The sequence below is a fragment of the Lytechinus variegatus genome, chromosome 15, assembly GCF_018143015.1.
Source record: "Lytechinus variegatus isolate NC3 chromosome 15, Lvar_3.0, whole genome shotgun sequence".
Lineage (NCBI taxonomy): Eukaryota > Metazoa > Echinodermata > Echinoidea > Temnopleuroida > Toxopneustidae > Lytechinus > Lytechinus variegatus.
This window is the reverse complement of record NC_054754.1, coordinates 3,355,837-3,427,925: the sequence shown is the minus strand read 5'-3', so window position 1 is coordinate 3,427,925 and position 72,089 is coordinate 3,355,837. Positions and strand designations below refer to the sequence as shown.

The window sequence follows — 72,089 nt, the reverse complement described above, 5'->3', positions numbered from 1 at the left end:
TTAAATGATTTATATAATACAATAATACCATGAAATCGAAAGAGGAGACCAACTAAAAAGCAGGGCTTGTAGGGTGAAGGCCCCCTTTGGAATCACACCACTTTGGAATCAAACAGATGCTTCTTAATACTAATTGGTGATGAATAAACACATATCTGGTGTTAGACCAAACCCAAACTGGTGTTGTTTAATACTTATCTGGTGTAGACATGTATAGATCCGGGCTGGTGTTAAATTAACACCAGCGTTTTTGCAGTGTGCCTATGTCCATTAAAATGTACACTCTTAAAAATGTTAATTCTGTTTTTTTATGGTATCATTTTAATCTTTCGTTCACTTATTAGTTTCGTAAATGCCTTTAAGCCCTGTTCCCCGCAGTTCTCCGTGTCTAAAAAGATCTTAACTCAACATCAATTGAGATTTTCTTTTGTATTTTTGTAACAATAATCATAACCTGGCATTTTTGCGATTATACCATGTATACTGCATCTAATGAAAGTTTCTATAATAGGCATAATGGGATACATATATAGCTCTTAAGAAAAAAAAAGAATTATATCTTGTAGTTGGGGTGATTAGCTTGTCCTCATTTTCAATATTTCTGCGCGTCCCCTTACGCCGTGCGCACCATACATAGGAGGCTGCACTCTACAAGCTCCGCTTTTTAGCAGCCTCCTCCATTTCCAACCTGATTTGTAATAATCTTGAATATAATTTTCTGTACAGGAATATTTGAAATATGTTTTGTTATTTATATATGTCAACATGTACAAAAGAAACTGTAATTGTTGAAAATGGAAATAAACGAATGAAATATGCATTTCGACAAGTTTGTGCGTACAACTTATGACATGTTCACACGCACCTCTGTGCGGTCTCACTATATACACACATGAAAAGTACCTTAAGAAAGTCCCGATATTAATTTGGCTATGGGAATGTGCTCATGTTACTACCAGAACTAAAGCGCGGGCCTTGAATTGATGGGGCGGCTCTTGGAGCATAAAAAGAAGAGATATAAACTCAGAAGATTGCACATAACGCATGGAAATTAGGAAGAAATATGGGATAGTAAATAGAACGAAGATGATTATAATGCCAGCCATTACGGCAAACGACACACTTAGGACTAAGCATGCTAATTCGGGATGCATTAGGGGGAGACTGGATTTGACAAAAAGCGAAGAATATCTTGTCAAATAATGACATTATAAAATCCATTTATTATCTGCTAAGTATCCTCGTCATAGACACTCGACAGACCATATGCTAGCTTTTCAAGTCACTATGCAGTGAGGCGATAATATAGATTTGACTACATTATCCACATTTTCTTTTAAACAGGTTTTTATTATTTAACCGACTATTATGTATATTGGCAATAGTTATTCCTTAACCGTTAACACAAATACACGAGGACACTAAAAATAGCATGTTCATTATGTTAGTGGACGAAGACCTACACACATAATAGGCGGCATACTTAAAACCTTTCAGATTGAATATTTGAAATATGACTCTGGAACTTTATGAATGTACTTTTTTTTCTCTCCTTTCGCAAAAATGTCGTCTTGGTTATGAAGAGTTTGTTACCAAATGGCGAGTAGAATTCTAAGTCACTTTGTAAGATGCATAATATGAAAAGGGCCATTTAATATCGAGCTTGAAATGGAATATGTAATGATACTCCCTCTGGCGATAGAATGTGGGAGAAGGGAAATTAGGCTTCCGTTTCTGTCCTGTTACATATGAAAATAACACTCTTTTGCTCCCTAAAGCTTTTAAGTAAATGAGTGCAATTTGATACGCAAGCAGAATGAGTTTCTTTGCGGGGAAAATTATTTTTGCCAATCTAAGCGTGAAATTGGTGTAGGGAAAGAAATATGGAAAGGAAGTGGGGAAAACGATTGAAGAAAGATGGAGAGAGAGAGAGGGGGAGAGTGAGTGAGAGAGTGTGTGTAAGAGAGGGAGGGAGAGAGAGTTCAGAAAATTGGTATAATAATATCATTTCCCTTGAGATTATGGGGGGGGGGAACACTAAAGAGAGTAAAGATATATATGTTTTTTAAATTAAATATACAAAATTTTAATATACATATTATATAATTAGTACCTTTTTCTGAATAAACACGAAGTGACGTGTTAAAAAAATAATAAGTCTAAAGGTGCAAGTCCTCTAAAATCAACATGATCAATGAACAGAATTTATGCAATTTACAATTTTTCAAGTATTCTCAGAACACACAATAATCAAATTTTGCTCCAATAAAATGCTGTAGCGGTATTTTCCTAGACAGGGTCTTGTTTTCTGGAATAGCAAATTCCAATCTTTTCTCGGCTACATTAGAGGACGCAATCGCGTTCCGGATGAGTGACGCTTCTAAAACTGTGAAACTTGGCGCGTTGTAGCGTTGTCAACGCAAATTGAGTTTCACCAAGCGTGGACGATATTTCGTTAAATCATTACTTCATTAAACTCAGCCCGTCTTTAGGGACTGGCGTTGTATACCCACAGCCTATTTCAGCGTAATTCCATAGGGTAATGGAGAGAAAAATTTAACGACGTAGCGCATAGTTGATGGGTGAGTAAAACATAAGTGAGAAGCGATGCATGCTGGTCGGTCGGGTTCGCAGACCCTTTGTATGCGATTCAATGAACTACGTGAGCATGCACCACGCTCCATATCATAAATTGAACATTGTCATTTTTTTTCTCTCAGTGCTTAGATTGACATGGGGGCCGATGTAACAGAATGTATTGTTTAAAATGAAATTCGGACATTGACATTGGAGGCCCTTCCGTTTCTAAGAGATCTGATCTCAAAAGAAAAAAATAAAGATTATATAAAATTCTTAAAGCGATTTAAGCCAATCAAAACTTGAGTGAAAAAAAAATCAAAATATTAATTAACAAATGAAAACATTACATTTAACTATATCTTAAAATGTATTTGTTAGTATGTCTTTTTCTACACCCCCCCCTCTCTCTCTCTCACTTGTCTCCCTCAAAATTTTATTAATCACTGATATAGTATTTCTGCAGCTTTCCGAATGACAGATCTCTATCGCCATCCCCGCAATCATCATCGAGCAATGTAATTGAAAACGAGAAAAGTTGTTTTTTAAGGATAAGGTTTTTGTAAAAAAAAAGGGGGGAATGCTTCGAATCCAGACGCTGAAAATAAAACATAAACCACCCCTCTCTTATTTCTCTTCATTGATTCATCAAAAAAGAACTGAAGGAAAATAATGCTTCTGAATATGCATAAGGGACAAAATCGGATTATCTTGCGCATCGTATTCAAAGATCCTTTTTCGCGCACTCAGGCGTACAGTCGTTTCATCGGAATAAGTATCACGGAGGTTTGGTTTAATGTGTCGTGCAGAGATTAAGTATGATAAAACTTCATATAAGCCTGTTCATGGAGGCTAATAACCAGGATTTTAATATTCAATATTCTATGTGCATGTACCCATGGGGTTGCTAAAGGAGATACAAAATCCGAAGATGCTTTTAGGCGCCATTTTGGAATGTCACTTTCGGACGCGGGTCTCTGACCTAATCTTCTTCACAAGATTTCAGCGATTTAAGATTGAGATAAGGGTAAGACGTTTAAGAACTTGCTGGATGTAACCATCTTCATTTCGTGGCTTCATGCATTATTCGTTGACGGATTAAGACACGTCCCGCCCAGCGTATTAGAGTCGATGATTTCGGTATTACATGTACATGTAGGACGAGATTACGGTCTCGACGATGGCGATAGAAAGTTCTGAGTCCGCCGTTCCATCAGCCCATCACCGGGGCGTGCTGATCACCGAGATTGCATAATATCGGCAATTAAAAAGACCACTGATTTCTGCGATTCGTGGTAGCAAGACGACGCCATCTAACCAATCATAGGCTTTCTGATACTGATCGCAGAGTGCGCCGACCCGGACTCCACCGCAAGGCTACTTGATAGCTCCCGACATTCGAACACAGCAGCAACGATAATAACTCCATGGTTAGACCACGGATAATGGGCGTCGACGTTCAAGTCTATTTGTCAGTTACCCAGTTGGCTTCAAATGCTTGTTGGACAAGCATTCTTCAAGCTCCTATAAGACTTAGTCAAGATAGTCGTTTGCCCTCAGTCAATCGCAGGAGCAGACAATGTCATCCTAATCCTACATAACATTGAACAAACATGCCCCGAGCGTAGGGCGGGCAGCCGCGTGATTTTCGTCAACACTTCAACGTGCTTTTACCTTCCTTAAACTTAATCAATCCGTTCTCGCCTCCATACCCCATCCACATAATACTCAGCAATGTGATACCATTCTCTAGAATATGAAGAATGCGAGGGGTTAAATTGGGAAGCTTCCAAATATACACCTGAGATTTGCTATCATTTAGACGTCTCATAAACAATACAAATCCCTCAGCTCATACTTCACATTTAAAACGTTTCATTTTCAAGTAGACAGTCCAACCAGGATGGACGGGGAAACGAAATTTAAAGAAAGTACAATTGTATCTAGACAGAGTCTTGCCTAAGGGTGGCTCTCTCGAGCAAAGCTGAAAGCTCATCCAAAGATTCAAACCCTCCCTGATAATTTCAGAAAGGGGAAAAAGAGATATATAGAGAGGGTGGGGGCGAAAAATTATCCATAAAGTACTAACGCGAGGAACCCTGCATCTGTTTTTCTGCATGATTTGAATACGCGTTTACAATCTTCATCACGTTACAATACCAACTCTTGCATTCTGGAAAGGTAAGGTCGAGAGCCTAGGGAATAAAAAAAAGTCGAAGAGAAGCATGTCATTTGATATCCCAACTTATTCCAAATAATGACATTTTCTATGAACACCATCGAAACTAATCACAATAGTCCGGAGGGATTTATAACGGAATAATTAGAACCTTGAGTAATTCCAATTCCTATTACCCAGGAAAAAATGATTAATGATCATCATAAATCCCGAAGATAGTGTTGTATAAAGAAATAAAGACACAACAAAAAGAAATGCATTCCTAAAAGGCCTTACATTTCAAACTACAGTATGATAAAAGTAGGCCGTTCATCATGTCACTTTTATTTGTCAGGTTTGCATTGATTGACCAAAATATGGAAAAGCGAAGAAACAAAACAAAAATCTAGATGAGATGAGATAAAAGGAATGGCAATGCATTAAAAAGCTCTTAGGCAAAGTCCTGACGATGCACATTAATGCACTTAGAAGGCAAAATCATCATAGCAACTCCCATATTTTCTCTCTGCCTGTCAAAAGATTAGGGATTACTCTAACTTGCGGGATGCAATTAAGGTTTATCGATGAAAAGAAAATGTATGGGTAAAGTAAAAGAGCGGGGAGACAAGTGCACGGCCATTTCCGCAGTGCGAGGTCCATTCTCCCATTGCGCAAAAGATGATGATCTAGAAGAATCCATTAACTCTGTCATCGAAATGATTAGATCGTGAGCTTACATTGCTTTAATAGCAACCCAGACGCCGTTCCATCTTTATTCTTCTTTATTCTAGGGAATACACCATTAGCAGAAAGACAGTTGGTGGAATAAGCAGAAAAGGGCTTCGTAATCGTGGTAATATACGAGCAAGATTCACACAGCATTTCATTTTCATAAAAACCTGAAGACGGTGGCGTGTCGAGGGGAGAGGAGAGATATTGGAGTGGGAGAAATGGGGTAGGGACCAGACCAGAACTGGGATAAAGAAGCCATTAGTCTCCTCTGATCTCTCCATCAGCGGTCCCTCGGGCTGCATTAATAGGCATTACCATCCACAACAAGTCCCCGAGTGGGAGATTTGTGAGTTTAACAGGCGAGGAAAAGCGGAACTGTTTTATCGACGAGATCCGATAATAGGGGGTCCTTCATTAAACGGAGAGTTCTTGAGTCGGCACGCGGTAGGACCAAGAAGCGCGCTTAGCACAGGAAACGCAATAGTTGAAGGGTGACGTAGGCTCGTGTCTATGAATATTCACCAGGTTCACAAGGTGCCTTTTCCATACGTTGCGTGTCCTGATGTTTGGCAATCCAGTGTGATAGCCAAACAAAGTAAAAGAAAACCACCACAGAATCGAGTGGCTTTCCAAGACGTGTGGTGTTGTTTTCCAACGCGCCTACCTCACACTAACGGGCAAGAGAACAACCCACCAGGGGCAAGGCTGGCGATGCTTAAGTTTTAATAAGTTCGAACCTTTGCTCGCGCAAACGTCAAAAAGGTAAGAACGAGTCATCCAGGCTGAAAATTAATCGCTTGGGTGTCGAGCAAGAAGGCTGACTTTTCTCTAGAAATCTACGGTAGATATGAGATCTAGTAGCTAGGGGACAGGTTAGAACCTCGGTCGGTAGGGCACGGCTGGCGTTGGGGTAGAGGTATCGAGATCACTGACCTTCGGGCACGCAGCGGGGCTACAAGTCATACCCGGCTACCCTATATTTGTTTATGAAGATGACGATGATGGGAGAAAATTGAAAATTGAATGACAAGACCGGCACGGCCTGCCCTTGAGCAGAGAAATGGAAACCCGTCCTGATATTAGATTGTCAGTGGTTAAACCGATCGGGTTACTTGGAGGTTTGCGTAACCCCTGGCCAGAAATGGGTTCTAACTTCATTCTTCTACAATCATCTCCATGTACATGACAGGAAGGTGTATACCTTACAAAAGGAATAACGTAAAAAACGACAGAAAGAAATAAACGCAACTGAACTTACTATCGTATTTAAGTATTAAGTATCTTAGTTTTTGTAAATCCAAAGAATCGTGTTTTCTAGCTTGGAAATGAAAATATTTGTATCGGACAGTATACAGTGCATCTTTGAATATATTATAATGGGCTCTCTATGATATTCTAAAGAGTTATTTCGAGTTTACTTACTCAGCTGCTGACAGCCGAGACGTCATTATTGGACATCATTGGACATCTCAGGTAATATTTCTAAGGTTAAATTAGAATTTGATTAAAAATATCAAACTTAATTTCACCGCGTGGTTGTTAAATGGATTTATTTTCGACATGAAGCAGAATCGAATAGTTCCTAATATATGAATTACAATACGGCACACAAGCTCACAAAAAATGCGGTAGTCAGTATTTGGGTTGGCAAAATGACATCACTCTAGCTCTCTCCTCTTCTTCCCCCAACTCGCACTTTCTCTCCATTCAGTAATTGCAACTGACTGGTCTGAACTGACCATTCCATTGGTCAATCGGTCATTGACACGGTTACAGCGATAGACCGTCTGATGTTCAATTAGTCGCGTTCGGCTGACCTTCACTTTTCCGTACTCCGTCCTTGCCTCACTTTCGCGCCCTTTTGGCTCGACGATGTCGTCTGCTCCTGAGAGAAGCACTCACTATTCTCATTCTGTAATTTCATCCTCACACGAAATTATGCCTAGATGTGATTCATTTACTTTCTCCACTGACTAAATCTCATCACTGCCTCTCTTTTTCTTTCTCTCTCCATCTTTCAATTTCACTCTCACCTTCTTTATCTCCCCCTACCCACATCTCTCTCTCTCATGTTTCCATTCATTGATCAAAGGAGTCAACATGTTCTTTTCACAATAACTCACTTCAGTTCTCGTCAATAATTGCTCTAATACATCCCCTCTCATTCATTCTGTTATCTTATGTAATTTAATTCATTTCAATAGAAAATGTATACAGAAGACATATAATACAAATATAGTGGAAGAGATTTTCCAAGACCTGTCGAACAGTGACCACCTCATAGTTGCTTTATTTCACTCAACTTTGAGACCTTGTTCATTTTTTTTGTGGAAAACATGTACTTTTTATGAGGAAATGACGTCAGCCATTAAATTCCAGCTATCTTCAGTAGATGTAGACACACTCGACTGATATTAACAGCAATAACTAACCGATAATTACCCCTAATGGACTATTTATTATCAATTTGCTGGTTTTCAAACGATTTTTTTTTCAAAGATGAATAATTTGCACCTCTAATGTTCTCTTCACTGCGTCTATTTAACATATCTGTCGCTTCTCACCATACCAGCATTTCACATCCTACGACTTTATCTCTAATTCCATTATCTTAAAAAAACACACCCATATATTTTATTTTTATTTTTTTACCGAACACACCATCGGATATAAATACATACACCCACATAGCCTTCCACTTTATTTATATATGTCTTCCCTATTGTCATATAATGATAATTATCTTTATTTCTTTTTTTTTACTGTCGAAACCTTTCCCTTCCAACCTCATCTTTCAAGATTCTCCATCAACTCTCAAACCCTTTTCTCTAGCATGCTCTACCTCTGAGAAATGTCCCTCTTTCTTTCGCTGTACTATCTTTAGATTTTCACTTCTCATGATTTGTCGCACTTGAGATGGAACCTTCCTTTCATGTGCCACCACAGCATATGTCGAGTCATTTCGAAATTCATCCTCTAAAAAGTTTTCCTCCTTCTTCATCGATCGCCAATCCACGAGGATATGTCTCATTTGCTTTCTCTATCCACGCATTCGCTCGTTTTAGCGCGCAAATTGCACAACCCCTCCGTCCACTCTCCCCCACTGATTTTCAAAACCTACCCGAGTACATTAAGCGATCGGGAGTGGGGGTATTTGTATTCATGTATTTAATGGAATGGGCCTAAAAGATAAGAAATTAAGTGATTTTGTGGATCCCGGGTTTTTTAAGTGAGTGGTTAACGATCAATGAACTGAATGGGTATTGGATGGAAAGATTGCTTTTTGCAGATAGCCCGTAGGGGGCTCGGCCATTTGGCAAATCAATGCAAGCGTTCTGTATGGCGTGCTTTAGGGTACGCTGAATGCCCTCAGTTCACTAACATATAGTCAACGAATTCCTAACATGAACATGATGAACGTGTCTTACAGATCTATAATGTTCCCCCCGCTTTTAATGATATACGGGTTATTACACAAAATGAAATCAGAGTGATTATGAAGTGAGCAAGAATACATTATGAGTTCTCGCTAATGGGTGCTTGTCTGAAAGGCGGTTTTTGTTTAAATCTTATCATGAAAATCATCCGTCGCGTTCTACAGTGAATAAAATAAAGAATGAAGCCATTTCTATGGAATATTACGTTGCATAAAACTATTACTACATACATGAGTGCAGGTTGATAGCTGCCCACATTATCAAGAGATTTATGGTTAGCACAATATACAATTGATACACAATTGGGTCTCCAAAATGCAATGCATTTATCACTTAATTGAATATGTCATACATGTGTGTCTGTGCATTTTTGGCGGGCTGGATGTGCAATGAAGCTGATTGAAATAGAAAGGAAAATGGAGGCATGGGAAAGCGAGAATACAAGTAGAGTGAGTCCATCTATTTCGATTAAAGAAGTTAGCTGAGATGCGTTCTGAGCAAATTATGGTTCGGCAATCCATTGCTTGTCGCCATCAAATATTATCTGAATGAAAGACATGTACGTACGCTCTGATAAACTTTCCGGCATGTCAAAATGCGCCTGAGTGTTTCGTTCCATGCGTAGTTGTTGCCTTCATCGCTGAGTGGAGCCTTCTTGTGCACTTTCTGGTAATAGAAGAAGAACGCTAACCATTAAGTATAAAAGCGAGCAAATGGAATATTAACGCATGTTTATGTGGAAGAATATGACTTCTGACACAAGACAGTGAGCTCCCATCCACGGAACACCTAATGCATGCCATTAAGAGCGTGAGGGCTGAGCTGCGTGCGTTTTTACATGTATGTGTGCGTGAGTGTGAGGGTGCGTCTCATTATTATCAAATTCACGTTTGAAGCAGGGTAATCCTTTTAAAGATACGACAGCCAATTAAATGATAAAAGCAACCACGATATTATTGGCCACGTTGAGTGATTGTGACGCTTCAAATGGAATACGTGTCAGGGCAATGCATCAAATGTACAAACAAAGAACCATTAATGGAACAACTTTTCTCCCTCCGCCCCATTTTCGCTCTCCTTCCTCTTTTCCTGTCTCTCTTTTCTGACCAGCTTTTTCGGTTGGAAACAATCGAAGACGTACTCAAGTCATCTTGACAGCCCATTTTCGATAACGCTGCATTTGTCATAACTCATACCATTAAACTTCAGCAGTATATTTTCATTTGCGAAACATATGGCCCCAATACTGGGCACTCTAAAATGCATTTATGTCATGCGTTTTGAAGGGATTGTTTTACATTAGCTGAAAATACCCATGTCACATATTTCCCCCGCTCTTTTGCAGTGGCAATGGCAGAACTACAAAAACAACTATCAATCCCAGACAATAAATATATTTTTCTTTTCTTTCAAATCTAACAAGTTCGATCCCTCAAGATAGATAAAGATGAATAGGTTAATTCGCGTTTGACTAGACTAGAGTTGCAATATTTTAGTTGTTTCCCGATGAAATTCTGTCACTGGGTCAGAAGTCGAATTTGATATAGAGGGGTACAGGAAGGCATGTAAAAGAAGCACTCTCAGCTAGATAATAGGACCTATGTCAAGGGACTGCTTCTGATACGGCACAGAGTAGTCCCGCGGGAACACTACGCGCGGGAAAAAGAAATGAGGAGGAATCCTCGAAAAATATCATAATGGCAACTTAACGAGCTAACGTCATGATGCGAATGGAGAAAGTGGGTCCCAGACTGTTTGGTCCATCGTCCGTCCGGGTATAGAAGAAAATTGGGCGAATGAATGGTTGTCTTCCTGTAAACCCATTAAGAAAATGTACACAAGTAGTCAACGTCCATATGCAAAGAGCTCGAAAATGTACCCTCCAGCATCATGCCAACTTTGAAGCTCTTCAAAACTCCTTATGGGGTTTTTATTAACTCGTGGTAATGCATCGCAATTATGATAATGGTTTGGAAATCAATACGCGGGAAGATGACCCAACACAGGCTACATATCTCGATGATAATAAACCGAGTTGGGGGGATGACTGTACAGGGAGAGTGAAGAGAAGGGGGAAGAAGATGGAAGGGCAAATGGGAATATAAATAACAGTTAGAGAAGAGAAAGGTATGACGAGTGGAGCTGCTAGAGAAGAGTGTTTACATTCCAAGTGATGCAAAGAAAAGAAAAAGCTTGCCATGCCTCTCTTTCCTCTCCCAGCTTTTTGATGGACCCATTAGTACGTCGTGGCTAATGGGTGCACAAGTAGGGCGAAAAAGCCCTCTTGTTCACAGAGGGTGCCATTACTGCGGCCGATAAGTGAGGGGCGCTATAGAGAGAGGTCCCTCGCTAAATTGGCTCGGGTGCACCAAGGTTCGAGACAAGTACGCTCTCTAGTTCAAGTCGGTATTAGGGTTTTTGCGGTGAATATATTTCTAGTTGGACCTACGCAAATGTTGTCGTTTGCCTGTGTCTCAATAGGATATGTTCAGTCAAAGAACTTGGTTCTGAATGGGTATGCCACGTAAAGTCAGGCACATATCAGGTGAAAGAAATCCAATTACCTGTGCAAGTTGCTTGAATCACTTGACGTGGCTCTCTGGATAAAGAGGCTAACAATAAGGGCATTGATTATACAACGAAAGGAGTTGTAGCTCCATTCTCAACTTTCTTAGGAAGGAACAACTATTTAAAATGAATTTAAAACAGAACTTTATGACTAGATACTTATTTCCAAAAATAATAAAGCTTTATCTGCAACAAATTAGCATGAATCATTTACCAATGACTTGGGTGGTAGAAAAAAAATGGAAGCACAGGGATCGTCACAGTTCACAATCAGAATGCTCAGTAGTGAGCATATTATTTACTAACAAGCTATACTTACCTATACCATCTCATCAAATTGCTATTCGTTACCCTGACTCGAATAGCCACCGGTAAAAAACTCCCCGAAAGAGGCTAACTGCAATCAGATAGCCTGGGAAACCCGTCACGGGACGAGACCCATAAAACCCCCTCGCTACATATAAGCCTCCTCTTTCGTTGCCAAGGAGGGGCGAGGTCTGCTGGGGAGGACGGGAGGGGAGCTATAGGTAAGTATAGCTTGTTAGTAAATAATATGCTCACTACTGAGCATTCTGATTTACTACACTGCGCTATACTTACCTATACCATCTCATCAAATTGCTAGAATAGCACGGAAAAACTGGAGGAGGGGCAGAAACGAGACCCTTTCCAGACAAGTAGGCAAAACAATGATAAAGAAACTGATTTACTATAAAATTGAGTAGTCTCCCAACTGGAGAAGCTACTCTTGTAATAAAGGGATAAGAATCATCAACCACGTTAATGAAATATATCAACTGGAAATAGCCTTGGAAAAATTAGGACAAGAACCGCCAAGGCAAAACCTGTGTCTTGGCTATTACATCAAATAAGTAATAAGATACAAGATATTGAATAGGTCCAATAGGATGCCTGGAGGATCTCCTCCAAAGAGGTACCCTGAAAAGTGCGCAAGATGCTGCTATGCCCCGTGAATCGTGGGCTCTAAAGGATCCTGATAAAATGGCATTTTCTCCATCTGACCTGATCCCCTGCACTAACCTTCGAGAAATTGTAATTGGATTAACAGGGCTGTGAGGTTCTATTGAACTAATGAACAGTTGGTGGGAAGTGCGAATGTACTTTAATCAATGTACCACTTTAAGGCACGTACGGGACAACATAACAAAGGCCATATCGGCCAATCGACCCATATCGGCCAATCAATCAATCAATAACCTATCTTCGGAAACTGACGAGAGACTGTAAAATCACATTGTTCACCCCAGGACTTGAACCTGGGACTCCAAGGACGCTAGTCAAGTCCGTTATCCATTCAGCCATGATATCCCCCTTGGAAGAACATCACAGGATTTAGGGGTTTCTATTTCTTAGCTAGGAAATCAGGTCTAGGGATCAAGCGGACTCTGTCCTTCTCCCAACGAATATGACCCGGTCTCACCGTGGTGTATGAAGCAAACTACGTCTTAGACTTGAAGCTATAGTCAACAAGAAGGCTGTCTTAATGGAAAGATCAAGGGAGCAATTATGGGTTTAAAGGGGAATTTGGCTAGGGCACCGAAGGACTCTTGGCAGGTTCCAATTGGGGAAGAGTCTTCGGCTGGGAGGAATCTGTTAAGAAGGGTCTTGTTAGTCTGGTAAGGACAGCTGAGTTGAGGTAGTTTCCCTATTATAGAAGCCTGAATGAATGGCTGCTATGGTTGACCAGTAACCCCTTATAAAAGAGACTGATAAACCTTCATCAAATAATAAAGGAAATAAATCTGCTATCTGACGAGGCAGAAATTGGATCAATTTGTAAACTGCCACACCATCTGAAGTATCTCTGGAGTCTAGAATCATGAGTGTTCTAATTAAGATGTATATTCATGCATTCATTGTTTCCTTAAATTTTCAATGAGCTTCTCTTGTTTACAAATGACATTATGCAAATTTCCTGTAGAAAAAAATTTACGACACTGATGGATTTCAATTTCATGATCAAACCAATGACATTTGCATATTAATGAATATCGTACAGATGATGTGGAGCGTTGTGGCCCTGTGGATTAGTCTTCCAACTTTTTTTTTTTTTTTTTTTATCCACATTGCGCAGCACTCAATCCAAGAGAGATGAATGGGTACCTGGCAGGACTTTATTCCTCGAAAACCCAGGGTAATAATATCCAGGTCATTGGACATAATGTGATATGTGCTAAACAAGAACTGATTTATTATCATTAACCAATTCCTGATGAAAGTTGCAGGCAAAATATATGAGATACCATATTGGCCTTCAATTTGATGTAGGCAAAAAATTGACCACCCCTTGTACACTTCCAGAACCAGTTAGTTGGATCAGTTGGTAGAATGTACTTCTCACAAACAGGTGTGGGGGGTATTTGCTACCACCCTGTTCGGCGTTCAACATTTAGAGTACAGAGCCTCATCGGTCTGGAGCTGCACAGTGGCTGCCGGGCTCACAATAAATTGGGTAAAGAGAATTATGGAATATTTCTTAACTCAGATTTCTATTACGAACATTAAAATATTATCTTAATCACAATCCCTGATTGAAAACTCTGGGATTGTATGGGAATCTTTATCATTGGAACACACAGTAGATTTATGTCATAAATATTTCCAAGGAGAAGCTGATATCATTGTGGCAAGTGTGGTAGAAACTGATGGACAATAGCAGCAATTCTTAAGGGTTCACTACCCTCAGGCCTTGGTTTGAGATCTCAAGACTGTCTGAGCATCCAAAGACCACTCCATAAACCACATCTACAAGTTACTTCTGTCATTGCTTTGTAAGCCAAAAATAGTGTAGATATACACCTCAGATGCCACAAAATTATCAAGAATATTACTAGGTCTACATTCTATACAAGTGAACGCAACTTTGTAAGTAACCCAAGTTTGGCAAGTTTTACCATTATGCCTGTATGATTTGCCTGGTATGATTTTGACAACCTCATCCATCACCACTATTTCCTCCTTTCTACATTCTTCTGATATGAAAGGGTAGTTTTTTTTTTTTTTTTTTTGGCACATGAACACCTCAATATTACATATTGCTGAGGACTTGGAACAGATTTCAAATAATGAAAGTAAAGGCAAAGAAATAGTCTTCTCCCTACTGCTTGTGGGGAAGGGTTAGTGTTAGATTGTCATAAGTCCCGGTTATGAGTGGGGGCCCTGAAATATGGTGCATTGAAAGAACGCCTGGCGGCCCCGTCCCCCACCATGAGGATTCCTATGACTTTCCCAGCGGCCCCTTTCATTCCTGGCGTCGCTACCAGAGCAAGGGAAGAGGGGGATGACCTTTTAAGTTCATTATAGGTCTAGGGTATGGAGCTAGAGCTAGCGTATGGAGGTCTCTGGTCTGGGCCTGGCCCTGGACTAGGGCCTGGCGGACTACATGTGTAGGTCTACTCGAGGAGAGCTAATAACAAGTCTTGTCAGCTGTGGTGTTGGCTGAAAAAGAATTGTGCAATACTTCATGAAAGTGTCCATAAACAAGTCCTTACCTTCGCAAGGAAGCTTATTGAGAATGAGAAGTCCAGCTCAGTAGCTGCCCCTTTCTCAATCATCTTGAGAGCAACTAGACTTTAGCCCTCCTTGCCCTTGTGCATAGCAGTGTTGATTGCTGCTTGCTCATACTGGAGATCAGCGATTTTGTGACTCTAGCAATAAGTTCTTGTCATTGGTAGAGACTCAGTCCAAGCCGCTCAGCTTCACTACGAGCGGATATCAGATACCCCTAGTAGTACATCGCGAAAACCATACCGCTCCGGGCGGCCACGTCCAGCGCTGCAACTGTAAGCTGATAGTCGGCTGAGTGGTAACCAGTGCCGCGGCGAGGGTTACGGCCCGATCTAGTCTTCCTCGCTCCCGCATCCCCGACACGGAAAGCAACGTCCGGGGCCGAAGGGATGCACAAAAAATCCTCAAAGTCTTGAGCGGCAAACCGATAAAGTTCGAGACTTCTTTACTGATGGGTATAGGCCGAGAGTGTTGCTTATCTGGGAGCGGACGTCCCGAAAGCAGGATCTATATACGGAACGTCCATCTTGATCGCAGACGGACGAGTTCAGGCGGAAGATTGACTTCTCTCTCGCTCATTATTCGCTAGCTACGTATACGCTACTGGTATACTGTTTTCGGCCCGAAGATGAGGGCAGTATTTAAAAGGCATGTTCCCACTAGTCGGAGTATCACGTTTGAGTAAGCCAGAACTCTCTCGTACCCCTAATGGTGAATCTCTTCGATCGAATCCCATTTGCTGGGCAGCTTTCAGGGAATGCAAGGAGCTGCTACACTGTTAGAAAATTTATCCTTAAAATAAAAGAAGTTCCTGCAGCAGAGTCTCGAGAACACCTGTAATCTTAGCGAATTGCATAATCTTACAGGAAATTGGTATTTGGTGTATGGAGACTTACATATTTCCTTGAATAAAACACCCTTTTTCCCCTTTTTAAACAGACCTGTTCTGTAGAATTGCAGAAAAGTTCCTGTTTAATGAATTTACAGAATGATTCTGTTATTGCTTTCTGCATAATCTTCTGTTTATTTTCTGTAAAATCACGTTGTTTTTTTTTTTTTTTTTTTTTTACAGTGTATAAGGATTTGATTGGGGGAAATCGCCCCCAATCTCTTCTAATGAATTGGGTCGGTGGTAATCGAATTCCGAATCAGATTCTCCCACGATGGAAAACTCCTATTATCTACGGCTAGTACGAGGCGAGTTATCATTAGCCCCAACTCCGCGATCTGTATGAGGCGATCTAGGCCTCTCTCTCTCTACGTCTAGAGCATTGAATTATGGTCTAGAATGAGTCGAGTTTTCATTAGCTCATTGTCTCGGGCGGCTAGGGGTCGGGATGGGTCGATTGCAGCACCCGATGGGGGAGGATCGCCTGCAAGGCTTCCAAGATCCAACTACTACAATTGTTAATAATTTCTCTTAATTATTATTTTAAACCGCATGTACGTAGAATAGATCTTAATTCCACAGCACTGAATGAACTCCTGCACAATTCTACAAGTACGATGATACACCAACCTGGTGGACTGTAATGATAACTGATGATGACCCGTCTCGGCGGGGTCTGGCAATGAATGGACTGACCGGTCACAATCCCGGGCCAGTCGAAGCTTCTTATAAAATATAGGGGTTGTAGTGGGTCGTTAACTCGAGCCTGATTGTCATTAGAACACGAGTGGTCATCGCGAGGCTTCTTCTTGCCCGCCCTATACTCTTTGATGAGAAGTTTTAGTTACCCCGATCGGAAGGAGTGTAAACAGCTTCTTCCGATTTATCCGTACCCTTGTCTACTTCCCGCCTAAGGGGCTGGGTGTCTGATTGTGTAGTGTCATTAGCCGGCGTTGTCTTGGCCGGGTTATAAGTGTTAGACTTCTTATTCTTCGGCTTTATCTTGGCCGCCTTATCATCGTGCTGTTATTATTTCTCGGCTTTGTCTTGACCGAGATAATGGCCCTCGGCTTTATCTTGACCGAGTTGATCTCCCCTATTTATTGAGATCTTGGGGTTGGAAAATAATGTTTATTTCAGTTATTTCTTCAGACATCGTGATTCATAAAAAAAATTTGCGCGGTGGCTAAACGTTTCGAGTGTACTCAACGACGTCGCGGTAACGAAAGAGGAAGCTTATATGTAGCGAGGGGGTTTTATGGGTCTCGTCCCGTGACGGGTTTCCCAGGCTATCTGATTGCAGTTAGCCTCTTTCGGGGAGTTTTTTACCGGTGGCTATTCGAGTCAGGGTAACGAATAGCAATTTGATGAGATGGTATAGGTAAGTATAGCGCAGTGTAGTAAATAAAATAGTATTCCATACTACAATGAAATTAAATGCGACTTTCAAACTAGACTGGTTTACTTAATGCTGCGAGTTCTGCCTGAAGAATTCCAATTGGTATTTACTTAGTTACTCAAATCATATTGACTTAAACGAATCATTCTTGTTCAGTTCATTCATACGATTGTGATAAGCGGATTGGAGACTGTGAGCAAACGTGTGATTCAATTACTGAATTCAATTTCACGTGTTCATGACACAACATAATCTCAAGTCCAAGAAACTTCAGAAATATCTCAACTCCAGGAAACATCACAAACTTTCTAAAGGTCTACTCCCCTCTCCTTCCCCGTGGTTCAACACCTGGGAAACACCTTCATGGTGGTAAAATGATCTTGTCAGTCACATTCGATTAAGTTATGATGTTCGACAATCTCTTCAGTAATCACAGGTTTTACGTCGCCTTCAATATGTTAGAACCATTCACATTAAGCAACTGATTCAATTTAGTGTGTACGGATTGAATTATTCTTTATCGAATCATTGCTAAAGAGACATAAGGGAATACGGCTCGATCTTTCTAGGGCAGCTTTATTTCTAACAGTCAACGATAACATGATTGGAAGCCAAATTGCCATGACGTGTAAATGTTTTCACGTCCTTTAGACTCAGAGCAAACGACTTTAACAGCACGGTGCTATCACAGGGAGATACTTTAGTTAAAGATGATCAACTTTGCAAGACTGCCATGTCATCCACGCTTGAAAACCGCTCAAAATGTTGGGACAGAAACACATCGCGTTCCTTTACGAATTCTACATCTGTGCATTATGGATACATGAACGAGCCCCACCACCAGCACCGCTAATTCCACCATGCCAAGGAGATGTTTCATTTGATCTTCCCGACGCTTCTTGGGAGAAGAACGTATGGACGTCTTAGAGGCTGATCAGAGGAGAAGCGACTTAATTAATTAGTCCCCCAACAGGATCCACTGTAACTTGATTGATTAAAGAGTGCATTAGATTAAGGGTAAGACATTTCACAGACAGTCATACATTCGGAGATACCGTCTTGTCTCTTTACGCACTTGCCATCTGCCCTGCTATTGGATGCACCCGACACTCTTTTCTTTTCCCGCCCAAAAAGATCTCCACTATAACAGCACCCACACCAACACTCAAACACCAGATCCATTTCGAGGCAAAGCAATCCCCTTAAATTGCTTTAAATATGATGAATGAACATTTACCATCAAAATGAATGCCTCAAATATCCATGAATAAACCATTCATTCCCAGAGTTCTGTTGAGTTTCAGCAATGGCATATCCCCCAAATCTCTAATACTTCTCGAGTTATGGTTATTGAAAATGCCTGCGTATACAATCCCCATAAACAGACTCTCATTCACGGATTCGGACAAAGTAAGTAATAGCTTGTCGTTTAACCTGTCTGCAGGGATCACTACTCGAACAATCAACCATTTATCTCTTCTTCCTCAAATTTCGGAAATTAAAGGGGATCCTTGGACATTGGATGCCGTGAACTTTCGTATGTCTGCCCACTGATATCGTTGGTTAGAATCGGACATAGGCGTCAATACTAATAATATCCTATAACATCCGGAGATAATGTTAGATATGCCAATCTCACGCACACACTCAAAACAAGGTTGCATCAAAACAATGGAATATGCAGCGCTCTTCTAGTTAACCCTTGTGTTACTTCTTCATTTTCAGCGTTAAAATATACATTAATGTTGGCTTTATTCTGAATAATATATTCATCAAATAATTCCAATAAGGAATACTATTGTGAGCCATAAATATAAAAGCATTCTATTGTATTTTTATCTTTCATTGTAGAATGCCGAATTCGTCTATTCGTCATGTCTCACTTTGTTAAAAAAACTGCCATGAAATATAAACTTACCAGTATAAATGTGCTCAGAGTTACCTCGATTGAATGGCGATAACTTTCTACGATTTCATTCATACCGTATTGATTACAGAGGATATTTGATAAGGAATATTTTTAAATCCAAACAGAAACTTGCAAATCAATTTAAGCCGTTTCTTATTAACAAATCATTTATTCAATAGGCCTTTTTTGGCCTGAATATGTTTCTATTCACGGGTGTACACTATGTTGTGTATACAAATTCATTTCAAAATCACTAAGGGGATTAGCCTTGATTGTTTTATTTTTCTTTGCTGGTACTCACATCCAACGACCGCTATCAGTCTTTTGTGTTCATCTGTTGCCTCTTTATAAGGTTGTACACCAATTATCGCTTTAACATATTATGCTTTTTATTCTGGATGTAAATAAGTCATATATTGCCAATTAATCAATCAATCTATGAAAAAATACAATACGAACAGTACTAGTCGTGCTTCCAAACCCAAACCACACGCGTCTACAACACTAGACTATAATCATGCGATATGCATTCATCGTGTGATAATAACAATTGCAATAAAATACCTAATGTATTGCCACTGTCACGATTGTGATAAGGAGGGGAGGGGGGGGGGGGGAGATGATGAATGATCATTGATGCGACCCCTCTCATAAATGGGGTTACGATGCAAAGACTAAACACGGGATGAGAGTTTGATTCGCTCCTGAAGATGACGGGAGAAGAAAAGAAGAAGCTGAGACAGAGACGAGATCCGATGGATGCTCGGGCCAGGACAGGAAGTGAAACCATTCAGTCTGAAGAGGGATAATGCCTCCACTGGCTCCCGTTCGTCAAGAGGTTCTGACACGACTCCATAATAATCTTGGCATATCACAACAAGGTGAAGCTACCGAGATGGATTGTGATGCCCGGGCACCGTTCCCAACTCCAGAGAACGAAAATGCAGCCTGACCTGAACACTAAGTACTTATTTTCTGCTAAGAACGTTTGCGATACCAAGGGTTGAACTTGGTAATGACTCACAAATAGACAGACAATACCCTGTATCTCCCTGCAGTACTCAACGGCACATGCGAATGAAATCCTAGTACAGAGGCCCGTTGCAGAAAGAGTTGCGTTTAAACAAAAGCCAAAAAATCAATCGCAAGTCCCTAATGCGAGCTGTTGATTGGTTGAAAATCAAGTTGCGATTGATTGCAATTTTTTCTGCAACGGGCCCCAGGTCTTTCAGAGGCCAGTACTTAAATCCTAATATTAGACGAATCCCTGCAGTCCAGTATTATTGCGTCGAAAAAAACATTTCCAGATCTTCACTGCTACTCTTTATAATTTGCTGAGTTTCTATTGTTTTTATTTATCATTACTCTTCCGTTTTCATTTTTCACCAGCCCTCTTTGTTTTTCTTTTGGTGGGGGTAGTAAATTTTAACAAAATTATATTTCTAAGAGTCAATAATTGATTCGACTCGTTTGAGTCCAAAAATTGAATGTGATCTCGGAAAAAAATAATTCAAGGAATGAGAAACGGAAATATTCGGCCATTAGTACCCATGCGCGTATGCTTCCAAGACTTCATCCGATGCGCGTATAGCTCACAAAACACTGCAATCAATAATGTAGCCGACTGCCAACGAATTAAAATCAATCTTCTCGACAGCTATCCAACACCAAGCTTTACCCATCCCCCAAACAACCCACCCACTCGAAACTCCCAAGCCATCCGTCACCCGTGTCGCCTCCACCTTATCGATAACCTGACGTGAAAGGTACTAACCTGAGGTAATCTTTCTTGCAGAGAATCATTCCTGCCTTGGAGAAACACGAGTGTCCGATCTCGCCAAGTTGAACATTGCAGCAGGAGCACTTTAGACATCCCGTGTGCCAGAATCGATCTACGGCATGCAGCAATATGCGATCGATGATCTTGCCGCCACACCCCGCGCAACATCGTACCGCATTGTTGTTGTTGTTGTTGTTGCTGTTGTTGTTGTTGCTGTTCGTGGTTGGTGCAGGTCTGTTTTCTTTGGTGCTGTCCATATTGTTAGCTGCAATGAATAAAAGTGATAAATAAAACATGTAGAGTTGATGATTCGTTGGCTAAAGGTTGCAGGGATATTTAAAAAAATGTATTTTGCATCTAAAACAATTTACGGACGATTTCTTACTACAATTTGGGTTAGACGCCCCTTCGGATATCTGGGAACGAACAAGTCAGTTGTTGATGAATATGGACGATTGAATTTTTATTCCAAGATATATTATAGAAACAATAAAAATAGGGTCCATGGTAGTACTAATGTTGGTTTGCAATGGCGAACGATTTTATCGAATTACAAAATAGATGTTTTCTTTTTCAACTGTTCACACCACTGTCGATACCTTCAAAACGTTTCCTTGAACATGGCTCACACTTTGTTTAAAGAATCGAAAACGGACGTCATTAAAAAAAAAAATCCTATATCACTGACGACTCGTTTGGACAACATTGATTCGAATACAAAGATAATATCACGCAAAAGTGTCTGACCTCTAGGGTTTAAAATAAATAGGGGGGTGGGTGGGAAAAGGGAACCTTTCCATTTTCAGGTCTGCTTGCTTTGTAAAAGAACACTTTACTCTGCTAATGCGACTTCACTCGAATGAAAGGTACAGAGGCACGTCAGCTCTATGAAAGAAAAGAGTAAATGTAATCAAATATACTACCTGCGCGCGCTAAAAGCTAGAACGTAATAATGCATTTCGCCTAATGCTTTTAGTATATGACGTTATTCACGTGAGAAATGGGTTTATTCCATATTTCATAGAGGCAGTTTGTGCATAAAAGGAAGTAACATAAAACTCACCAAAGCATTTTAGCGTTTTCGGATCGTATTATGGAGCTCCAATGACTCTCCTTTTGAATTATACCGACATATAAGATCTAATGTGTGCTTATCATTTCTCATGTCTGCTGTGTCGGGCTTATTTGTCTTCAGACAACAGTCTGAGAGATATCGATTTTCAGCTGAGTTTCTAAAGGCGTCTAATTTCATAATTGAGTCGGGGTAAATGGGGCATTTAGAGAAGTCTGCTCAATGGAATATTTTGTAGCTTGCCAGGGAAACAAATCAGTGGTAAAAGGAGAAGAAAGGCTTGTAGCCATCCACACACAGGACGCGCTTCGATTGGTAAAGCGGGAATCAGGGTGAACAAGTAATTCGTTCCCTAAAATGTAATGTTATATTACCCTCTTTTCATCGCATTCAACACGACTATGAAGTAGTTACTAAAGTTATTGAATATATTCTTACAAAAACAAGAATGATTTGCTCCGTTTTAGATGGAATTCTATATGTTTTACGATGTACCGTTGCTTAAAACGATGACAAGGAACACTTCCTTGCTTCAAACGATGACAAGGTTCTATTCTTCAGTTCTGACATAACAGGCAAAATTCAAAATGCGCTTCACAGGAAACCACTAAAGAAATTCTACAACTAGCCTCTAGGGGCGACTTCACCGCTAGGTGATACAGTCAATTCAAGATCGAGGAAGTCGGGGGAGCTGAAACTAACCGAATATTTATGAAGATATAATAAGGCAAAGGACTGTTTGATGGTGGTGATATACGATAGAATATGGGTAACAGTTGGACAACCCCTTGGGAGGGATCAACGGTGTAAGATAGTGAGATAGACAGCCAATTTAACGTGCCAACTCCTGCTCCTTCCACTGAAGGGCGCGAGATGTGACGGGGACCGAAGTAACAAATCCAGCGCATCCCATCAATATTCATCGCCATCTCATTGGAATATTCATAAGGCTTGATTAATAACACGTTAAAGTGCGGGCTCGGGGGAGAGATGGCGAGAGATGGCAAGATTAGTTTCATCATCCCGTCATGCTGCTGCGCTGAAACCGAGAAAACAAAGATAATGAGATTTGAAACATACACCTGTGTGACGATCTAATGAAATTTTTTTGCGACACACGCGCATGACAGCCAATACATTAAAGTGATACTTGCGCTGTGTGCAATTCTCAAATACATTGAATTAAGATACCCTTTATTTCTTTCCTTCTCTCTTGCAAAAGATACCGTCTTGGTAAGACAAGATGCAGCCTCCCCTCATTATTACACCAACTTCATCCAAGTAATCCCACTTGTAGTTTATAAACCTACTGAACCTCAATCAAAATAATTGCCGGGGACACGTTGATATGAAAACATATAGCCAGTCATAATGAGAAAATGTAACAGCATTGGATATAGGTTCGATCGAGACAAACTCGCATGGCACACATATCAAATCAGAAAGTAATTTGAAGAGCTTTGCTTTTTACGACCACCATACATTGTAAGGGCTTTAGAGTTAATTTATTTCTCAATCACTCGGGTATTACTCAGATAATGAGCTACCTGGATGAAGAACTACATGCTTCTCCTTCACGTTCAAAAATTAATATCTCAACATGATCTAAGCCTGTCGTTTAAAGGATGTTCGGCGAACATTCCCTATTCCCCTCTCTCTCCCTCTTCAATAATGGCAAGATAATGCTCGACTCGAGTGTGCGTAGAATTCTGAATGTAATGAAAATATTGATCGTATTTTTATGAGATATTTTGGAAAGATTAATTTCGAAGGGGTACGCGTGAGATACATTCACTTTGATATTATTGGGGGAATCGGGATTGAAGTTTGAAAGCATTCACGACAGGACAGCGTGATTTTCGAGGTAGACAAGAGACTATGGCCGTCATAATATTGTATTTGCCTTAATCAGGCATCAAAACTCCATTACTTCTAATGAATTCGCTTGGTTGATTTATTAAATGAAATCGTAATGCACTCTACCCAGTTCAATCTACGTCAGGATCTACTCATCAATCTCTCTCCTCCTCTCCCCCGTCCAAATCCATTCCTGTACGCTTTAAGCATGCTTACTTCTAGAGCATGACATTCTAAACTAAATTAGTACTTAAAAGGGGCAAGTGGCTTGCAACGTTCCAAACACAAAACGGACCCTTTTGCGGGAAACACTCGGGCTGAAATATAAATCGAGACCTGACCAATTATCATCTCCGCGTTTTAAAAAGAATTTATGATATTCAAAAACTGTCATTGTAGATATTGGATCTTTTGTGCTGTTGTTGTAGTTGCAAGATATAACTGCATGAACCATGTCGACTGGTTTATCTACCTGTAGCAACAAGATGATCTGACCGACAAAGAAATCTGCGCTTCATATAAATTTTGGCGTGTTATCGGGGGGTTTTTGCTCACCACAGTTAATAAGTTGTAAACTTTTTCCAGTTCGAATATCGTTGTGTCGATGCTAGAAATCGATCTGTAGACTGCCGCAATCACGCATATAGCATAATAAAAACCCGGATATACGATTTGTTTTTCATATTTCCGACACAATAAATCATTCGGAAATCCGTAATGCCCCCCCCCCCCATCTATATATCATTCCAATATATATTCCAAGACGAGCGCTCAATCACCTTGAATATAAATTGTCACGTTCTTTCAAGTGCAGTCCAGAAAAAAAAATTGTGATTACACTTTCACAATAATACCGATTTCTCCAGGTTTCATGCTCAGATGAACAAAAAGAGAAATAGTCCTATCTTTTTTTCGACCAGCTTCGCAAGGCGTGACTTGACCGAATCTTTATACAAACTAATTACTTTATAAGGTTTTTTCTGTGTGTGGAAAACTCGCCAAACCAACTCACGTTGCGTGCTGCTCACACCTTTGGGGGGAGTATACCTCCTTCATTGTTTTTATGAAAAGGTAAACGAATCAAAGAGGGTTTGAAATTCAGAGCACGATACAATATACTTCGATTGCTTTGGTGCAGACGATCTTGAAACAAAGAAGCGGGGACCAATCAAGAGAAGAAATAAAGTGGCGTGACGGGTTCGATTTATCTTGTGTAATTTCAGGTCCTTCTATCAATTTTGGAAATGCCGGGCTGAATACGTTTTCTGGGGGTAACGAGCAAACTCGAACTCTTCACAGGACTGCGATATCGACTCGAGTCTTTGGAATTCCTTTTTTTGTTTTATCCTTGAGTTTCATACATGGGCCAACATCGACAAAGGAAATTTTTATTTTATCTATTGGATTTCAATACAAACCATAATTTATTATCGAGGTAGTTCGTTGTGACGGGAGACATTAATATCAGCATGTTGCCTTTAATAAGCGTTTCGAGTAAGATAAATGACATCTCATAAAAGAGGATATCTATATTCATGAATTAAGAATCGACTTTGATATTGATCGGAAGGGAGGAGTGTATAAGAGAACTTCTATGAACTGATGAAGATTTGGTTAAAAATGTTTTGTTTTCTTTTCCCTTTCTTCATTTTCGAGCATTTCATTTCTAATTCTTCTTCTGCTAATATTTCTTCTTCTTCTCCTCCTTCATATTTTGGTTAGTGTTCCTTTGCTCTGATTTGTGTATGTATACTATACCTCAATATTTTTTTGAAATTACAAATCGATATTTTCAATGAACATTGATAGGCTATGTAGAATGTGAAAGATATGACAATATTTATTTCGAATTTTAGTCAGACACAAATTGAAAGTTTTAAAACCCAATACCGGATACTTTTAATGTTTATTTTTTTTGCAAGAAAATGTTGCCTTTTTCTCTTATCTCAACCGAAATATTACAGCCAATAACGACTTTGCCAATAATTATGTGATTGTCTTAAATGAGAATACACTCGGCATTAAATTGCAAATTTTTCACCTGGATTTTGCCATCAATTGTCATCTTTTCATAATACGTAATCAAACAAAATGATAGTTAACATTATAGATTGTACTGATTCCCCCGGCAATCACTGCTTACAATCATGAAGGGCAGGTTATAACGATTTTATTGCATTCAAGTTCAATATCGCCAATCAGTTGCTGTTGTTTCTACATGCAGCGCGTCATGGCCAAGATTGAAATGAATCCAAAAATGGTTTTAGCCTGAGCTTTATTGGTCTGGTCAATGCGATTTTAATAAACCTATCAGGTTTGATCCTTCATAAAGTGTAATATCGAACAACAATACGGGCTCGAAGAGCTCTCACAACCAGCAATTAACCCAAGCCTGGCATTTCTATATATAACCCCTCTTGAAATGAATGGTATTGGTAGCCCGCTCAAATGTATTGCTATGATATCCACGCTGTTATTATTGCAAATAACAGCTGCACTTAATCACATTTGTCAAGGCGATGAAAACTCATTAAGCACGTGGTTTTTTAGAAGGTAGCTCCAGACGTTCTGATATCCATGGGTTTTTCTGTATTCTATTGCATCAAATGCATACGTCCACTTCCCCCATCATGGACGTCCCCGTCTTTATCGTCGGAGTGGGAGTACGATATGGGTGCCGGGTTGCCCTCCTTCGTATCATACACGTTATTAGCCATCGTATTTCCATTCAATTAATTTCACATCATTGTAATTTGTTACGCATGGCGTCCCATACTAATAGCTTTCCAGAAGGAGGGGAGTTTCGCACAATCTTCATCGATCATTAACGCTCTGCAATTCGCCTCCATTATTTTCCTCATGCAACCGGATCGGCATTTCCATTAGTTCTTCTTTTCACGTGTGACTGCGGGGAGGCCCGGTGAATGATCACCCCAAATGCAATATCTCTGTACCCGTTTGCGGGCGACTAGCCGTGAAGAACGTTAATGGTATTATTAAAAATGAGCGTTAAAATACCAAACTTTGTTTGGATCAGATCCCCATTCCTACCACCCCACCACATTGCCATCACACATTCCCATCTCGTAAAGCAAAGCTCATAATGATTTCCAAAATGGCTGCTGCCTGTCACAAAGATTTCTTTTTTTAATAAACCCCACTTCACTCAACGAGCACGATTGGTGTTCCTTACCGCAGTTAGAACATTATGGAACGCGTAATTGCATTTCTGTCATATTTGCATTTTTGTACCCGAGTGACGATTAGAGTTATTGGCGTTACAAATGGCTTCACTCCATCGTATCCTTGTATATGAAGTCAAAGAAAAAAAAACAATGTGTACCTCGCAATTACACATTAAAGGCTAAATATGGTATTGCATAAAATCAATTAGGAAAATTGAGATTGAATTAGTGAAGGTTGTCACATAGCTGATACCATACGTGCATGAATAATTATAAAATATGCTGATAAAATTACCGACTTTAATTCGCTATTGAACATCGTTAATATGAAAAAAATTGTACATAATTAAATATATTCTTGTTTCACATGTTTTAGACAATACAAATCATACACAAATGGACGTATAAAGTATGTTTAAGATATGCCTTATCTTCGATACAGTTTGATTAGGTCCTTACTACATATAGATTTATTTTACATTCATAATCAGTGCATTATGTTGTCATCAACTGTAGATGTGAACATACGAATAAGTTGTTCTGGAAGATGTGGAAAAGGGGCTTGGCTTACCAGACAAAGGTGAAACAATCATTGCACTAAATTATTTAAAGATATGGCGTTACGAACCTAAACATCTGCTGCGACATGAATAGCAAGACTGGGGATCGATTTTCCATGTGTTCAAATACGTACAATTGAATAATCTAATCTATTTTTTACGGGAAGATTATACAAAATATAGAGAGAAAAAACAAGTTAACGAGGACAAATGACTAGTTTTCAAGAAGTCTTAAAAGTTTGTAAGATAACACGTGGAGAACTCTTTCCACACGTCGCGCGACCCTATTCGAACCGGTTGTATGTCCAAATGAAAACCTGTCGACAGATCTGGAGACAAATTGTGACTGTACCGGGAAGTTATCTCACAAAATCAAACGCTTTTCGCTTGAAGAACGTAGGAAAAGAAAGTTCATAAGCAGAGTCCGCAGTAAGATGGTGAAATATTTTGATACCGAGTTTAGATTGGTAAATGATGACGGTTATTTTTCCCACCGTGACATAGCTAAAATAGTTTCGCTATGGTCAACCTAACGCTTGTTGTGGGTGTGTTTTCGCTTTATTCATTATTGCGGTCAAGGAAATATAAAATGTATATTTATATAGCAATTTCCCATCATTTGATAGATTGATTTAATTCCTCTGAAGACGATGTGAGTACTTTTACATGTATCATAAATATTTCTCTAAATAGCGGCATTTCTTCGCTACCTCAAAAGCAATATTTCCTTTAATGGTAGATACAGAGCATATCATAAAAATAACACTAATCCTTATCATGGAAATCCTAGAAAAGCAGCACGAATATGGAATAAATATCTTCCAGTATCATTGTGACTACTTTGATATCATTTTTTACTCAGTTTTGTGGCGTGTCTGCTTTTGCAGCTTCCTGAGTAATCCAAATATACCCAAAATTACAACAAAAATTTAACTTTACAAAAATAACTATAACCATGTAGGTTACCATTTTTAGTATCCCTTTAAATGTATACTTAAATAAGTCCTTAAGGATAAATTAAACAAGTTAAATGCAGAACGTTTTGCTAACGGTGTGTGAGTCATTTCTTTGATAATCATGACGACTCGGTTTAATAGGTAAGATAAAGTTCTTGTTCGGTTCATTATCGTTTCAATCACTATATATTTTTGTGTCCTCTTAATAATAAAAAAGACCATCAACTAATGTTAGGCGTCAACGCCCCTTCTCAAACTCTGAGCATCCCAAAGACTCGACCCTAGAGCCGTCTCACAGTTCACACACATTATCATACATATTGTCATATTCTACCCCATAAACAGTTATACCATGGTTCCTATGGTTATACAACGTAATACGTGTCTCATATCATGTATACAAAAAATTGTCATGACACAAAACATGCTATCATTAGATAATAGAAAACCTTTACACGGTAAGTAATTCTCTTCCACCCCTTAAATTCTGAAACATAGAGTAATATCAGATTGTTTAAACAGATGTCTGATTAAACAAAAATCAGAAGAAAAAATGCAAGTAAAAGCAGAAAGCTTATGACGTCTGTTCGACAGTTTTAAGACACAAATGTTGCGAATCTCTCAAGGAGCGATTGAGCGAAGAACTCGGGCAGGTAATAATAACGAGTGAACTTGCTAATTTGGAAGGTTTTCCCCGGCCGATGGTGAGAGATTGCCATCTTTTCATTCATTTCCGACATCTGAGACGGTGACTGAAGGTCACGGCAAACTCCTCCGATATGAAATCATATTCCAATTACAAAACCTAACGCATAAAATGGTGGCTAACTTCAACCGACAGTGGCCGACTTCTCGTAACTACTTTTCAGACCACGTTGGCATATTTCAGATTTGCTTTCGTTCATACTTTAATATTCATAGTGCAGCTTTAATTTTAAGTCAGAATCTACAATACAAGAGCCTTTCAAAGTATATTTCAAAGCAAAGTTAAAAAGGTTACACGCCATCTAGTTGAAAAGAATCGGTGTGGTTTGTTTGAAAAAGGATTTGGTATCATATTTTGGTCCTCTGAGATTGTTCTAAATTTTACTCTATAAATAAACCACATTAATATTTGGGAATTCGAATGGTAGTCGTGGTCACGGGAATGTATATCATTATCTAATATATAGGGATGTATTAGTAGTAGTCACCTGGTTTGGGAAATGTTTGGTTTCTTTTAATCTTGATTGGAGAACCAAAGGGATTTGGTAACTCACTGATCGGAGGACATCGCTGAAGTCATCTCCTAAACAGTTCATACAGGGGTGGTTGCTTGACCTCATTAACACATCATCTGCAATGATCTGACAATCATACTGTCAGGAGTCATCAGGGGTTTCCGATGCTTCTTGTCAAGCACCAGGTATAGATTCAAACTGTCTTCATTCAGCTTCTTCATCACCTATATCATCTCTGGTAACACGTTACATTCAGTAACAGTGTCCCCTTCGGATCTTGATCTTGAAACAAAACATTATCTCTGAAGACGAAGACTTGGGTTTCACCGAACCTTCAAGTTCAGGTAACACTTAAGATTCACTCACTTATTTCATGGACCTACGTATGTCCATGCTTATATTGTCGATTTCGAAGGGATGCTACGTGCTGTGTTCTTGAAAAAGATGTGTATTTGGATTTGCGTGATACGGGCATGACATGCCTGTTTATTTGGTCGTTCGATCACATGGTTTAAAACTAATGGAAATACTTTCTTCTTAAGAAAACATGCAACTCAAGTAAAATCAATAATCGAACCAAAAAACTTCCGAGTATAATACAGGTCATTCGAATTCAACAATGGTAATTGAAATTGTGTTTCATGTTTCCAATCACCTCGATGCAAAATTGGATGATTGGGATTTTATGCAGATGGGCATATTTACATAATAATCGGTTTGTTTCAATTTGTTTCTCCAACACTTGGGACAATTTCGAAAGAATTCTTAGTGGACTTTCGTTACGGTTGAAATGGCGTTGAAACTCTCGAGTATTGAAGAAGATGCAGTGTAGGACCAACTGCGCCTCAGTGTCTTCCAATACCAAATCGATGGCCTAGTTCTTTTTTGTGAAAGGTATCTGGGAGCACCGTGACGGGACACTATCACAGGGCCCTCACTGAACCTGATCTTTAATACATTCACGCTATCCATGTTCAAGGTTTGTCTCATTCTCCACCAACTACTCAGGTGAATCTACCTGAGCCTAAAATTGATCCTGACGTATATGGATTTCCTTTTCTAGGTTATCATTGTTTTAGGTTATCATCGAACACGAGATGGCCGCCCTTCCAATGTGACTGGGAAGGTCGGTAATACTCGCGCCTCGTCTGTCTTCTTCCACGTTTCGTTGGCGTAAATTAACTCCGTTCTGTAAGACAGCTTCTCCCTTCCCGCTTTGTATCTTTGAACATTAATCAAACTAATCGTCACTCGAGACGCCGTGGATTGATTCTCCTCTAAATATTTCCACGGATTGAAGTGTCACACTTCAGCCTCGCATCAATCAGAACACAAAATGAATGTAATGTTCCGTTTTCACGGGGCCGATTTTCCTTTCTTGATATGAAGAGATTTGGCAGAATTAAGGTAGAAATGAAACGAAAGAGGTCTGGAATGGAGACTACCGAGACACGTGGATGGATGCATCTCCTTCGCCTACTCCATCTGTGTCTCCACCTTACTCATGATCTACGCACCATCCTTTCCAATATAGGCTTGAAATAAGGCTTAAACTGTGCCACAAAAATCATCAATTATCAATATGGCATTAAGAGATAGAGAGAAAGAAAAAATCACGCTTTCATTTATGGGGTAGGCTCATTTTCAAATATATGTATGTATAGAGAGCTATACAAATCATTATAAAAGTGTCATCCTATAAAAACACAAAATCATTGAATATTGCATCAAGCCTTGCAGACTGGAACTCAGGCTATAATCAACGATTTGTCTTTCTAGTTGGCATACACATGCAATTGATGCATGGCGCTGCGAAGCCAACTTGAAACATGTCGTTCATGGTTTTAATTTCATTACGAAACGACGGGGATGATTAAACCGCATCGATGCATGATCGTATTATCACGATGAACAGACCAAGAAACAAGGAATACGACGCAAAGAAGAAAAAAAGAAGAAAATAAGTAAAAGAGAGGAGGGGAAAAAATATCAACACTTGAGTTCCCCGGGACACGGCAGATATATTTTCCTGATTCAAAATTGTTGAGAGACGTGTAGGGATAATGCACTGTCAGGGTCTGTGTGAAAAACATTTGTTGAGTATGCTGCCCAGTATATAATGTACGTTGATAAATGAGTGCAAGCTATTAGGGGAATTTGAGAGAATTGTAAAAGGGTGAAACAGAAAAAACGGAAGGCGAAAATTCATTCTTCCGTTCCTTCTACATTCTACATCTGGAGGTAACAGGGGAAATTTGCGAAAGTGCACAGGTATCCAATTACAGATACATTATTTCGTGTCGGGTTTTATTGTCTACTTTTTTTTCTTTTGGGGTACATGGAGACCTACAAAGTTGCTAATGCACTTCCTTAATACCGCAAATGGAAAAACTGATTAGACCGAGGAATTCTGATTGGGAGATTTCCTGTACTCCAATCAATAATGGAACAATGCTACATTTGAAAGGACTTCAATATCAGTATGAGGGACTGTGTATGGTCGATACCTCGATTCTGCGAGCTTCTGTGAAATTGTAGTTTACAAGCATAAACCAAATATTGCCTACTAAAGTGGTTAGTAAGCTGGCGATAGGCCTTGTCCTTCGTTTCAGAAATATCAATCTCTTTTTTTATTATCAAATATATCTCCATTATCAGAGTCAATCTGAACAAAATGCGTGATAATACATATAACAACGGTATCAGAGACTCCACATCCTTGGACACGATTGCTTTTTTCTCAATCGTTTTACCGGCATGATCAGATGAAAAATAATTTCATATACTTATGTTTTCATCTCGATGATAAATCATTGGATTCCGGAGGCAACTTCACGAAAAACATGTGTACAATTAAAGACATCGTGTCAAGGGGGGAATAAGCAAAAACATTGGAAAACATGGCGACAACCATTTCTGAAGATTTCCCAACAGAGTTGGTTGTATTTCTCCTTATAAAAGATCACCCATTGAAGATGCGCTTATCGCAAGGGAAATGAAGACATCCTTGCTCCAACCGAGTCAAGAGAAAGGAGGATATTACAGCATTTTACTCTGATTTATGAAAGAACCAGAGATGAAGAAAATTCATCCGTCAGATTTGTCACCCACGAAAGCGGAACGGCGTATAAAAGAGGGATGGGAAGGAGTCGGAGGAGATTGGGGAAAGGAAAATAAAAGAAAGGGGAAAGATCGGTTCTTGCTGATTCGCAAGACGCACTCGATGTATCATTTTATCCAATGAGTTTAATGCCAGAGTATCCCAACCTCGTCTCCGTTCACAATCGAGTAAATTTAATCAACTGGATTTCCCGCCTTTTTTGTCGTGTCTTGAACGTCACCATTTTCATTTTCTCTTTCCCTTTCTCTCTCCCTTTCTTTCCCTATTTCTCCCTCAATCTCTATCTTTCTACCTAGCCTTCTCATTTTCTTCTCCAATCAATAAACTGGGGTTGGACACTTTAATAATCCGAGTGAGCACGAGGCGCAGACAGCAGTGGGCTAATGAAAAAAATTCGGCGCAATGTTTTGGAATCGCGTCAAATCAGAGTGGCTGGCTGATTAAAACCGAGTAGAAGACGTGGGGTGGGTGTGTGTGTGTGGGAGGGAGATTCCATATATTAAACCATACGCCCCTTTCCTCACTGCCGTTGATTAACAACACGGCGCCACGGTGATGGGTGGGGTAACCTATACCCTCCTACCAGCTACCACGTGTGCTCGCCGAAGGTTAACCGGGGAGTCCCTTGAACAGTGCGCTAAACTTGGCAATGTGGACGGTAGCTAATCGTCTGGGAGAGAGAGGTAGAATGACGTGTGGTATTACCTATCACAGATCAAAGATATTGCTCACTTTCTACCATCACGCACCCCCCCCCCCCCCACCACCCGCAAAAAAGCAATAAGGTATACCTTTCAGGATGAGCTGGTTTCATTTAATTACTTCATGCAAATTGCATTTGGTTCCCCTTTTCATTACTTTTCTCATTATCCACTCCAAACCTACCACCACCCAACAAAGGATCACGGCAGATTTGTCTTGCGTCTCGTGGTCCTACAGTATACCTAGCCAAGGACGATTTGGTCCATAACCCTGATTTGTAATCAATTTATTTTCATATTTACTGCAATAACACCTGGCTTAATTATTATAGCAAAGATATACGGGTTGGCACCAGAAATGGATAATTACGTTATAAAGGAGTGATTTTACTTACAGCAAATGAGAATGTCATTGAGATTATTTACCTTGATCTACAGTGCCCGGAGTAAAATGCTGGATTCGGTATATATCTCGTTAAAAGGCAATTATATGCATATCACGTTCTATCGTATTATATATACACAATGTAATGTTGCCCAAAAATGTGCATTAACAACACATTAGTGAATCATTTTTCCGAATTAATAATGTGGTATTTTGGCTATATTTTTGCAAAAACAAATTAATAAAAAGAAGTGTTTAACTACATGTACGTAGACCTAAAGAGGGTAATAATTCATAGCTATTTGGAATATAATTTCCGTTCACATTCGATTTTATTCTCCACACTCGAACATAAACGTCATGGAAATATGTTGGTTTCCTCAATTAAAGAACGGAAATTAGTCGAACACTTATCGGAGACCATTCAGCAATGAGTATGCCACTGAACTTGATTACATACACGTAACAGGGTGTACACTGCACAAGATAGATTGCTCTTTGCGTCCAGTCGCCCAATAACATGGGTACGGTAATTGATCCAGGGAGGAAATTACTACTGGAATAAGAGAGAGGGAGAGATGAGGGGTAAAAAAAAAGAGATCACAGAGAAGAAAAAAAAAACGCAGAGTAATCAGGAATTCCAAACTCATCAGGCCTGTGCAAATGTAAATAGTGCAGAAAGAAATTAATCACGCACAGTTATTGGGAATTCATACATTCATTCCTATTCTGCGATCGTACGCACAGGTCGACAGCAGGGAGTAGCTCACATGGAACAGGGGGAAGGGGGGTGGGAACACATCTTTCATTGAACTAACTTCGAAGTAACTAACTATAATAACCGAGGTGTTATCAACTCCTTGCTATAACTACATGATTGCACTACCCGTTCAGCATACAAGTATCTCTCTCAAAATGGATATTAATTAAGATCTTCAAGGATAATGGTATACTGCTTTACAATGCCTCCATACGGTGAAAGCGACATTTGCCCCTGCGACATTTGCTTAATTTCGTCCGACATATAGGGTTAGGGTTAGTGTTGCAACAGGGCTGTATGTTAGGTTTTGGGTAGGGTATATTGTTAAACCCAGGGTTGTAGTTGGTCATTCAATCAGTATGTGGAATTTACAGCAGAGCAATTGTCGCCGGAGCAAATGTCCCGTAACCCACCACACATGATCATGCAAATGGCTCCTCTAGCACTGCTTTCCTGGTTATGCCAGTGTTATTACGACGCTTTTCATCATACCTGTATCTAGATCCTATTCCCTAAGTATTGTTGCTATGTAGTAGTCGGGACGCACGCTCCGAATACATCTTTCTTCATTTTCTTCTTCTTCATCAGTTTAAAAGCTTGAGATTAATCACAAAAATGTTTCAGCTGGAAATTACGTCTCGAGGCAGTATAAACGACAATACCTGCAAATCCAGATGGAGTAACACATGTACAAAGAAACAATTGATGAAATGGTACACGTTTAGTTATTAAAGCCCGTGCAGTTCCATTAATACAATACTTGTCATTTCAAATAATTAATCAGTATTGTGGTAAACGAATAAAATGAATGCGATATTTAAGTTGTGTTATATAGGAAAGCGTTCTATAAGAAAGCGACCTTAATTTTGCAATTCATTCTTCAGTTTGTGTTATACTTAAAATTATATAAATATATGTATATATATATATATGTTTAAAGAATGACGCGAAAAGAATACATCATGTTGATATGGCACCGACATTGCCCGATTTACACTAGAAAAAAATAAAAATGTTATAAGGGGGCATCATACTGATCGACATCAGTGCTCGATGTTTAAAAAAGAAAACCTTTTGTATCTTTCTGTCTATAAATTCACATTTTTGTTTTATTCTCCGTGTCTTTCCAGGTCTTTCTGCCCCTCCCAAAACCTCTGTCTATCTGCCATTCTCCTCTGACAAGGCACGTCCCCTATACGAAAAAAATCCACTTTAGCCTGGACTCAATGAATTAAGTAAGTGTCCATTATTGCGAGGTGGCGACGGTTCGAATTCATTTAATAAATGATATTAGGGAATTGGTCCACGTGAGCTCCAAACCGTCGCATTCACACTGCTGATGAAAACGGAAAAAAGAAATTTCGGGAACACTTTTACATTTTGATGGAGGTCGGTCCACACAAGGTAATCTTTAGCATGTTTAGAAAAAAACATAAACATCAAACATTTTAATACGAAATAGGTTCATTATTGCGGATTGAAATAATCGCTAGTGGGTATTCATTTGTCTCGCACTCTACTATCATGACTATGGTCAACAAGGAAATTCGTGATCACTCTCGCAAAAAGTGTTCACTAGCTTACAAGTTCACGAGCATTGTTGACCATAGTAGATTGCGAGACAAATGAATACCCTCTAGCGATTATCAAACGGTGTATTAACAAAAACGCAATTGACACTCTTAACCGATGTTTTATGAAGCAAGTTTTAAAGTTAAGGAGAGAGAGAGGAAGAACAATAAAACATAACTTCCGATTGTTTTTTTTTCTTGTGTGAAATAACCAGAAAAGCCATATCCGCCCCCCCCCCCCCATCAGGAGATGTTCTCTACATGTATATTGTAATGTGTGGATGACCCTAACGCTGCATTCACGTTCATTTTTCGTAAACCGCGCAATTTGGATAGCCAAGGAGCGCTTTCGTTTCCTAATTTCAACATTAGTCTCTGCTTTCTAACCTCAAACGCGATACCAGCTGATCACGGCAAATTGTGTGCAGAAATTATAGGCCTAGCCGTCCCACCACCAAGGAACTCAGCCTTTGAGCTTGAGGTGTTTAAAATATTGCAAGTTTGTTACAACTAGATTACCCTATCATGGTATGGATTCTGAAGGTATTATTTCTATTAAAAAGGGGGGGGGGGGGCTCGCTTACAAAATAATTCGTACAGCTTTAAAACTAGATAATGAACGCATTGGAAACCTTTATTTTCTGTCTTATCGTTTTCCCAAAATGAGACAGAATTCCACATGATCACTATCAATTATTGACAAATACTAAATATTGAATTCAACTGACAGTTGATAACATGATTTTTTTTTCTTCCAAAGATCATATTTCAACTTTAGCTAATCATGGGGATTAAACTGATTGAGAAACTGAATTAGCAATAATCATGTCCCAGACGTTTGTACATTTTTACAAAGAGCATGATTAATGATCCCTGGAACAAAGCAAAGTCGAATCGAAAGGTACGTTCGGAACGTTACACGCGTTGATATTCCAGACACACCGTTAGCGCCCGTCAATGACGCACGAGATGGCTACTTCCCTGACCTAAATACGAATGACCGCGCCTGGCCAACACTTCAAATCTGCAAGGGTCTAATAAGCGAGACTAAATTGGCGTACTCGAGCGCTGTATCGCAATGCTTTTCAGGAGGAAGAGACACCACATCAGAAGAGGTGCATTAACTCTGTTTGTAATAATACACCCAAACGCCATTAGTCCAATTCCATAAATATTTTAAAATACTTTTCAACGTCGACACTGAATGTCACCCGTAAGGCAAAGTGGGGGAAAAGGGCATTCTAATGCAACATCAAATGCAATTGGTTCTATGCCCGCACTACCCCGCTGCATTCCTGTTTTAGAGCATTTACTTAAGATCCAAATGGGATGATGCAATTGTAATTCTCCTTGGTAACCACCATCTAAACAAAGAGACACCGACTATATCGGGAAAATGACAAAATCTCTTAACGATGTACAACGATAATAATTTTGAGTAGATATTAACTTTGCATGGTATATTGTTCAACATTTAAAACTGAATATGCATTTTTTTAACATGTCCAAGAACCAATTTGCTGTAACTCGAGGCAAACTGTATTTAGGAAAATGTGAATATTGATCATTGTTTCTATGGTATGCCAGCAAGTATATCGTGTCAACAGGCGGAAATCATTTCTCTTAAAAGGGGCTGCAGAATAATTTACATGTACATAATTCTAATGTGTCCTCATGCTGCATTATATATTGGTTAATCATCTTTTGAAAACTCCATGACATTGATATCTTTAATCGCTTCCTTGCAGGAGCAAATAAATCCATCAGAAGATTCAAAATGCAGGTAGTCAATGCGCCAGTAATTACTTTGTGTTGAATTCAACTTCTGTAAAGCCTACCTCTTATCAACTCCATGCCCTTATCATGAAACGCAGTGCAATCGTGGTAGAATCACTTGACTCTCAACATGCTCAATCTGGAAGTCGTTGGCTTCGAATCCAAGTCGGACTCTAACAGCCTCTTGCATGGCAGTGTCATAATCCGCAATGGTAGCAATTACCGCTCACGTCACAGGTGCGCTTCGCGCTAATGCCATGATACGACGCCGCATTGTATCTACCTCGATTTTAGCCGCGGATCTAAAATGTAGGCAGATGATGCAGCTTTTGCTACCTTGCCTTGTCTTCTCGAGTCTGATGCTGTTACGCGAAATGTCAGTAATGCGAAGTCTTTGTCTCTCCCTTTGTACTAGGGGAGATATGCAGAAAAACTCTGACAACAAAATTATTGTTTTGAAGAAGTGGATTTTTTTTAAATGCGATAAACGAGTCGATTTCAGGGGGATAAATCTCATCATTTGACCTTGAAAATGGTTCAACCAGAACAAGCTCCACAGACCAAAGCCCGGGATCACATACAATCATCAAATCCATGGAAGGAACGGGACTTTTGGTGACCGAGCAGTTATATGCAATGAGGTTTGCCATTCTAAAATCATACTGGGGCCCATTGCAGAAAAAGTTGCAATCAATCGCAACTCTAAAAATCATGCGCAACTTGATTTTCCACCAATCAACAGCGCGCATTTAGGACTTGCGATTGATTTTTTGACTTGCGTTTAAACGCAACTCTTGCTGCAACGGACCCCAGAACTACTAACCTTCTCACTCGAGATGAAGACGATTTGCAACCAATGTTGACATCATCAACCACACGTCGATAAGACGAGTGCTATGATTCATAGTTCATTATAATTGATGCTCGTACACTGTAAAAACTGCGGTGTTAAAACTGACACCAATTGGTGTTACAAGAGGACCACATCCTGAGGTGATAAAATTACACCCTAGAGATTAAACATAACACCAAAGAGTGTAATGTAACAACAAAAGGTGTTGTAATAACACCTATAGGTGTAAGACTAACACCACCAATTGAACACCGGTGTAAAATAACTGGTGTGGTCCTCTATGTACACCGGTTAACACCACAGTTTTTTCTGTGTAGCAATATTTCGAAATTTGTAAGCGGTTACTTACACATTTGATTAACCACATACATGTTTTAAATCTGTCGTTCACAATTACCATGGTAACTGCATTTGTAGTTTTGTTGGGTATACAATAATAGTTTATCACGGAATGTCCTGGCCAGTCGTTTGGTATTGGAAAAGATGTCTGAAGTTGAAGGCCAACCAGGGTAGGCACGGTAGGGACATGGGTCCCTTTACTAGTCAAACGGTTGTAAATTATCTAGTAGACGTTCCCCAGGGTTTATTTTCGCCAATTTACATGACCGTATTTGGGTTTCATATGACCCGTGTGTCACAGGCATGAATGATAGATGTTATTTATTGCGCATGTGCAGGTCCTGGGAGACGGGGAACTGTTTCCACGTGGTTGCCTGCTAGTCGCAATGCGATCTCGAATATACCCTTCGGATGGACAAATATTGTGTTTAATTCAAAGACAACGGCATTGTGGTTTTCATTTTCTCTGTTTGAATGCTTGACAGTCCGTTGTCCGAGCTGAGAGAAATGATGACGTGCCGTGAAATCCACTGGGTGTGGAGGTGTTCTGGACATTGCACGTTGACCTCAATTTCGATTGCTTTACTGCGGTCACCAGAACCATATTATCGATACTGCTGATACCTAACTCATAGTCTCCTACGCATATACCGCAGGTACCTAACTTCTACTCTAATACCGCGGATACGGCTGATACTACTTCTACGCGGTTATTGCGTATATCTAACTTCTACGCTAGTACCGAGTATAATGCGGAAACATAAATTATACGCGCATGAAGGCATTCAGCAGAGATTTTCCCTCATCAGCCTATAAGCAGGAAAATCCGAATCCTGGAACTTATCTGTGTGAAATGAAATGAGGAAAATGGAGTGGCAGAAAATTGAAAGAGTAAGGAAGGAACAAGAAAAGTTGTAGCTGTAGATTAACTTAGATTAAGCAAAATTTGCAACTTGGCAACTTTGTGATTAGCTTGTGACAAATGGTAGGGGCAAATTCTCGCAGTAATCGTGTAGGAATTGTTTCCTCCTAAGTACGTCTTTCTTCTAAGGAAAATAAAGTAAAACATGTAGTCATGTGTGCTCATTACAGCAAACGATATTTCGATAACACAGTCATCCATTTCTATTGGGGTGAAAAGTGTTGTCCTAACCTCATTTACATGCTCGGCAAAAATGGAAACATCAAAGTGATTGCAGCCTTTTTACAACCTTTGGAAATTCATAACTTTATTCTATGTCTGAATTTATGCACAATTTATTTTGTTTCCATTTATTTTTCCTTTTGGGGAGATCGATTTCCCTTTAAAGTGGGCGGTAGGCAGGGGCAGCATTTTCAATTGTTCAATATGGAATGATATTCAGAATTTTCGTAAGAATAATATGCGTGCTAACATGGATAAAAACTTTATCCATTCACGAAATAAAACTGCCCCTAAAAGGGACCAACATCTTACAGCGGTGCAAAACACCGAAGCATGCATGCTGCAATTAGAACACTTTATCGATGACCAATAAATTACCAAAGTGTCATTCCATAATGCAAACATTCTTTTGAAACCAACCTTCCGAAAACATCACAACAGAATGGTATACGTGGAGATTGTCCCAATCAGACTCCGTGTCCTAGAATGATTGTGGCCTTTGTTAATTGCCTTCATTCATCACGAGCTTTCAAAGCTTCTGTCCCTTCTAGTCACTGGTGACGCACTTCTTACCCATCCCTTTTAACCATATTCTCTCCAACATCAATGTCCCCAACTCCCTTTGAATATGCAGTATGGTCGTTATAAAATTATCAAAGAAGCATTAATATAAAGAACTACAGTGCCATTAAGGCTAGATACATATTTCTGGCATTAAATTAGTAAAATACGTATTTCTGGAAGTGTCATATGTGATGACCTTGACAACCGCAGCCTTTGACTCTAATACATGCAGATTATGTTCTCCGAAGAAATGTATGTGAACCATTGTGTCATCAGAGTGAGTATAGCCGATATTCGCCCAAGGAGGCACTCACGTTGCCGAATTGAGGGTATCCTCTGATTAATGGAAAATTGACAGGATCCATTAGCCTTTAGAGAAAGGATTTAAGGGAGAGTAAAAACTGTAATGTCAGATGCTCGAGCTAAAAGTAACTTTATCAAAGAATACTAGCTTCCTTTCGAATGTGAGAATACAGTGCCCCCACGGGAAAATCCAAAGTGCCATTAAGATTTCAGCCGGTGATGAAGCGCTTATTCCTATATCTTAGGAAAGAAAATCTATACGTGTCTGAGCAAGATACCGTATTAGTTTAGCAGTCAACGCCGCTGCATGACGTGACATAACCTGCAAAACTGGCAAAAATATCCTGAGAAAACGTAGCAAAATCTAGAGTAAAAAAATAAAAATATAATCTTCTATATAATCCCCCTCCAGACACACACAAAAATAATGAGTATCTTATAAATTCGAGGGTTGAAAGCAATTTACTCCTAAACACGGATCTTGATATTACCAGAATATATTACTGAAAGAAGAATGTGAAGGAAAAAAATCACAAATTCTTCAAATTCAAGTTCACAAGTTCAAGCCCAGGCACTTGAAATATAAAGAAGGTAGGTTCCCTCAAATTTTGCTCATTTTTTTTATTTCTTCAAAATCGACAGGTATACGAATATCTTGTTAAAGGTGAGAATTGCTTTTACCATGTTTATAGTTCCCCTTAACACGTTAATCTTCTAGATTTTTAAGATCCATTTTCAGCCTGACAATCGTTACAATTCTGCTTCAAGCATAAAGATACAATTAAAATGAAGGTAAAAACTTTCATAAAGTAGTCTATTATGAGCAGAATATTTCGAAGGATAACATGGACATGTCGGTTCAGAAGCTCGTAAGGACGGGATGCAATAAATTAAGGCAATGCGAGACAGACAGAAAAATATGTGGTATGACAATGTCGAGAAGTTGATGAAAAGAGAGAGAATAGAGAGATAAGAAAAAAGGGAAGCAAATTGAAGGAAGAAAAAAATAAGGGCGAACTGGAGAAGGGATACACAAAAAGACGGAGGAGACCGCATGGTCGAACTAATTTTGAAAGAACATTTTAAGTTACACACGTATACCTACACATCGAAAGAGGAAAGAATCCAATGCAAATAATTAGATCACATAGATAAAGTGACTTGAGGAGAGGAGGACGATGGAGAGCAGAAAGAGAGGGAAAGAGATGTAGAGATATTTTCCCGAGGAAAGCTCGTAATAGGAGTATCACTTTCATATTAATATTTGCCTAAGTGCCTTTGCGTTCGGTTATAATTACAAAGAGAGAAAAATATGAACTGGTTTGGGGCTGTTAATGGGCGCTAATGCACTGCTCTCAAAGGCTGCTTCCCCTACATATCACAGAGAGGGAAAGAGAGGAAGAGAACGAGTCAAATGGAGGATGAAAACACATATGAAATACGCTTTTTAATGGCCCCCTTGTTTGCCTTTTATTCCAATATAGGGATTATTTTCATATCGGAAATCAATCAATGTGAGTTAGGGCATTTAATTAAAAAAAATATTTGATATTTCAATTTGATAATGGAGCCGTGGAAAGCGACGCTCTCTCAATTTCCCAAGGATTGAGTAAAGAGCAACCTGTTTGTAATTGTATCCATTTTCATTAGGTCGAAATTTGTTGTGGATACTTCATTGAAACCACACATTATGGAATAGAATATTACGAGCGAAAAAAAGCTCAGCATTCTACAAGAAAAAAACAGAGGAATTTGAATGAACGGTAGTCTTTATTGAGTAGGCATCTAATACCACTTTATATAACGATAAAATGAAGTAAATTGTGTTTCACATTATTATTATTAGACCTCTGACGTGTAAAAATAATAATGCTGATAAACTGATAAGCTGATAAAGGGGGAGGACGAACCAACCATTTATCTAACCCATTAAGAAAACCACTGTGCGAAATCCAAATGAAAGTCAAAAGTTACTTAAGCATGTTAAACGAAAAAGCAAAAACCAGTGATGAATCATTTGGATTGTGATCATAATTCATCAATAATTCCAGATGAGTTATTCTATTCAACAAATGATTATTTCAACACAATTTTATAAAGTAAAGTATTACACACAAGCATGCCAATGCTAAATAATCTAGCTGCATTCAAGGGAACACTCTGTCACAGTGGACGACAAATCAGACAAAGAAATCCCTGACTGGAACGAACCGACAAGTCATTGGAAAAAGTAATTATAACCTACCTATTGAAGGGGAATAAAAGGGTTTCTTCATAAAAGGTGCCAAATCCACAAATTAAACTTCAGAGAAAACTGAAATATCTATGGAAAAGGGAACTTGAAACGGAATATATTTATTCATGTTGTCTGCGGTCACGATTGGGGCTAAAGTGCATTTTGTCAAAATATCAGAAGATACATGAACGACGTTCTAAACTCGACAACTCGATTACCATCAAAGGAAATCTCTTGTCTCTTTTGAAGGGTTTCCAATTATACACAGTTCAGTCAGTTTTCATCAAGTGATCCAAGTGATAATTGAAATCATATCGTCGGATATCATAGCCATATCAATAAATTTCAACTGCTTCAGAAATATGGATTTAATTTGAATCTATGGTAGTAATTCACAGTGCTTATACTTACCGTACATTTCAAATCAAGCCAATGAAATTAAAATCGTCTCTTGTAAAATGATGAATTCTAAAAGGCTAACTGCCTCTAAGTTGTAATCTATTTTGAATTTATACATGTACTAGCAAAAGGGAATAATGAATTTTAAAACTTCCTGTGTCATTTCATTTTACAATCATCGAGGCAATTTGAGCCAATTTCAATAAAAATCTTCCATGTAGGGAAAAGGGAAAGCAAAGCTGTTGAATGGACGTTCCATACGAATTATATATATCTCTCTCTCTGAAAGCCTGAAAGGTATATATCTTTACTTTCCAATCGCGAGGCTTCATCTGTCTCGCTTCAGTAAAGACACAGACACACTCGTGAAACCGACTCCAGACCGATGAAAGTACTTACGTTATTTCCAATGACATTCCATCGGTCGGTTTGGAGACGACTTCATTGTCGTCACTGCACATGGCATGCATACGATAACATTTTGCCTACTGTAGTACCATGATAGGTGAATGGTAGAACTGATCTGAACGCACTTGACTTGGGCTAAGGTGTCAGGCTCGTCAGTCCGACTTTAACACCATCCCGCGGCGAAGACAAACTCTTACCCATGACTAATTACGAACCTTGACAATGCGTGTCAATCAGTCTTTACCACCAACACCCCTCCGCTAATTGGTGATTCTTACTGGAGTTACTGAAGCACTGTTCCTCCCACTCCAAAGACCACACAATGGTGTTGGAGGGGTAGGAATAACGGTTAACTGGTACCCTTCATAGTGTCAGTCAAACTAGAAGTAATCTCGAGATGTATACATCCAATCACTTCTAAACGAGACCGGGCTATTTATAGAATGTGACATTTATTCTGCGTTTACCTAATGAATAAGAAAAACCTCCGGTAAAATCCAGTCCCATTCCTTTTTTTTCACCACTACAAGCATCTTGAGGATCTCCAGTGCATTACAGAATGTGTTTGATGGGGGGGGGGGTGTTTGATCTTGTAGAACTTGACTCAAGGAGTTCCTCCCTTGAGTGACAAGCTTGATGACGCCCGACGATGTCACTCATAATACCTGACACCATGTCAAGCAGAATTATTGTTCCATGCAAACTGTTCCACTACTAGGATCCTAGACCAACTAAATAACACTACAGATCCATCATCAACCCCCCTCACTAACTTTCTCCAAAATGCGTCCTACCCCCCCCCCCCTCCCCCCTCCATCAGCTTGGAAACAGAATGACCTTTAAAACGTTGATATTGATAAAAACATGAGAAACTCTCATCAAGGTCGATGCTAATGGATGAGTAATGATGACACTTACTGACAACCTAGTCATTTTCTAATACAATTCATTTACCTTACAGAATGCAACAAAGTGAGACAGAAAGAATAATTTTGAAAAACAGAGTGATATGGGGCGGTAATTCGAAATATTTCTTAATAAGGCTCTGGATACCTTATCCCTCTGACATTCAATTGTTTTTTTAATCGTCCTGTAGGTCTGCTGCAAGATAATTCCCATCGATGCAGTTCTCATATGAGACTTTAAGCCTAAAAATGAAAACTAATGCATACATTATTCCTTAAATTGAGGGAATGCAGCATTCTTTGGGGGATAAGACGAAAATAATGTTTAAAAAATAAGTATAAAAGTCGATGATCACCACCCCAATTTAGGTGTCGAACTAAAATGACATTATTGATTGGAATGTAGCCAGATAATGAGCATCCCCATCCGGTAAACCCTCATTATGCCTTATTAAGAGATCATGTTGAGACCAAAAAATCGATAACAATATTGCTACGATGGTCTTCAATCACGAACAAAGTGGCACCCTTTCGTATCGGGGATTGTTGATGAAGTAACAAGGCCGGAACGCCACCAGGGGCCTGAGAACGATTTATGAAAGAGGGAGTGCTGATTTTGAGAAAAAAAAGACTAACAAAGCAAAAAAGGGGGTTCGCTCCAAAATGAAGCCGACTTTGGTAACATTTGTACATTTTGGTATAAACCACCATCAACCACCCCCCCCCCCCTGCCGCTTCCCAGTGGCATGGACGCCATCTGCCTGATCTTACCCCCTTTTTACAAAGAATTAATATAGGGCGAAAAAAAAATGACTTACTTTTTCGTACACATGAAGTGCTTTCAATATATTATGTTGCTGCCGAAAGCAATTGGTAGCTGGAAGTAGGACAAGGTGCGCAGAATTTTGTATCATTTTTTCGTTCAAATCATAAATGGAGACGGTTTGCTTTAGTTTTATTGATTTGTAATGTTAATCAAATGCTAGGTGATTCAATTTACTATGAGCGTGCTTACTTTCAATTATCGTTTTTATATATATCGAAACTACAATCTGCTTCAACAGATATCACTCTTTAACGCTCTCGCACGTATCTGAAGGAAACGAGTTGTATTGGTGGTTTATGGTTTTGAATTGCCATTTTAAAGCTACGCCGAATGCAGATGATTGAATAAAGCTGCAATTATTCAGGTTGAAGAGAACTTTCTGAAGAGTTTGTGAAATTGAAACAGCGTTGAACAAGAGATTGTGAACCCCACATTGGCCTATTCTTACGCATGGAGGCACAAACTATTTATCGTGTCTTTGCTAACTGGTCGCCTGCTGTCTCTTCTATTTACCTTCCGTAGGACCTCCTAACAGAGGTATTCCACCATTCTTTTTGGTCGAGAAAGGGGGTAGGTGGGAGACACCACATCCGACGGCTTTATGGCCCACTCCGCCAAGATAACAACACAACGCGTTAATTGCTTTGGGTCGAGCAAACGCGAGACAATCACATTACTAACACCTCGGGGTGATTCCGCGTCCTGGTAATGAGGTGAAAGGGGGCGTGAGCGGTGACAAGGGTAATAAGACCTCATTAGCGAGCAACGTTAATACGCGGAGCCTCCACCAAGGTTGGAAGAAACTGGTGGTGCGCACCCCTCCCCTCATCTTAGCTCTATAATGAGGCTAATTATCGTACATCATCAGTGTGCTTAATGCATCCTGGCGATTAAATTTAACAATCATACTGATGAACTCATTTAACTGATCAGGAATTTACGTTGTTAGGTAGAACAGAGAGTGAACACCATTGACAATTTTATACACGAATCGTACAGTCAGAATTATATCTATAAACAAAGACCATTATAGACCTAAGTATCATCAGTTTTTTCTTTAGTTTAAGTATCATATGAATATATACATTGACCCACTTGCAAGTGAGAGAAATAGCCGTAACCTATATGCAATATTACCTTAGCACTTCTAAGGAGGGCAGTGGCAGGATTAAGTATGTTTACCATTTCGTTCCAGAACTACTACCGTTAATTGCAAAGTTCGCGTAATTACTTATACCAGTCACGGTACTTCCCTCAACCATCTCTTCAGAAAGGCGCCTCGATACGCTCTACCGTCAAAGATGCATTGTTGTCTTGAGAAAGGGACTCCTCTCCAAAGAGAAAAGGAGAAATCACCGTGAGAAGGCAAGATGGTACCAACCTTTGATGTGGGTTTGTGACAATGGTCACCCTGATTGTCTCGGAGAGGTAATTGGACTGGTATGGATTGGTAGATGATCCCCAAATCATTACCCCTGCAAGTGTAATTGGTGCTCCCTTACAGCACCGCCCTATTGTTCCATCCTTTTTTTATGAGATGCATTTACAGGCGGATAAGCATGGATCACTCGAATGGAAACATGTGAAGACAATGGGATCACAGCGGTGTCGTCAAAATTGGAACCAGTTAATAGCTTGAAATATATACCCCAATGGGTCTCAAAAACTTTTATCATCAATACTTGCAAGGGATTGATTTATCCGACCCCATTTCAAATAAGCTCGATTTCTGCTCATTATTCAAGCTTTCGTTTTCTTCACATCCTTTCACAATATTCTGGTTAGTTTCTTATATAGTCATTCCACAATATCGCAATCATTTCTTGGCTTGAAAGAAACGAAGAAACGGTAATCCACGAATATCGGGAGATTCGAGGAAGCATATTCATGACATTATTCGAAAGAATGCTGAGGGGGAAAGGAGATATCCCGCTTAACTTCTCCAATATTCACTTAATTTCAGTCGATTTTCCCCGGATCAGACTGGCAATGAGCGAGAAATACAATTTGAATGTTTAGTTTATGTTAAATGTAAAACTTCAATTACTATGGAAATTATCCTGATCTCACATATGGAAACAGGGTCCATTACAATAACAATGCAAGATTGAAATTGATGGCACAAGCAAAAGAGCAAAATTTAATTTCCATACTAATCGTTTCCAACGGAAAATCTCTAATAAATGGCTTTTATAATGTTTTTTCTCTCTAACAAAGATGCGAGTGTGTAACTAGCGTGTATGTATGCCAAATTCTACTAAGTGAATATTACACCTCTATTCCATTGTTATCAACCACATTAAAAGTCATAACTAAATATTTGATAAAGTAATAACAAATCAATTTGTGCTGTTGTATGTGTATAATTTGGTATTGTAAATTGCCGCTCTTTGTACAATAATCACAAGTTAACATTTTCTTTTGTTATCATCGCATTAGCAACGCCATTATTATTTATCTCAGAATTATTACCCCCACATAACTCGTTTTAAAAACATCATAACATATCAAACGCAATTCTCTGCAATGATATCTCGTTATATTTGCCAATAATCTCCTCCGTCCACACACTTTTCTTTGGCGCACTTATCATTTTGTATTGCTAAATGCCGCGCTGGTACGATATCTGAAAGTAATTAATTAAGCACTCACTTACACCAAGGTGCCATTAATCGTCCAGCGACATCGCACAAAATATCATTTCTATCTGTAACTATCATATTAACTTTAATCAGACACTTAAGCGGGTGTTTCGTGTGTTTTTTCATTCAATTTTGGTGTTCACTCGACCAATTTCTACTCTATCTATATATAAACCAAAAAACCCCATCCTTTACATTTCATATACTGTCAGTACCTCAATTCTGCCAACTTTAAGCATGCTTTCTTGTCGTCGTTGAATGTAGTAAAGATTTAGTGATTCGAATAAGTTATTTACAAACAATATGCAAAGTACAAGAAAATCATATCTGCCTTAAGATGTTGAATACCATGATTACCGCTGATCATGTTGATCACTAATACTGTAGTTAAACATGTATAATCATGTTGTGATATTAATAAATCCAGTCTATACGACATGCGCTGCATGATGCCTTACAAAAACTGATGTTCATTGCCTACATACAATCATGCTTATTACCCATAATGCATTCGTAATTACACTACATTAACATAATCGGGATTATGGGTGAAAACATAGACGAACTGACGTCACAAATTAATCCATACACGGACAAAATTTAGATATATTAAACATGAACATGTAAATACATTTTACATGAATTTGCAGAGTGTTTCGGTGGCTGTTATCACTGTATTCAGCATAACAAATTTGATCTACCTAAAGTGCATGGATGGGAGGTTATTAATATGCAGAAAGCATATCTTAAGTGCACTTTCTAACTTCAATGTTGCCCCTACAAATGGGGAATGCCGCCCGCAAAAGCATGCCGGTATACAATGTATGTATGTATACAAAGTGCAATACATTCCCAAACCAGGCTGTATATTCGTATGATTCATATTGTAAAATATAGAATTACAAGTTCGCTTTTTTAATGCCATCCCTGATGTAATTGTTAGAAAGATCATAATCGTTCAGTTGTACCCCTGCGATTTAATACGTACAATAATAATTTTTAAAATATCATATCAATTAGAAAAAAAATATGTACATGTAAAGAGTATCATGATTATTCGAGATCAGAGGTCAGATATTTGAACGTACTCTGTTGATTCAATCTTTACAACAGAACCAGAAAGTATAGTTACTGACATTGTACTCGTAGATTCATATCAATGCGATCCAACCAAAGATATCAATGGTCAAGAAATTATTTGACATGAAAGAAAATGTTCCATAAATAAAAATTGCAATAGGGTTTTTTTCACTATTTTGGAAGCATCGCCAAAACTTTTAATGCATCGCCGGCGCGATATAAGAGTGCATAAAGTGGAACATGAAACTGATTACCTCGGGCTAATATTCATACATTCACCATTCAGAAAGTATCGGATTTGAATGGGTAACAATACCCGAAAGAAAGGGACCACGAGGACACGGAGGAGAAGGGCCTCATGAAAACAAATCTATCTTGGAATATTGCGGGAGATTTTGTCCCCAGGTTGGTGGGGGACTCTGAACGATGTCGATACTGCCATCTCTTTCCTAAGGCAGGTGCCGAGTTGGCCATGTTTAGAGTAAAGTGCTTTTCCTTAGATAAATGGCTGATTAGAAGCCGCGAGTGTGATTTCAACGAACCTTCCATCAACTAATTCATCAAGTGCGAAACCTTTTAAAACGACCAGTGTGGGCTGCTTTATCTGATCAATACCTTCTCTTCCTCAAACACAGGAGAGCTGCGAAAATGGAGTAAAAGGGAGTGAAAGCAAATTTTTAAAAGTGTGGGGAAGATAATCTGGGTAAGGGCTTAATACGATTGCGCTCCATTGAGAGAAGGACGAAAATCCATTACCGAGAGCACTTGAAATTATAAAAATCAATTAGGAGTAACCTTAGATAAGTATCAGGGGGATCCACCTACCTTTGTCTACGATTTGGCTCCTATCCTGTGTGTGAGACATGTTTGTAGATGGCGGGCTCATCGAAGGGTTATAAGCGAGGGTTGGTTCGATGTATGCACAGGTGCACAATGCCTATTATTAAAACTCGATATAATAATCTATTCACGTCGTCCGCAACTCGTTTGTTCGATCAACTTCCTCGGTGCTGAGGGTTGACAGTTATTTCGCAATTATGTTGCCTTTCATCCGAACCACTCCGAAACAAGAAGAAATCTTGAGATCTTGAAATGAAATTCCCGGCAAGGTGCTGGATTATGAATCACAATAATAAAAAAATTGGCATCAAGAGGAGAGTAAATATAGAACTCACATGAAATATAATATCTCAGCTCCTTTGGAAAAAAAAGAATAAAATGAGATTTATGAAGAGTGGAAAATGTAACACTGTTCCCTCGGTATGAAAGATGCTATACGAAATACTACACAGTGGCAGGGCAGGCAGTCACTGTGGTAGCTCCTCAGTCTGGCAAAATTCGAAGATGACGAAGAAGACGACGGAGCTGGAGATGCTTCTGATGAATGTATTTTTATGTCGGAGATGATCCCAGCTTCTAACATCTAATGAAGAATCCGGGGGTAGGCAGACCGATGAAATGCACCGATACTTTATCTACTCTTCGCTGGATTGAATGGACCCGTAATGAATTAAACCCGGGCTCCGTAACCAAACCTTTGTCGGCCCTTACAATAGGCAGAGAAAATAGACCCCTCTCTTTGCGCTCCACCACAAATTGAAGCAGAGTGTTTACCAATTTTCCGAACTCGCGCTAATGACATACACCGCAATTGAGTTGAGTTGATTAAAGTCAAAGGAGGGTTAAAGGGGCCATGGAATAAAAAAAAACCGAAGGGGGAAATCAGTGGTGGTAATTAACCTGCGTCGAATTAGATTGAATAACTGAATGAAGCGGGAAACACAATGTAAACAAAAAACTCATTAAGTTAGTTTCATTTGCTGATATTAGACGACACAGGGGGTTCATTAGCGAAACACTGCCGATGAATTCAAGCTGGCTCTACGCCTCTGTGATTCCTTGACTTGAAATAACTCTGCGTTACATGAATAGAAGACACTATGATGGGATTAATCAGCGTTTCATTCAATCATTTCTGATAAGACTTGCCTCAAACGCAGCCAACGGCAGGGTAAGCACGTCATGAAAATGAAAAATTAGTTTATAATTTTGATCCAATGTGGAGATGATTTCGTGAATAAGGTAAAAAAAAGTCAAATATTGCGTAGAGAGATGCAGAAGAAGAGCGTAAATGGACCGAAGGCGACTTCAAGAATGATGGCTCACACTGAGACTCCCTCCCTAATATTGGTGAAGGGAAGGATCTTATCCGATGATTGACGGGCAGAGGGGCTTCTTTTCCAAAATGCAAATGGGAGAATATCAGCATCAGAAGCCGTAGAAATGAAACATTGAAACCCTCTCATGAACGAGAAACCTTTGAATCTACAGTATGCCTCTCCGAAACATCAGTAAAGGGACGATAAACCCACAGCTGAAAGGACGGGAAGGTTTAATAGAAGTTTAATCAATGAAGCGAAGTGTGGATATCCTCACGATCTAGCGGGACTTACTACGGAGATATTCCGTTCACCTCAGCCAGAGCTCCTGGGGTCGAGATGAGTCGAGGTGCTGGTACAGAACGTAGGCCCTCCACTCAATCGTTCACAGTACACCTGCAGATCCCCGATTTCCAGAAATATTGCTCACAGTCTTGTAATTACGATACCAGACGGTTATGAAGCAATCACTTTTAACTGAAGATTAACACAAAAGCAAAATATCCAGTATTCTAAAAGCTGAGTGACTGAGATATTATTGTTTCCACGTACGTACATTGCACGCACGGAGCAGACCGGGTTTTCCACTTGCTTCTCACTTCGAATAACACACGAGAATGTGGCAATGCATATTATACCGTTTGTTTACATGCAGTGTGTAATGTCTGCACACATTACGTACGGTGGGATCGGAGCGAGCTACTGCACTGTGCTGTCTGTCTTCTGCTAGCAAGCTGCAGTAATAGATGCGTGCGCACGCAGACACGACACAAGTCAATGTCGCTCTGCGCTCAAGCTTACCTTGCAGTGAACTTGGACATACGGCGGGAAAACACAATTTGTTTGCGGTTTCTACACCACTATAATGGACTCATTCATCCCGCTCACAAAATGAGGTTGTTTAATGAACCCTTGCATTGTTGTAAAAATCTCTCCATTTTCCATCTCCGCCCTCTCTTTACACGTTGTTGATAATTTTTCCTAAAGATTGAATGTCGAACAGTAATGCAGGCATACTTCCCATTTCATGATCAATAGATACTGCTGAAAGTAGGTCCACATACCGACTCTCCTTTCGTTATATGACTGTAACAGGCATGTTAAGAAATTATTTGCACCCAACGCAAGGGTGAATTTGGAATAATGCTCAGGTCCAGGTGGCGATCTACGGGGATTCTCGAAATAGTGAGATGAGGGGGTCGCGAAATGCTCTAAATGAATGTTCTCCTGATAAAGTACATTTATTTTCGTGCTCTCACTCTTTTCGCTCCCTCGCATAGACAAACTAGGCATGCTAGGCCTATACACCCTTATAGTTTCAACAACATGAATGTTACCCTAGGGCAGTCAAATACAATCGTGATTGGACGCGGGTCGCACGTGCACTCGTTAAGGGTATCAAAAACACCGATTTTAAAAAAAGGTTGTCCATTGAAAGACTGGTCAATGGTCAATTGCGGGGTCAATCGTATTAAGGGAGTGATTTTTTTTCCGAAGCTTTTTTCAGTGGTCATATTCTGGCAACAACTTGTTTAGGGGCCAAAATGTGTAAATAAAGCCCTCGAAAAGTTTGTTTAGGGTTTTTTTTTTGCACACACAGAAAAATTCGTTTTGGGGATGTTTGGAAATAATTTGGTCACGCGTGTGTACAGGAATAAAAATTTAATCCCCTCCCCCGGAATGTAACTTACAGGATTATTATCTCTGCAACAGCCTGTAAAGGAACAGAGTGGCAAGTCCTTTTGGATTAGACGAACGTGTCGTTGTGAAGTGGTTCTGACTCTAGCCTTGTAATCACCATGATCAACATGATCAAGGTGTCGATCCACACTTTTCCACTCTCCACCCAGGTGTTAAATGAATACCCGGTAGGATGCGAACATCTTGGAATTTCTGCTGGAATGTTCCCAAGGGAGTGGAGAAATTGCATACTTTGTTTTAGGGTATGCCAGGATCTGATGACCGGGGTAATAGTAATTTTGTTAATTACTCTGTAAAGGGCTTAGAAAGATAAGTACTAAGCGCTAACTGTGACTGTTAAAAAATATCAATGATGAAAAGTGCCCGAAATCTATGTTAAGGAAATACGAATCCATGTTACTAAAGATTGTCGAAGACTGCCTTTAGTTTTGGTAAACAAATCCCCCCAAACACGCCTAACACCATTCGAATTTATTACTAGATAATATTAGAGTGTATGTTCGATTAACAGTTATGATGTGGAGGATAGGCCTACGAAATGATTTTACAAGACAACTTAACAATTATGAATGAAAATCGGGTAACCAATCGAAATAAAATATATGCGTGTTTTTTTGTTGTTGTTGTTGTTTTTTTCTTGGGGGGGGGGGTAAAAATTTCAGGATACCATCTTTGTCAGCAGTTTTCTGACATCCAATCACTAAATTCGTTTTTAAAAAAATTGGTCAACGGGCCTTTCAAAAAAGAGAGAGATGTCACCTAGAGAGGGTGCTCTTATTTTACATCCGATTTTGATGAGAATTTCAGGGTAATGCATGCCAACGTGTTGTTGTGGCGGACTTGTCCTAGAAGAAGCCATAAAAAAAATCAATGGCTTGTAAATTCCAATCAAGAGAGGTTAATTACAAAAAAGAAACCTAGTGAATCCATACAGAGATAATTATAATGATTAATAGGTCCGTGTCAGAATAACAAGTCACAACAAATAAAACTCATTTATAAAAAATGTCAGACTTCTTCATCAAGTAATTACATCTCACGGTCATTCAACATCTTGAAGTACTTGAACTCGCGGGGGATTACTCTGACGCAGGAGAGAAAATTTCACCAGGAAAAAAAATATATACTAGGTCCTCGACACACCCCTGATGCACCTTTGTTCTTGGAAACGCCCTTAAAGATAAATTCCAGTTTTGGTTACGATCTCAAAATGACATTTTACAGAAACTAATATAATGACCACCCAAGTGTCTGTTTGTATGAATAAAAAAATATGTGCCAAAGGATTCTGGAAGAAATTGTGTAATTGCTGAGAAATAAGCAAACTAAACGCGGATTCGGTCACTTCCGTCGGGTCTTTATTCCAGCAATAATAATCCACTGTCCCACGTGTGCCTATCTGTGTTGGTGATCTTCAGTGTGAACGTTTTTCAGCGTAGAGTTCAAGATTTCACAAAGTTCAGCTTATGTAACTGTACCAGATCTAGATCCTCGATGATATTTTGACAATTAAGCCTGGTTTTACAGACTTTCTCATGAAATCAGTGTTTACTGCAACTACAGGCATTTCTCTTTAAGTCTTTCCGTGTCGCTCATTCACCACTTTACTACACTTTTTTTTACTACTGTTCGATTTGTTGTGGAGCGTCATGCCAAAGTGGATTAGCCTCCGGACTTCGAAACAGAGGGTGTGGGTTCAAATCCTTCAGCAAGGAATTCACCCACAGTGTGCTGCAGTCGACCAAGGTGAGGTAAATGGGTACCGGCAGGAAGAAATTCCTCAAAATGCTGTTTGCACCGAATAGGTAGCCTATAGCTTAGCCATGTTAGCCGGGTAATAAGTAACAGCAGGGCCCACTGGGATAACAGTTTTCGGAACTGAAGTGGCTTCCCTGGGTAAATACACAGTTATCATTAACTAAATGGTAACTGAATATATTAGCAGTTTTCATACTTTATCAAAACTTTTAAAGTGATCCATAATACATGAACATGCCATAACAAAAACGTTTTAACAATAACGCAAAGAAACGTATTTGAGTATAATAAAAACGTAATGATACAATCAAATTTCAATCAGAATATGATGGATCTGCTATCTGATCAATAATACTATTAATAAAAAGAAGCTCTCTTAAAGGGGGAGTGAATTGTGTGTGGTCTTTCAATGAATGTGTGTTACAAATACATAGTCTTAAAAATATACCATTCTAGATATCTACTCATACTAAAGAGAATAAATTGACGTGTAATTGTATTTGTGTAGAGAAACTAAAATGTTTTGAGAGGAAGGGTAATATTATTTTGCTACATAGTAACATAATTATTGCGGTATAAATGGATTGAGTACTTAATTAGTATGTTATCATTCAAGTGGGTCTATTACTAGACTACACTAGCATTATGGGTCCGGAAACCGACCATATATGAGTAGTTGAGGACTCGAGATGGCACTTTTGGTTCGTATCTGCTTTAAGCTCTCTCGCAGGTGCCATGAGCCTAATTACATCAGGAGGGCTAAAGATATTCGTTCGACCCAACCCATCCGATTTTTTTTTTCAATTTGATGTTGCTGATTGGCAAAAGTGTATGAATATGATTCAAAATCTAACAATGATTCTAGAAATGGTAACTACTGAACTTCCTTCGCCCGAATCGGGAAGATAAATAAGTGACTTGGAACTATTTTTTTGACTGGCGGACTATTTTACTGTTCCAGTTGATGAATTTGATCTATTCATAGTTATCTTCTTAAATGGCGATTTATTTTTAAAATGAGCTGGCTACGGTACCTTTTCCTGGTCAAATATGGAATGTCAGATATATATCCTATCCAATGGTAGTAAACATTCCACCCTCTAATTTCACATTTATTTTTTATGAATTTTTCAAAAGTGCCATTTTAACACACAAGTCTATGGGAATGTTTTACGCGCGTGACACCCGCATCTCAGATACAAGAATATGCTGACAGAGAAACCATGCTTTTACGTCATTCCGACATACAGGTAAACATGATTATTGAACCATTGCACAGATAAAAGAAGCATGATATGTACTTGCTTACGGGGAGGGGGGGCAGTTGGGGTGCCACTCACCCCCCAAAAGGTTCAAGACCAAGGGGAAAAAAGAGAAAACGGAAGAAAAGGAAAGGAAAGGAAAGAGGGGTAAAATCATGACATCTATATGTCAAAATCTATAACAAAATCGTATGTGTGGGCGCGTCATGGTCTAGTGGTTCTGACTCTCACCTTTCAAACAGAGGGTCGTGGGTTCGAATCCTAGCCATGGCGTGTTTTCTTTCAGCAAGAAATTTATCCACACTGTGCTGCACTCCACCCAGGTGAGGTGAATGGGTACTCGGCAGGATCAATTCCTTGAGTGCACCAAGCGTCTTTAGCAGCTGGAGCTACAGCCGGGGTAATATGAAGTGCGCCATTGAATAGGCAACGAGAGAAATCGGCGCCTCATAAATGCTATATTATTATTATTTCTTTATATATATTCAAAAGATCAAGTAATTTTTGCTTGCTCGCTTCGCTCGCCCATAGATCTTCTTTTTTTTTAGTTTTTTGAGCACTCTCGTGACAAAGAGCGATTTTTTTTCCTATCCGACATCTAGAAAAACCTTCAACTAGCTCTTTGAAGAATTTGAAAATGAGGGATTCAGACGAGATGTTGTGAACCACCGCTTTGTTTTGCAACAGTTCTTGAAAGTAGTTGAAGAACTAATTGCCATGGGTTATAAATACAAAACACGTGTAATGATAGCCCCCGCTCCCAAAAGGAAGATTTAAAAATTTCTAACTTCTATACTGCTGTATGGCCTACTTATCTCTTGTAAATACATTGTGAATTGCAGGGATTTCAAATAAATACATATATCAGATATGGATAGAAACCTGCTGGACTCTGCGCATGGACTTGATATCCTAAATAAAGGTTTACACATAAATCTAAAATTATTCAAGCTCCCATCTTTTGAATTTAATCCATATCGACATGTCATCATTCGCAGTTTATCCTGATCCACTTTTTAAGCATATAATTCTCCAATGCTAAAATTACACTTAATGATAATGATAATAATAATGTAGAAATATTCTATTCCGAGGCGCGTTGTTATTCTTATTATTACCCCGGTTTTAGCTCGAGCTGCCTTTCAGCGCTCATGCATTCAAGGAATTAATCCTGCCGGGTACCCATTCACCTCACCTGGGTTGAGTGCGGCACAATGTGGATACATTTCTTGCTGAAGGAAATTACGCCATGGCTGGGATTCGAAACCACGACCCTCTGTTTCAAACTAAGAAGAATTATCCACTGGGCCACAACGCTCCACTTATTGTTTCTGAAACGCAGTGGTCACTACAGGGACAACTCTGACATGATCAAATTGTTTATTTTTGTCACAAAATACTTTTTTTAATGAAAAACGAATCCCGAATAGGAACTCCCATGACCATGCAAGTCAAGAATATCATTGTTTTTTCAGTTATTGACGTAGGTTCTCAATAGCTGGATTTAATGCACTCACATTCATAAGATAAATGAAAGAAAAATCATTTCTTTTTTAAACACTCACGTACGTATTTTATGCCAATCACTGTATATTCCTATGCCCTTGGTCTAGATGGTCGAGAGAAGAGAGAAAATATTGTATATTGGGTACTATTATAATCTCGATAATTTCAGATTGAGAGCACCGGATCACGCCCCGGCCCATAAAAAAATATTTATTTCAGTTCTTCATTGATTAACCTATAACTGAACCAACCCAACGTAGTATTTATTTCGATAATCAGGAATTTAATCTTGAAAAAATTGCATTTCTTGAATGTTTTCCATCAAGAATAGATTAATGAAAAAAAAAATTTAAGTGTTTTTTTTTTAATTATCAGAGCTACATGTTATTACGGTTCCATGACATTTGCTCCGGCGACAATTGCCCCGCTGGAAATTCCACACGGTAATGGAACGACCATCTTGATTTTACACTATACCCTATCCTAAACCTAACATTAAACCTACCATAAAACCATATTGCAACCCCAACCCTACATCTAGGACGAAATAAAGCCCGGAGCAATTGTCTCCCGAGCAAATGTCGTGTCACCATCTCGAACACCCTCTCCCTACATAAGAGCTTCACGTTTTAAATCCGTGTATACCATAAACAATTTTCGCGCAGGCCTAATCATTTTGCTCACATTGCACCATTCTTGTGCTTTGTGTTGTTCCCTAATACTATTTTTCTTGTGCGCCTCGGAATAGAATATTTCTAGATAGATGGCGCTATATAAATGCTTATTATTATTATTATTATTATTATTATTATTATCATTATTATTATTATTATTAATATTATTATTAATATTATTACTATTATTATTAGTATTATTATTATTATTATTATTACAATACTGTTTGTCTGTAAAAATTCAAAATGAACTATATATAGTTACAACGCAATGAATGCAATCCTTGTTGAATTAATGGGAAATGCTTATACAGCATGGTTATACAACCCAATAATCACGATTATTAGATCCATGAGGAATTTAGCGCGGGTGTCAACATGGTCTAGGTCTGGGCCAACGGCTGAACAATTCTTCCCCTTTCCATCCAGTATAATAGGATCCCATTTGCTTAGCTGGTCGTTGAGCGGTTAAGCAATGACGAAACACCCTTTCTCCGTGTTTTCCTTTGCCATCAAATCGTGCCAAAAGGCCGTTTTCTCTTCATTTGCGCCTTCGATATTTACCCTCTGAAATGGAATTCAATGCAGTGCGTGAGAGAGTGGGCGCTGAAGAGGGCGCACAGTGCGGTGTAATAGAATTCCAGAAGTGGAATAGGTTGTCGGAATCGAAGTGAGACTCATTCTCATACTTAGTCACCTGACTAAAGCCTTGGTCCCAACTGGCCGTACTTGCAAGTGCGTGCTGTCTACCTGCAAAAACGTGAGCAAAATTTTGGGATCCGTATGTCATGTATGTGGTGAGTAACTGAGTAACTTCTCCGATTCGGGAGCACGCATAGGTAGCATTTTTGCTATGTGAAGGACTTTCGATGAGTGCTTTCTGCGAGCAGTCTATGGATTCACTCCTGTTAGGGTGTCGTAGGTCCCTCTACTGCCAACGTTCGTCGCACTTGCACGCACTAACAATTTGCGAGAGAGTGAGGACAGCAGCATCCTCTGAACGATAACTTGGCAATCGCAAGGAGATCGTACGCTGCAAGCAAATTGTAAGCACGTACAACTCACTTACCACGTAAACAAAGTACGATGCGCGCAAGGCACTCATGACCGTGCGCGTGACGTGCGTTGACGTACCCCTTCCCTTCTCTTGCCACTCTTTCGTCACCTTTAGAAAAACGTGACGGCCATGGCCTCCAAACTAAAAACGCACGGACTAAAAAACACGTACGGTGGGCTGTGACCAAGGCTTACTATCCTGAAGATATCACCCCGATGGTAAAAAGAATGGACGTCCTTCATCAATATTCATGACAAAAATATCAACCAATTAATAGGGAATACTAACGATAATAGACAGGGTTAGCACACTTTCATTTTGCGCCCCTCCCCCACCCCTGGATCAAACCATCAAACGATCAGCGCACGTTAAACTTCATCTGAACTTCTAACTGGGCCTCCGAGCCCCCCCCCCCCCCAAATGAGACATTTCGCGCAATATTTTCGCCGCGCGAGTTTTTTTGCCGCGCCACTTGCTGACTTTTTCAAGTCTTGCGCATCTTTAGAGACCAAATTTGCGACACCCGGGTACGCGATTCTGAAATTGAGCAACATTTAATAAGTGCATGTCAGACCAAAAATTGCTCAAAAACGTGATTTCGTGTACAAAGTCAATGCAAATTGTGGTTTCAACCAAAAATATAAATGTATGATTATTTTTTCTAAATGGATTTATTTGTTATGATATCAAAGAAGCCACCGTCAAATTTCATAGAAAAAACAATGAAAAACAAAAGGTAAAAAACAAAGAAATTGAAAAAAAAACAACGACATAACACATAGGAAATTGATCTGATATCGTATTTTTTCACGTACATTTGCTTTAAAAAACACCACAAACAGTCTCTTTGCCAATAATTTGAACATTTGGTGTTTTATTTCAGAGTTAGAGAGAAAAGTATGATTTTGCATACTAATTATGCATAAATTAGCATAATCAATTAATAGCAAATTTGCATGAAATAAATTAGTATACAATTTTGTAGATTATATGTCCTAGACAATCTGCGTGGCGATTGTCAGCGCGATTGACGGCCTTATGATCTCCCAAAATACCCCAGTCTAGACAGGGTCAAGCGGGGGAGTGGTGGTTCAAAATACAATCACGTGATTTTTATGCCCAATCACAGGCCCACCGAAAAAAAACAAATACAAAAGAAAAAGTGAGTGTGTGGCATCATCGCACCATGGCATCAACTATTCTGAAAAGAAATTGAACAAAAGTTCTTTCTTACTTTCTATTCAGCTTCTATAGATTTTCAGAATTCTGTCTGTTGAACTTTTCGGTTTTTTTTTAATCAGCCACTTGTTGACGTTACTTACAGGTCTTGAGTTTTCGATTCTTTCAAACTTCACAACTTTCAAAATTTACACTTGAATAGATGGATAGCACGCTTATTAGACTGCGAAATATCAGAACATTTTCTACAATAGCAAAAAAAAATCATTGTCCTGTTATGAATTTGGGCGCTACGAAAAACTAATACTAGTCAGGCTTTATGACTAATGATAGATTTTCATCAAGTATTGGAAAATATAATGGTATTGAAAGGCTTCAAAATTCTACATTATTCGTATCGAAAACGTGACAAACAGAATTTATGGTGTGCATGTGGAGATTCATTGGCATTGACTTAAAATTGGGTTTGTTTGCTTGTAACTATAATGGCATTGTAATTAACCTTGATCACCTTCTTTCTTTGTTATGATTTTTCGTTCGAAACCGTGACGCTTGACCTTTTTTTTATAGGGGTCATGCTTCCTAACATAATCAAGACAACACCCGGCATATTTGATCTTACATGCTATTTTCCCCCTAATATTTCCCCCTTTCGCCTTCATCACTAGCCCTTTTTGTTTCATCTTGTTTTCACTCATTGGGGTGGCTGCCCTAGATATCCCCGTGCCGTCCTTTAATTCAGCCATTTTATTCATTTATGTATAAATTGGCCTATCGAATATACATGCATATATACAAGGACCTACCGAATGGCAAGGCTTTCATTCTGTTACCTCCATGAATAATACTTGGGTAAGGAGGATAGCATGGGGGGACTTACCGGACGGAATGTATAATTCCAACATAAAGAAATACATTCAGCCAACAAAAGGATTAAAGCGAACGAAACTTGTGCATGTGTCTTGTGCATTTTCAGGCACACGTGTGTGATTCAGACTCCCACTCACTCACGTGTAAAATCACAGCTCATCAAATAAAATCATTAAAATCAACCTCACTATAGATTTAGGTTCAATTCACTGAGATTATTCACAATTTCAAGTACAACACAATTAGATATCTGGTATTTGTACTACCCAGAAATAATCATTAGACTTGAAACAAGGCTAACCAGAATTTCGGTCAGTTCACAGCGAGAAAAACTGGAACGACAATAAGAATAATTGTTAAATATACAGCCTACCTTCTCTAATTGCGTGGAGCGTTGTGGCCCAGTGGATAAGTCTCCGGACTTTGAAACAAAAGGTCATGGGTTCGAATCCCAACCATGGCGTAATCTCCTTCAGCAAGAAATTGATCCACAATGTGCTGCACTCAACCCAGGTGAGGTTAATGGGTACCTGGCAGGAATGTATTCCTTGAAACGCAGCGCGCGTAACAGCTGCACTGCTAAAGCCAGGGTAATCATGCTGCTTAGAGACTTCTGACAAAGTAAGTATTAAGCGCTATATAAGCAAGTATACTTATCAATTGCCTAATTATGAAAGAGTGTGAACACGAAATTAATGTTATCAATTTGATATTCAATCATTTTTTTCTGATACTGATGAATCATGTCGTTAAAAATGTCATGTGATATTTACTTACGCCTGTCCGGAATGCATTGCGCGCGGATGAATTACTAATGTGCGCCCTGAATTTCATGGCTTCACGCAGAAAAAAAAACCAACGAGGCAATACAACCTATGCTACCTTTTGCGTGGGGGAAAATTTGCATATGAAATAAATCAGTAAGTCAATCCTGCATTCGAGTTCATGGATCCCGGTTCGAGTGTGGCCTAGAATTTGTCATGGAATTTTCTTATTTAACATTGAAGCAAGACTCTGATCTGATCATATCGTCATTCCCACTGCCCTCTCGCGTCCGTTGCACAAGTACTGACGAAAGAAATCGCGACCGGCAGCAGCACGAAGACCATGCAGACAACGAACCCCGACATCGCACCGATAGCACAGAGATTACTCATCGACAACGGACCATCGAAATAACCATGGGCTATTACACGTCACATCGAAAACAAAGATAACAACATATCGCAAACGGACCGCTCATGAACCGTCAGTAAGAATTTTTCGCATTTTCTACGAGGAAACTCTCTGCAACGTACCAATTCCTTGAAAATGCAAGTCAAATCACAATGGATATTTGAAAGGCTTTTGTCGAAAGTTGGTGGACCGGAACAGCATCTCTTGACTCTGAACAACGACATATTTGCAATTGTTTGTCCGGTGCAAATCATCAGATGATCTGCTGTCCCAGTCCACCTGTTCAACTTCGACAAAAGCATGTTAGCCCTCCATTGTGATTTCAATTGCATTTTCAAAGGAATCAAAGTGTTTTAGAGTGTTGTGACTCAGGCATATTCATCACACAGCCAACAGATAGTAATACAAAGGATAAGTAGGCCTATAGTTGAAAACAACACGTCCACACCGGACAGACAGCACATCGATAGCCAAAAGACCCAACACAGACAGAACAACGACAAAAGGCAAGATACCACACTGCCTACATGTCGACCAACTACAAACAGGCAACTCGCAGCAGAAAGACACCACTTAAAATGGCCTGACAGCATGCCATGAGCATGAAGTGCAGAGACACAGGATCGCCAGACCATAGATAGCGCGTCGGCACTGAAATAAGTAGAACCCCTTCCGGGACTAGTTGTGCTGTCATGGTCAAAACAGTCAAATGTGATATATATAATAATAATAATAATAGCGGTATTTTTAAGCGCCTTTTGCCTGAGGATACAAAGCGCTGCTATTATTACCCCGGCTTAAAGCTCGAGCTGCCATCACCGGCGCTCAGTGCATGCAAGGAATTAATCCTGCCGGGTACACATTCACCTCACCTGGGTCGAGTGCAGCACATTGCGGATAAATTTCTTGCTGAAGGAAAACACGCCATGGTTAGGATTCGAACCCACGACCCTCTGTTTGAAAGGCGAGAGTCAGAACCACTAGACCACGACGCGCCCGCTAATGATTAGCTAATGGCGTTGATACAACAAGGAAATAATGACCAACATACCTAAAAGAAAAAAGAGCGATGAGCCTTTCGTCCAAAGGAAGGGACATATCCATCATGTCTATCATGGGAGATACAATTTCGCAATTTTCTATGTTTAAAACTAAATATACGTCGAACTTACGATTGATATGGAAATAAAAAGTACATCCTGTTGCATCCAAGTTCAATCGGTTGGTTTATGAACTAATAGGAATTTTGACTGAAAACTTGCCACATCCGAGTCATAGGCGCAAAACATGCAAAATGTAAGCGATATGCCAGAACGTTTGAATTTGAATCTTTGAGCACATGGCTCGTCAATACCCCCATGAAACATAAAGGTAGCTGGCAATATCTGTTCATCATTTGATCTCTGTTCGTGGTTACTTCACCCCTGGATGTACGACAAACAAGACGTTTCAGGGAATTTAGGTTGGGATCAAGCCCGTGCCAGCCAAGTACCTTAATAACGTCCACTATCTTTTAATCAAAATCTCATAAGATATGCATGCATGTCATAGGCGAATCCAAAGTCGAAAATTAATTTGCTAGCTACCGTCTGGGGGTGAAAGCCACTGGAATATTCTATTTCTTCATCATTTCCTGCCTTTCTCATTCTCATGCAATTTACCCGTGAAAATCAAGATTGATTCTTCCCCTTTGTTCACAAGAATGAGATATATTGAATCTTCCTTAGCGCTTCTCATGAGGCAGGGAGGTAATTCAAGATTGAATCTTTGTTTCGTTTGCCCCAGGCTGCCTTAAGACGAAGGCGTCTGCTTACCAAGTTGAAGCAGGTATGAATATTGCTCTTCTCGTTACACCCTTGTTTCTTAATTTCCCCCTTCTTCCATCCATTTAGCTTTCTCTCTGTCCGTCTTTCTCTTTCTTTCTCTGCAACTCCTTTCTCTAAGGAAGAGAGGGAACCAAACCCTTACTACCTGCCTTTCACCGGCAAGTTCCGATAACAATTATTTCCACGACGAGGAGGGGAGCTCTGGCGAAATACCGATTCTGAACGATCGATACTCATTTTATTTGGCTGGCAACAGGAATACGTTCGACTTTCAACGCACGCATTTACGCGCGCTTCTGATTACCATAGCCGCCAGCGCTAAACCAGTGTCGAGTGCCCCAACCGGGTTTCGCTGGCGCGCATCCATTCGGTAGCTTGCGGGGCTGCAACCCACCACCAAATTTCCCGACATGTCGTGCATGCAAAATCGAAGTGGGAGCTAATGTTTTTTCTTAAGGTTTGAGCCACAAAAACCGATCCCCAGTCGAGATTCGAGGAGCCGTCGAAACAGGGACAAGTGGCGCAAGTTAAATTCGAGCCGTATCCCATTCCTGCTTTGGCGTGTCATGCGAGCGGACGGCTGGACAGCTGAGACTAACTCCGATTTAATGACGAGTCTTCGAAACATCACTCGGGTTTTTGATTGATGGTAGAAACCGTGGTCGATTTCTTAATATAATCGGCGAAGAAATGAGAGAGCCCCATTATTTACCACGTTCCACTATAATCACACCAAAGTAATTAAGTTGACGGGGGTTTGCAAATGCTATGAAAACACGGACCAGATATGTAATATCGTTTCGACCTCGTAAATATTACAAAGTGTAATAGGGAGAGCGAAAACATTTTAAGGATGAACTGGAAATCACCGTCCCTGATGTTGTTGGTGATGTTGATGTTACAGGGCTGGTCCCTGATTAAAGTGGTGCATTCATAAACTTGAAGTCATGCCATTAAGGGTGACTTAAGAAGCACAGTCTACTTATCTCAGTCCTCTTTATCTAATTTTGAGATTTCTAAGTCAATTTTTTTTCTCATGTTTCAAATTATTAGTCTTACAGATATTTTTGCAACCTTTAACGACATTCTATGAACTACTGTATCTCAACCCCCGTTTTACTGTTTTCCGTGATGGCTGTTGGATTATACCACCCAAATTATCTTCGGAGCTTGGTAAAATTCGTTCAAAAGTCCTTGCTCATCGTGAGTCGTTATTCCTCGAAATGTTTGGTAGCATTAATAAAAATCTTCAATGATTAATGCTATATGCTCATTACAATATATTACGAAGCAAGAAACAATTTTATTGTTAAAAGGGCGCTACCTCGGATGTAACCGAGGTCTAATTGAAATGATGTCTGCGATATTACGTATCATGTGTATACAAAATTATTCATCGTCATTACCATTAACTGCAGAGATTGATAACCAAAAGAAGTTAGACTATTGCTCCAGTTCTTTGGGATAGGCACATCTATACACACCACCACCGGTGGTGTAAATCTGCGGGGAAGGGGGATATATGCGACACTCCTCGGCGAGGGTGGTGGTCGACAAAAAGATCTCCAGCTTTTCAACCAAAAATATAAGTGATAATTTTTGTATCACCTAATACAAGCTCACTCTCCGATTCAGTCGCTTCACTACCCCCACTTTCATTTACTGTAAACCAATAACTTGTATGTATATTGGCGCCAAAAATATACATATGGATTAATTGCATGTATCCACTGCTCATTTAGGTATGATTACAAACACACATTCTTACCCTCAGATGTACGCAGATTCTTTCACGGGGTGTGGGGCAAGACGCATAATGATAAACTCGAGTGAGAGAGAGAGCGAAGCTTGCTTGACTCTCTCGTAGCGTTTTAAAAAAATGCCCTTTTTTATATATTTGCCACCAAAAAATATTTGACTCATTACGCTTTTCGTCAGCTTTTCATGGGCCTACGTACATACATTTTGTTCCGAAGTATAAGTAGAGTAATAACATCTCGAGAAGCTATAAGCTGTATTTTAGACAGCTGGGTCCCGGATCCTATTCAGGAAATTAAGAATGCTTCAAGAAAAGAAGCCAGGTTCATATCACCCACGATTATTTTTACCGCCCCCTCCCTCCATTCAGACAACGTACGCATATCATTCAATTATGATGAGGAGCTATTCCCACAGACAAAGCAAGGTTATTATAAGTATTCCGTTCCGATTAACCATGTTAACCGTCGATGATGCAGAACATTAAGTGCTACACTCTATAGTTGCTCGCGCACATACATTCTTGACAAGTGCGCGGGGCTGCAGACTTTCACATAGTTTAAAACTTCGCCTGTTTCATGCGACAGTGAGGACGGCTCGGAGTCAGATAGACGGCAAGAATTCTCTCTTTTCCCCTCTCCTTCCCTTCCTATTCTTTCTATCCTATCTCACCCTTCCATAAGTGCATGCTCTTAACTTGATTACGAATTTATATGAAAATTAAGAGTTGGCAAGCAAAGCGGGCGCGTGTCCGACAGAAGAGCTCTTCTGATCTGGCATTCTCTCTTTTGCTTCATGATCCCGTCTCATCTACCATGTCACTGTCTTTCCCCCTCTTTCTCTTTCTCTCTTTATCTGCCTCTCTTTCTCTTTCATCCCTACCCCATCTCACTATCACTATGAATACACTTAGAGAATATTGGCAACTTGGTCAAATTAGATGTGCAAACCTGATCTAGAACGTGAGCGTGTTTATCGTGCAAGAAGACAGAATGCACTTTGAGAAATGCCGATTTCTAGAGAACACTGATGAATACTCGCCAGCGTTTTTTTTTCTTTAAGGTGCTGAAATTGAATTGCTTCTTACATGGCGACAGGCATATGATCTGTTTAAATTCAATCTTAATATATTATACAGGTGTGTATATCTCACTGGGAGGTTAAATTGCCGTTTGGTCTAACATTTCAACCGCTTTGTAAACTTTCCGTTTGGCATTTTTTGTCTCATCCCTCATGGTCTAACCCTAATTCGTCTAAAACAAATTCGTCTACTAACCATCCATTCGGTCTAACTGCCATTTAGTTCCAAAAACGATTATGTGTTATATCCAGTGAAGCGATGTCTATATAAACCATAATGCCCAATCATAATTAATATATCTGTATCGGTGGTTCTCCTTCCTTGTATATATATCCACTGGTCTAACACCTTTAGTCCTTTTGGTATAAGTGAGTTACATACCAAGAAAAAAAATCTATTTGATAAAGTGGAAAGTAATTAGGCATTAGACTGAATAAATTTCAAATTAGAAGAAGTGAATTTTAGACCAAGAGCAGCGTAGACCAAAATGATACTAGTTCAAATGAGTTTAGACTTACTGAAAAGTAGACCAGTTGCTTGTAAACCAAGAGAATAAAAACTTCTCCGTGAAGCGTAGAATAAAAATAATTTCGATGAAGAGCATTGCCAAGAAGATCTAAGAATCTATTATAGAGCCGCAGACGGGAATGGGGGCGGTTCCCGGCTTCCGCGGAACCCCGCCGCTCGCCACTAGTAAATGTAAATTTTTTAAATCTATTAAAAATAATTAAAACAAATAAATGGAGAAAGGGGAAAAAGTAGAGAACTCGTTTAGCTTCGTGGATGGAAAGTTTCAGGGTTTCCAAGGCCCCCCCGCCCCCTCCCCGGTCACAATGATTCGAATCCAACTGAAATGTGTATCAAAAAATGGTTCACTTTCTTATAATTCAGAATCCCCTCACAAAAACTCCTGGCTACGGCCCTGTATTCGGACTGTTTGCTTTGTTTCATCCCATATCAGAGAGAATAGAGAAGGAATGTCGGTATATATTTCCGTATCAAAGCAAACCACTTATGGCAACAATGATCTGGGCCCCGTCTTACAAAGAGTTGCGATTGATCCAATCAATCACAACTATGGACAGTCAGGAATGACAACATCTAAAATGCATGTTTGCTCAAAATATTTTCTAACTGCGATGTATTCATACATCCATGGTTTTCTTGAAAATTCATTGTGCTTCTTTTTGTTTACAAAGGACATTTTTTTTTAATTTCTTGTAGAAAATTAAATGACAATACTGGATTTTTATAGAATTGCTACTGATCGGATCAATCGTAACTCTTTGTAAGACGGGGCACTGTTCTTGTATACAGCCTGAAGCTAATGTTAAAGATAAATTCCAGTTTTGGTAACGATCTCAAAATGACTTTTTACAGAATCTAATATAATGACCACCAAAGTGTATGTTTGTATGAATAAAAAATATGTGCCAAAGGATTCTGGGAGAAATTGTGTAATTGCTGAGAAATAAGCAAAATAAGCGCGGATTCGGTCACTTCCGTCGGGTCTTTATTCCAGCAATAATAATACACGGTCCCACGTGTGCCTATCTGTGTTGGTGATCTTCAGTGTGAACGTTTTTCAGCGTAGATTTCAAGATTTCACAAAGTTCAGTTTATTTTTTATTTTATGTAACTGTACCAGATCTAGATCCTCGATGATTTTCTGACAATTAAGCTTGGTTTTACAGACTTTCTCATGAAATCAGCGTTTACTGCAACTACTGGAATTTCTCTTTAATTCATCGCTCTTCCAACGATCAGATATGATTCCTATAGACAGCTTAAGAATTTACGGATTATTACCCCCAGCTTTAGATCTGGGAAAAAATCGTTTAAAATTCATGAAAATAATAAACATATCTCCCACCTTGACTTCATTTCGAACATTGTAAGAATCAGACACATGTCCATCGCTGAGCTATTTTTAAGAGGTCGATTTCAGAAGCAAACAGCATCAAAAATGTGCCATGATAAGGAAAACATTTTGAAAATCAATCTATTTCATTTCAACAAAACATCACATTTGCGTTTCGCATGTGAAAGAATTCATATTCCACAAACAAATTGATTTGGAATGAATTGCTGCTCTCCCGGAGAGTGTCTCATGATACAAATTTCAGACATTGTCTCTCACGATTGTTATAAGCTACTGAAATTCTTGCCTCTGATTGGCTGGACGCGATATCTTAGCTGGAAACCGCCGACAAATCGCTTTGTGAAACTCTTCTGAACTCTAAAAAATACAGCACATTGCAGGGCATCAACAAACAACATTTTCCAAATCCATAATCAATTGACCTATTTAAACTTCATTCACAATTTCCATGAACATATGGATACTGAGGTTAGATAATATATGTTTGGAATATCAAAAGGGGAACTTCAAAGGGAGTAGATTTATCGAATGAAAGAGATATACTTTTGTCGGCAGGTTGATGGATAAGAAGGGCTCATTCCAGCTCGAAACGTCTTCCATTCATGATTTTTAGAATATCAGTGAGCCAGCCTCAGTTACCCCCCCCCCATCTATTTTCTTACTATATTTAGTATTTTTCCTTTTAAAATTCGCTACAATTTATTTTGATCTCACTCTCTCCTTTGTGTCTCTCTTCTTCGTTCGTATTTTCCTCCCCTACTCTACTCTCTCTCTGTGTGTCTCTCTATCTCTGTCTCTCTCTCTCGTAATCATGGTTTATTTTCAATTGGTCTAATGCCAATTCGTCCACTTGCCAACTCGTCTACTATCATTTGGCCTACCACCTTTCGTCCATGTTCTAATTGATTTCTGTTCACTCACCATTTCGTCCAATAACCATTTAGTCCATATGCCATTTGATCTAATTCGACATTGTGTTGATTGGGGGAAATGAATGAATTGGGTATTTGACCAACTGGTTGTGAAACGAAATGGTCATAGACGAAATGTTGATGGACGGAATGGCATTAGACTAAATGAAGGTAGACCACGTGATGAATGGACGAGCTGGCCGCACGAATCGGCGGTTAACCGTAATGATTGCCCCTCCACCATCTCTCTACCCCCCCCCTCCCTCTCTCTTTCTCACTCCCTCTCCCTTTTTTCATTTCTAAGAATTGGTTTATTAAAGGGGAATCCAACCCAAATAAAAACTTGTTTTTATAAGGAAAAGAAAAATTAGACAAGTTGAAAGCTGAAAGTTTGAACAATATTGGACAAACAACAAGAAAGTTAAGAATTTCTAAAAGTTGTAAATATTGGTAATCACTATACCCATTGAGACTTCAAATTGGCCACATATGGGATGTCATAGTGATGTAAGGCAAGGACTACTCTTCCATGTACTCTGACAATGCATATTATGGCTAAATTATCATTTTTCCCAAAAGTTTTATTTCAAATTATATTTTTTTGTCATGAGGACATAAAACAATATACTACCTGGGTTATATTGAGATTACAGCCCCATGGTAATGGGTACTTGGGAGAAAAACACAAATCCTGATAATAAAGTACATGGCCTATGGGAAAGTTGTCCTTGCCCCTGGTCATAATTTACTTACCCAGTTGCCAATTTGAAATCTACATAGTATTAATGATCTCAATTTTAAAACAGCAATAACTTTCTTATTGCTTGTCCGATTTCTTTCAAACTTTCCCCATTCTGTTTAATTTATTTTTCTCCTTCCCAACACACCATTTTATGGCCAAGGCTGGATTCCCCTTTAACTTCCGTCTCTTTTCTTTATCCATTCATTTTCCTAGTTTTATGGACTATTAATTCACAGGTGCAGTGCTCAATACTCACCGCAATACACTCTTACAACCGAAATGCATTATAAATATTTAAACACTTCGTTTAACGACCGAACCAAGCAAAAACGAGTGGTAGGATTTATATGTTATTTAACAGAATCACAGAACATTACTTTAAATTTTGAACATTAAGTGAATACCGCATGATTTATATATTTTTATAACGATATTGACAATTACTTTGTCATTTTTTTTACATTTCGGTAGTGGCAAATTGTTCTGACATTTCACGAATGCACGTATGAATACGTAAACATCATCAATGCTGTTCCTTGACAAATCATCCACTAATTTTTCCCCCGCTGGCCGATAATCTGAACATTGATCGTCTGGACAAACGCTATCCACCGAGTGGAAAAGAGGAGAGTTTCTGTTTTTAGTTGCAGTTACGTATTCTCCACTTTTAAAACATGAAATGTGGTCCATTCTTTAAACAGGTATTT

The 72,089-nt window shown here is 39.3% G+C and overlaps 1 long non-coding RNA gene across 1 annotated transcript; it reads right to left on the bottom strand.

Annotated features, from left to right (window-relative positions):
- Window positions 1-21,124: 21,124 nt before the first annotated feature.
- LOC121428444 lies at window positions 21,125-52,631 on the bottom strand. The gene is made up of 2 exons (XR_005971791.1): window positions 50,666-52,631; window positions 21,125-21,242 (listed from the first exon to the last, which is right to left on the bottom strand). It is a non-coding gene; the product is annotated as an uncharacterized LOC121428444 (long non-coding RNA).
- Window positions 52,632-72,089: the final 19,458 nt, after the last annotated feature.